The sequence below is a fragment of the Erythrolamprus reginae genome, chromosome 1, assembly GCF_031021105.1.
Source record: "Erythrolamprus reginae isolate rEryReg1 chromosome 1, rEryReg1.hap1, whole genome shotgun sequence".
Taxonomy (NCBI): domain Eukaryota; kingdom Metazoa; phylum Chordata; class Lepidosauria; order Squamata; family Dipsadidae; genus Erythrolamprus; species Erythrolamprus reginae.
The window spans coordinates 314,937,520-315,009,608 of NC_091950.1; the positions used below are offsets into that span (position 1 = coordinate 314,937,520).

At 40.7% G+C, this 72,089-nt stretch overlaps 1 protein-coding gene across 3 annotated transcripts; it reads left to right on the forward strand.

The window, feature by feature from the left end:
• Nucleotides 1–11,506: 11,506 nt before the first annotated feature.
• Nucleotides 11,507–55,167, forward strand: TNFAIP3 (TNF alpha induced protein 3). Of its 3 annotated transcripts, XM_070733601.1 has the most exons (11): nucleotides 11,656–11,808; nucleotides 20,397–20,709; nucleotides 24,162–24,352; nucleotides 25,814–25,961; nucleotides 26,888–27,058; nucleotides 29,342–29,522; nucleotides 32,706–33,622; nucleotides 34,996–35,225; nucleotides 36,751–36,973; nucleotides 53,780–53,850; nucleotides 55,103–55,167. In XM_070733601.1, the coding sequence occupies exons 2-10, from the start codon at nucleotides 20,412–20,414 to the stop codon at nucleotides 53,821–53,823; spliced, it is 2,403 nt and encodes an 800-aa protein (XP_070589702.1). In that variant the 5' UTR covers nucleotides 11,656–11,808; nucleotides 20,397–20,411; the 3' UTR covers nucleotides 53,824–53,850; nucleotides 55,103–55,167. The 3 variants fall into 3 exon arrangements, with proteins under 3 accessions (XP_070589700.1, XP_070589701.1, XP_070589702.1); XM_070733600.1 differs by lacking the exon at nucleotides 55,103–55,167 and having other exon boundaries at nucleotides 11,602–11,808; nucleotides 53,780–53,957; XM_070733599.1 differs by lacking the exons at nucleotides 53,780–53,850; nucleotides 55,103–55,167 and having other exon boundaries at nucleotides 11,507–11,808; nucleotides 36,751–39,028.
• The last annotated feature ends 16,922 nt before the right edge of the window (nucleotides 55,168–72,089 follow it).

Genomic DNA, 72,089 nt, shown 5'->3' on the forward strand with positions numbered 1-72,089 from the left:
TGGGCTTTGTTTAGCATCCTGTTAAATAATAATCCGGTATTTGTTAAGGGCTGAACTATCATTCATCATACTATAACAAAGAATGTGTCTCATGTTTAGGAAAAGCAACTTAACTCTTGCTAAATTACAGTAGTCTTTTCCATTTTAGGCTAATATTTTTCTAACAGAATTGAGTTATAATCTCTAATAGGTTTGCACCAACAGTGGTGTGCTTTTGATCTTTTCCCCAGGTTTAGTGTTCAGATAGGGATGCAGTGGCTCAGCAGTTAGCGTATAGCTAAAAAGCTGACAGTCCAGTTTCAAGATCTATTCCCATGTGATGGAGTGAGCTCCTGTACCTGTCCACCTTATGCTCACCTAGTAGTTTGAAAGCATGCAAATCTGAGTAGGTCACTTCAGTATGAAGGTAACAACATCCTGTGTGCCTTGGTGAATACTCATGCTGGCCACATGATTATAGAAGTATTTTCAGACAATGCTGGCTCCCTCAGCTAAGAAATTGAGATAAGCACTGCCCCCTATAGTTGGACACCACTGGTTAAGGGGAATCTTTACCTTTACCTTAACTGTTCAGATTAAATTTATTCAGGGAATTTAGTGGCCTAACCTCACATAAAACAAACCCATCATCTAATTTGTGCATTTTTAGCATAAAACCCTTACACAATGAATGAATGAATGAATGAATGAATGAATGAATGAATGAATGAATGAATGAATGAATGAATGAATGAATGAATGAATGGAGTGAATGAATGAATATATATACATATACATACATACACACACACAACGCTCAGAAAAATAAAGGGAACACTTAAACTTATCCAATTCCTTCACCTCTCTACCAGGCAAGGTAGAGAGGTGAAGGGATTGGATACTGTAGCCTAGAGGTTAATCTCTGCCTTACAAGGCCAAGGTTGCAAGTTCAAGTCCCAGTGAGGGTATGGCTAGCTGATGAGGCCAAAATAATATTAAATCCCCCCCTATTTTGGCCAAAATAAGGGCAAAATTGATCTATTGTAGTCTCCCTTAATTTTCAAATTCAGCAAAAAAAAACCAACCATGTGACACACACACACACACACACACACACATGTAGACACACACACACATACATATAAATATACACTCTTCCACAATGAATGAATGAATGAATGAATGAATGAATGAATGGGTGAGTGAGTGAATGAATGAGTGGATGAATGAATGGAGTGAATGAGTAAATATATATATACATATTGTCGGCTATCAATAAAATTAACTGCCTTGGAAATGGCCCTGGGTTTGGGCCGAGAGGCAAATAAGGAGCTGTGATGTTCCTTCAATACACCAGGGTGATTCGACACAAAAATATGTAACCCTTCCCTGGTGCAGAGCTGAAGGGATTGGATACTGTAGCCTAGAGGATAATTCTCTGCCTTACAAGGCAAAGGTTGCAGGTTCAAGTCCCAGTGGGTATGGCTAGCTGATGAGGCCAAAATAAGGCCGAAATAGATCTATCCTAGTCTCCCTTAATTTTCAAATTCAGCAAAAAATCTTAGTATACATAGCTTAATATATGGTTTACATGTGAATTCTGCTAATATCTGCATGTTGGGCACAACCTGAAGGGTTCAGACTTTTTATATGACAAATCTTCTTTTTGGCTAATTTATATTTTTGTGCCTTATTAGATTATGTCAAGGGGGCTATAAGGGAAAGGGGGGGAAGATATTTCTTTCCTGCCTGAAAAACTTTTCTTTTGTGTGCTAAACAATCCATATAAGATTAATATAACAACTGCAATCAGTTAATCAAAGATCATGTCTGGAAAATGTTACATTGAAAATCAGCTGATTGTTTCTCAACACTGAGAATTCAAGCTTAGGAGTCTTTGGAAGATATTATTCATTAAATCATCAATTTTATTTCTTCATCCTTTTCCATCCATGAGCCAGTTCTTTCCCTGATACATATATGGATTCATCGTTGAAGACCAACTTGTCAGCAAAGTGAGGTAATGTGAAATTTGCCTAATTTTCCAAGAAATTATATTGACTTCCCTAAATGGCTGAAAAGAATACACTGTACATACACAAGAATATCCCCATAGCCCACATATAATTCTTACGCTCTGCTACTGTGGTTCTGCAACAGGAACATTTAAATATCGGAAAGCTGGCACATGGTTGTTAGTCTCCAGGGCAATGGAAACAAGAATGTCCCAATATCTTACAATATCAGCATTATCAATTCAGTAGAAAAAGAGGTTAAAAAAAGATTTGAATGATTTTTTTTCATCACATGCTGTACAAAATATAAATGTACGTATGTATATACGTCAAGAATTATCCTAACAATGCAAATTCTGGATGTATTTATAAATAAACAGTCGTTGCGATCTCCGGAATGTTTAAAATTTATTAAAAGCTGCTAAAATTAACTAAGCTTTACTCACATCAGAGTGTTAAAATCCCCCATTGAGGACAGTTGATTGCTCACTTTGTTCCTTGCCCCGCCATAGGCCCACGCCCTTCCTTCTATCCTGCAGTTAGCTTAGCCATTGCTAGCTTGGTTATGTAAACAGGTGGAGTTGCTGTTCCTCCTTTATCTTTTGGGTATTGCCTCTTTCTCTCCCCAGGGGGTAGAATAGGGTTATGAGGCAATACTTGGGATGTGCTAATCACCACTTTCTCTCTCTGGTTGTTATTCCTCCCTTCCTTAGGTACCCGCATTGTCTCCTATATCATCTTTTTTGCCCATGATCATATATTGGATCTGCATTGTTCTACAGCCCCCCGCCGGGTCTCTGTGCTCTTCCAGTTTGCTCTCCTGCATGCAATTGGAGTTTGCTCCATCTTCATTAGGCTGTTCCTTAGGCCTATGGGGAGGGGGGGTCAGATCGCCATCTAACCCTAATGATCCATCTCCCCTAGGTCTTTGCTGGTATGCCAGTGGTATATCAATGTGTCTATTAAGGGAATTTTTTATTTGAAGACAAGGCTTCTTTCAGGAAACAGCCTCCTTTTGTTTCATCTCCCTTTGTTTTGTATTTACGTATATATTTTGAAAATAAATTGCTCATTAAATATAATAATATGCAATAGGATTAAAACTACTAATTTAAACTATTAAAAATAACAAGAGTAACAAGACATATTGACAACAGATTCAGCTAAAAACCTGAATAAGGAAATCCATTTTTTAAAAAGGTTCATAAGGCTTAGAGACCCTTGAATATGAACTGAAAGCCAGTTCATGTTTTTCCCAAGCAGCTGCACAGAAAAATCCTGTCAAATACAGATTAACAAGACTATGTCACCCCTTAAGCCAGGGGTCCTCAAACTTGGCAACTTTAAGACTTGTGGACTTCAACTCCCAGAATCCTCCAGCCATCACAGCTGGCTGGAGAATTCTGGGAGTTGAAGTCCACAAGTCTTAAAGTTGCCAAGTTTGAGGACCCCTGGCTTAAGCTCTTAATATATCTTGATATATTAGCAAAATATTAACATATCATATATTAATTACCTAAAATCTTACCTGATTTTATGCATCATTACAAGCATCTTAAACTTGGCTTCCATCACAAATTAACAATCTATGTAGCAGTGGGATTCAAAAAAAATTTTTACTGCCAGTTCTGTGGGCATGGCTTGGTGGGCATGTGTGGCTTGATGGACGTTGCTTGGTGGGCCTGGTTTGATGGGTGTGGCAGGGGAAAGATACTGTAAAATCTCCAATCCCATCCCACTCCAGGGGATTGGCTGGGTTCTAAATTACATTGCTGCCAGTTTGCTTCCTCACGTGCCTCATGCATGCGCTTTGTAGTGGCAATTTTTTTAAAAAAATCCCTCCCCCAAAAATAGACAAAAACAAGATGGTGACGCAACGCACAGTGCCGGAAACTTGGCTTCTGCACATGTGGAGAAGAAGAAAAAATAGAAAAACATTTCCCCCCCAATTTTTTTTAAAAAAAATATGGTGCCGTCCAGAGACTGGCACCAACAGAACCAATTCCGTGATATTACTGTGACATCACCAGTGCGAACCAGGAGGAACCCACCTCTGTCCCAGGGAAGGTTACTGCAAAATCCCCATTTCCTCCCAATCAGCTGTATTATGTCCTGCCCAGTGATTAAAGGAAGTATGCTTGGAGACTAGTTGTTAATTAGTTAAGTTATCGTCAGAAGCAAGGGCGGCAAAAGCCTGTCATCCGATTGGTTGTTACCTCTGTTCCTCATCTCTGTACATCGTTTCTACACACTGAATAAAGCCTTTGGTTACCGACTCTAGCCTCCGATTATTTCAAGCTGGGACTCAGGAGGCAGAGAATAGAGAAGGACAGAGCTACTCAGAACTGGCCAGAATCTGATGAAACTGACCTCTTATGTAGCTCCTTCTGAACTTAAATAACCTTAATGAATTTGAAACAACCTATCTGTGGCATTGTAACTTTTAGGGCAGTTGCATAATGAAGAGTTAGATTATGAGATTGTTTTGGGTAACAATTAAAAACACTGGGCTAGAAACCAAAAGATTGAGTTCTAGTCCTGCTTTCTGCACAAAGTCATCTGGGTCACGATGGACCAATCACTCTCTCTTAGCCATAACAAAGATAATAAGGGGAGACCATATTTTTTTAAAAAAGTTGCCCATGGACTATTTGTCCATGTAGTTATCAGGAGTCAAGACTGAGCTGAAGTATTCAACCTGTAAATAATTTCAGTTAATGTAATTATTGATATAAAAGAAAAAGATATACAGTGATCCCCCGGTTATTGCGTCCCCGACCATTGCGAACAGGGTAATTTGCGAGTTTTCAACCCGGAAGTCAAAATACCATCTACGCATGCGTGCCCTTTTTTTCTATGGGCACGCATGCGTAGATGGCAACCGGGAGATCAGCTGCTGGGCGGCTTCCCTGGGTCTTCCCCCTCTTGCTGGCATCAGCGAGGAGTTTCCCCACCGCCCACGCAAACTCCTCGCTGCCGCTCGTCCGCCCTTCGCCTGCCCACGCCGTTCGCTCCCCCTCTTGCTGGCGGGAGGGCGAGAAGCCCTCCCCAGCACCCGCTCGCCCCGCCCTTCGCCGCTCGCCCACCCTTCGCCCTGGCGGAGAAATTCCAGCCCCCACCTGGTCCCACCCGATCCTCCTCCCTGAGGCAGCTCGCCCTCCCATGGCCGCTTCCTCAACCCTCAACGTAGCGCGCGTTGGCTGCAGCGGCGGCGACATTGCTGCCGGCTTGGCTTCGCTCGCCGCTGCAGCCAACACGCGCTACGATCTTCCGGGCCAGCCAGGCTCAGCGGATCAAGCCCGGCTCCTCTCGGCCCAGCATCCCGGGCCAAGCAGCTGCCTTCCGTGACTGAGCCTGGCTGGCCCGGAAGATCGTAGCGCGCATTGGCTGCAGCGGCGAGCGAAGCCAAGCCGGCAGCAATGTCGCCGCCGCTGCAGCCAACGCGCGCTACGATCTTCCGGGCCAGCCAGGCTCAGTGATGGAAGGCAGCCGCTTGGCCCGGGATGCTGGGCCGAGAGGAGCCGGGCTTGATCCGCTGAGCCTGGCTGGCCCGGAAGATCGTAGCGCACATTGGCTGCAGCGGCGGCGACATTGCTGCCGGCTTGGCTTCGCTCGCTCGCCGCTGAGGAGCCGAAGATTGGGGGCGGCGCGGCTCTTTTAAAACATCGCCGCCGACATGGGGGGCTTGCTAGCACCGCCCCCAAACCCGGGTTGGGGGTTCGGGGGGGTGCTAGCGAGCCCCCCATGTCGGCGGCGATGTTTTAAAAGAGCTGCGCCGCCCCCCAATCTTCGGCTCCTCGCTAGCGCTGCGGAAGTTTAAAACACCATCTGCACATGCGCAGATGGTGTTTTTACTTCCGCAGCGCTACTTCGCGAAAACCCGCTCGTTGCGGGGGGGTCCTGGAACGGAACCCTCGCAACGAGCGGGGGATCACTGTACTGTATTTTTCAGAGTATAAAATGCACCCTTTTGCCCCCCAAAAGAGGGTGGAAATGTCGATGCATTTTATAGCCATTTTTAGACCCCCTAAAGCCCCACCCCTGCATCCCATTTTTTGCAAAAATGCAGGGTGCAGAGGGTTTGGGAAGCCTGCAGAGCGCTCCTAAAGGGTTGGGGAAGGCAAAAACACTCACATTTTTGCAAAAAATGGGAGAAAAATGGGCCATTTTTTGGCAAAAAAATAGAGGCTGTTTTATCTTCCCCCACCTCCTAGGAACGCTCAGTAGGCTTCCCAAATCCTCTCCAAAAATGAGTGGAAAATGGGCCGGTTTTGCAAAAATGGGATTGTTTTTGCCTTCAAATTACCCCATCTAGAAGATTGGAGGAGGAATTCTGGGAATTGAAGTCTACTAGTCTTCAAGCTGTCAAGTTTGAAGGCTCCTGGGTTAGGGGTGCAAGGGTATTCAAACTTGGCAAGTTTAAGACTTGTGGACTTCAACTCCCATTCCTGAGCTAGCATGACTGGAGGAGGAATTCTGGGAGTTAAAGTCCACAAATCTTAAAGCTGTCAAGTTTGAAGTTTGTAAAAAGTATACAAGGACGTAACACCAGCGATAGGTGAGGGACTACTGTACTTCTAATTCTCAGTTTGCATTCTAGAGTGCATTTCCCAAAGAAGTATTGGGTTACTTCCAAATAAACACACAACACAGTATAATGTCTTTACATAGGAAGAGAGAGAAGATAGATGGTTAGCTATGTAATCTTAGCCACTCCGAGTCTTCGGAGAAGGGCGGCATACAAATCTAATAAGTAAGTAAGTAAGTAAGTAAGTAAGTAAGTAAGTAAGTAAGTAAGTAAGTAAATAAATAAATAAGTAAGTAAGTAAGTAAATCTTTCTGATTTGGAAAGTATAGATGTTACTATGCTTTTCATGTATGGCACTTTTATAACTATTTTATTTTGTGTACAGTTGTGTTCATCATATGAAATTTGCTGTGTAAACTGATACTAGGTCATAGTGGAGAAAGTTCTACTGCTGAACAAAATTGTTATCCCTCCCCCCCCAAATGAATTCTGAATGAAATAAAAATGTGAGGAAATCAATGGAAGTGTCACTTTAAATTCTGTGTAATATATACAGTTTCTTAAGGCTAATATTTCATTTATAACTTCTCAGCAGAAATGCATTTCAGATCAATGGTTGCTTAGGAAAAGGTTTTCAGCAATGTATAACAACAACTTTAAATGAAGATTGTTTACAAGAAAACTAGTGAAAGCCATGAAGATTTAATTCCTCAAAAATAAGGCAAATTAAGCTATTAAATTTGTTCCCCATTTCCCCCCAACGCATTTAAAGTCATTATTTTCCAATTTTTCTATACTGCCTAATAGTGAGTGCACAAATGCAACAGGGAGCGGTAATGTCAGAGAGTTCTGAGCCTATAAAAATGTCAGAAAACAAAGCAAAACAAAAATACTGGTACCAGTAAGTAAGAAAATGTATTACTCTGCAAAATAAATGTCTTCTATTTAATGTTTAAAATATTATTTTCTGAATTTGGCTAAGAAAAGTGTGTGTGTGTGTGTGTGTGTGTCCTATACATGTTCTTATAGACAGAAAAATACGGTAACTAGCACTCTTAGGTGTGTTACCTTAGCTTATCTGTCACAAAGCTGACAGATAAGCTATTGAATTACATTTTTATTCTCTCCTATTGATGGACTGGAGTACCGATTAGATCATGGTACTTTCAGACTTCCAAATAAAAGTGAAAACAAAAGGAAGAAGTAAAGATAGGCTGGCTATTAGCTGCTTTTGAAAGTTTGAGGAAGCAGGGAGATGGAAGTGGATGAAAGGCTCTTAAACCATTTCCGTACTGGCAGTTTGGCTATCTTTGTTCCTTTATCGTCTGTCATCAAAAATGGACAGAGGTATGTTACTAAGTACTGTATTTTGAACGTATTATCACTGTTAATGCTAATGATCAGACACTGGACATTCATTTAACAGGTCTGCCTCAAATAATTGCTTTGGGAAAAGTGCTTATATTCTACTGTAACCTTTTTACTTCTGAATTTTATATTAACATATGAAACCACAAAGTAAAAAAAAGAATGCACCTATATGTATACTGAATATGACATTTTTATTCACTAATTTTATTCACATTTACAATATGTGGACTATTCATTTCTTGTGAGTCTCAGACTACAGTAAAAGATTTTACTGTCAAGAAGCTTTGGGATAGAGCTTAATAGTTCTGCAGAATATTATATGTAAAGTGTGTTGCGTTTACCGTCACATCAATATGCCATGACCAAGCAGGTCACATTGTTTGGATCAGATTTTGAATATGCGGAGCTTACTGCATATTCATATATAATAAGCAAAAGTTACTTATATTCTCAGTTCTTTGTGACTTGTAGCATTTTTAGAAACAGTAGGTCACCCAGTCCATGCCCCCTGATGTCTTTCAGATCATGTATGATTATGCCTCTGATAGATCATCTTTAGTCATTTCTGGGGATAATCAGTGGGAAGCTAAGTAGCATCTGCTCACCCCACACTCATTATGATGTTAGAGTTCAGAAACAGAACAGCATTGTCTCTTCCACTTTAACTGGAAAATTATGTACTTGCCTTTCTAAATGGAAGTGAATACTGTATATAGAATTCCGGACTGAACTGTAGAATCTTTGGTGCTTTCTGGTATGTATGCACAATGCTATGAAGCTATATAATAAAATATCTGCAAGCAAAGAATTAACCTCAGAGGACCAACAAATAGTCCAACTTGCCTTTTCCCCAATTACTAAACATAATTAGGTGGACTTGTATATTACCTAAGTAATAAAGACATAAACTTACAAAAATGCTGTTTTAATTGAAAGCGTGTAGCTTAAAATCAAGCAACCATTGCTTTTTTGCATTTATTAATAAGATTCACACAGCAGGCTTTTGAATGCTGGACCTACAGTGGTATCTCCCCCCTTCTTCTTTTCCCCAATGAAGTAAATAAGTAAAACAATGAAAGAATGGAATGGAATCTGGAAGGTTCCTTGGAGGTCTTCAAGTCCAGGTCCCTGCTCAAATAGGAGAACCTATATACCTTAGAACAGAGGTCCCCTACCTTTTTTGCACCAGGGACCGGCTTTAAGCTAGACCAGTTTTCCATGGCCCGGTGGGGGGGGGGGAGCTAGCTGTCAGCGGCGCCGTAAAAGGGGCGATCAAGAGAGGAATGGGTGAATGAATGGACAGAGGTTGGGAAGGAAGGAAGGAAAGAGGGAAGGGACAGGAACAAAAGAAGGGTGCAAAGGAAGCAAGGAAAGGTGTGAAAGGGGAGAGTAAGAGAGGAAGGAGTGAAAGAAGGGAATGAGGGAGGAAAGAAGGGAGGAAGGAAAAGGAAAGCAAGAAATGGAGGGAGGAAAGGAAGGAAAGAAAGAAAGAAAGAAAGAAAGGGGGAAGGAACAGGAACAGAGGAAGGAAGCAAGGAAACTTATGAAAGGGGAGAGTAAGGGAAGAAGGTAGGAAGGAGAAAGAAAAGAAGAAATAGAGGAAGGGAAGGTAAAAGAGAGAAAGAAAAAGAGCAAGAAAGAAAGCAAGAAAGAGAAAGAAAGGCAACTTCAAAGAAAGGCTCACTGAGCATCTCTCACTCTCTCTCTCTTTCTATCCCTCTTTCTTTCTCTTCCTTTCTCTCTCTCCTCTTCCTTTATCTCCTCTCTCTCTCCCTCTCTCTTTCTCTCCCCCCCTCTCCCCCTTTCCCTCTCTCCCTCTCTTGCTATCTTTCCCCCTCTCCCTCTCTCTTTCTCCCTCTCCCTCTCTTTCTCTCTCTCCCCCCTCTCTCTTTCTCTCTCTCTCCCCCTCTTTCTCTCTCTTCTTCTCACTTTCTCTCTCTTGTTTTCTTTCTGTCTCTTTTGCTTTCTCTCTCTCTCACTCTTTCTTGTTTTCTTTCTCACGCTCTTTCTCTCTCTTGTTCTCTCTCTTGCTATCTCTTTCTCTCCCCCCCTTTCTCACTCTCTCTTTCTCACTTTCTCTCTATCTTGCTGTCTGTTGCTCTCACTCACTCTCGTTCTCTCTCCGTTCTTCTCAGCGATGACGCGCGCACGCCCTGCCCGCCTCACCTTTGCGAGAGCACTTTCGCCCCGGGCTCTCAGCAAGGGGGTTTGCAGGAGAGGCGGGGCCGGCGAAGGTGATATTGAATGTCGGGGGAGAACGGGCGGTTGCACGCGTTCCCTATCCCCCTGCTAGCCCACTCGGAATATTCAAAATAAGAAAAGCCTTCGCCGGCAAAGGTTTTTCTTATTTTGAATATTCCGAGTGGGCTAGCAGGGAGATAGGGAACGCGTGCAACCGCCCGTTCTCCCCCGACATTTAATATCACCTTCGCCGGCCTCCGCTGAGGAAAGCCTTTGCCGGCATTTCCTCTCGGCGTCAAGGAGGCGCAGCGGCGGGCGGAGAGAGGGGGGGGGAGCGGCGTCCCTCCTGGCCTTGGCGGGCCGCCCAACCCTCCCCACCTCCTGCAAACGCGGCGGGCGGCGGGGGGAGAGCGAGGAGCCTGTTCCGGCGGGCGCGGGGCTTGGCTGGCTGGCGGGGGGAGCGCCGCTGGTGGTGCGGAAAGGCCGAGGGGGCCCTGGCGCCGCGGACCGGCTGAAAAGCCCCAACGGCCCGGTCCCGGTCCGCGGACCGGCGGTTGGGGACCTCTGCCTTAGAACTAAGGAGAAATTTACTGACAGTCAGAACAATTAATCAGTGGAACACCTTGCCTCCAGAAGTTGTGAATGCTCCAACACTGGAAGTTTTTAAGCAGACGTTGGATAACCATCTATCTGAAGTGGTGTAGGGCAGTGTTTCCCAACCTTGGCAACTTGAAGATATTTGGACTTCAACTCCCAGAATTCTGGGAGTTGAAGTCGATATCTTCAAGTTGTCAAGATTGGGAAACACTGGTATAGGGTTTCCTGCCTAAGCGGGGGTTGGACTCACTAGAAGACCTTCCAACTGTTGTTGGTGGTGGTGTTATTTATTATTCTTGTTGTTATTTATTATTATTATTATTATTATTATTATTATTATTATTATTATTATTATTATTATTATTTCAGGTAAGTGGCTGACTAGTCTCTTCTTAAAAGCATCCAGTGACGAAGAGCCCACGATTTCTATTGTTTTAACTACATATCCCATCTTCTCTGAGACCCAATGCAGCCTACGCCTTCTGGGATTTTCCTACGGCATACGGTGGCTCATGTGAATGCTGTTCGGGGTCACTAAAACATAAAGTGAGGAGGAGGACGGAAGAAAATGGCTCCCCCCACCTTTACAAATCAATTAAAACCGCCTTTCCAATAAGAGAGAAAGGGGGAAGCGAGGGCACTCCGTGACTCATCTGGGACAAACCCAGCCAGAGAGGCGGAGAGAAGTTTTATCCAGGTCAGACCGGCTGCGGATGACGACAATCCAGGAACACCACGTGCCGGTCTGCTCATGCGCCGCGTCTTTATAGCGTCTCCAGCGCCCCCTGGAGACTCCCGCGCCGCATCGCGCCTCTTGGCGGCTCGCAGACTCTTTGTAGCAGCTGTTGTTCCTGCCCAGGCAGGGGTGTCACCTCGGAAAATCCCTCGGCTGCCGATGTGGAAATCCCCATTAGTTGGTGGGGAGAGGGGGGGGGGGGAGAAATTTGGCTTTAAACAAAAATAACATCACGCCGACCAACTCTTGATAGCAGAGAGCAAGAGCCAGCCAGGGAGTCACCCTAAAGCGCTCTCAAAGGACGGGATTTAAATTAATGGCTCCCAAAGCTGCATCGCCCAACGCCTGATTCGTTGCTATTAGTATTTACATTGCAAGGGGCTTCCTTCCCAGCGATCCGGGTAAGTTCTGGTGTCCGGTTCCGATCCGGAGAAGAATTGGGGGGGTGGGGGGTTGGCTCCAGTCTGGGGGGGGAGGTTGCTGCACAAAAGTGCATAAATGGAGTTTGCTGTTGGAAGATGCACCCCTCCTGGTTGCTTTTTCTACCAATTGTGGGGGTGGAGAGAAGAGGTCGCTTTGGCAGCAATGAAATCTAGCATTATGGGGCAGTGCTTAAAAGAGAAACAAAGAAGCGGTTTCCCTCCATCCTTTGATTGTTTCATGCAGAAGTGTTTGGATTTGGGGGGGGGGGAAGCAAGCTATGGAGGGGGATCAAAGGATTTCCTTATCTTTTGTGTACATCAGAGTTACAGGGTGTGTTGTGATTCCTTGCTTGTACCTTTATTTCATTCAGCTCTTCATTCGTTTATTTATTTTTATTTATTTGTTTGTTTTGTCCAATACACAATAATACACAATGAGGGTTATAGAGGATATAATCAGGTAGAATGTATTAAAGGGGGAATAGAGGAGAAAATAAAGGAGTAAAATATAACTATGAGAGCATAGCAGAAAAAGATATAGGTATAGAAGAGAAGATATAGGAGAGACAATAGGCGCTCTGGTGCACTTATGCACGCCCCTTACGGACCTCTTAGGAACTTGGTGAGATCAACCTTGGATAGTCTAAGAGTAAAGTGTTGGGGGTTAGGGGATGATACTACAGAGTCCGGTAGTGAATTCCACGTTTCGACAACTCGATTACTAAAGTCGTATTTTTTACAGTCAAGTTTGGAGCGGTTAATATTAAGCTTGAATCTGTTGTGGGCTCTTGTGTTGTTGTGGTTGAAGCTATTCAGGTCTCTGAATAGTATTAGCTGTGCAGAGTTGCCTTGTTGTAAGGGGCGGCTAATGCAGTTTTCAAAATAAATAAACAAACTACTCAGAATATAATTCCCAGTGCATTCAAGGCAATTTTCTTCCAAGAAATAAAAATTCAGCCTAATGGAATAATAACACAGTAGAGGAACTGAACTATAGAATAGGCTAGACCAGGCTTGCTGAAGACAGGTGCTTGTAAGCAGGGGAACTCAGATGTATTTATATTATAGAAAAATATAAATATAGTTGATGCCTTCTCCTCCCCACTTAAAAATATCTGTAAGTGTTATCAGACCAGTTCTTCTAATTTTGGCTTGATGGAAACATGTCCATAAAACAATGTGTTTGGAAACTTCAAATGGTCCAGAATGCAGCGGCGTGAGCGGTTATGGGCCTTCCAAGGCATACCCATATTTCTCCAGCACTCCGCACACTGCATTCGCTGCCGATTGGTTTCCAGACGCAATTCAAAGTGTTGGTTATGACTTATAAAGCCCTACATGGCATTGGACCAGATTACCTCCAGGACCGCTTTCCGCCACGAGTCCCAGCAACCGGTTAGGTCCCACGGCCTTCTCCGGGTCCCGTCAACTAGACAATGTCATTTGGCGGGCCTTCTCTGTGGGGGGCCCGGCCCTCTGGAATCAGCTCCCCCTGGAGATTCGCACTTCCCCCACCATCCTTGCCTTCCATAAAAGTTTTAAAGACCTATCTGTGCCACCAGGCTTAGGGCCCTTAGACCCTAGCCCTCTGGGCGACGAGTGTAGTATGTCTTGCTGTGTGAATGAGTATGAATGTTTTTAAATGTTATTAGAGTTTTTAAAGTTTTTTTAGCTATATTAATTGGATTTTTTAGATATGTATATTGTTTATTGTTTTGATATGTTGTGAGCCGCCTCGAGTCCTCAGAGAGGGGTGGTATACAAATCCAATAAATAAATAAATAAATGTTCAAAGTGGATTGCTCTTTGGCCTAGGCAAAGCAAAACCTATAGACAGAGAGGAACTTTCATTCGTTTATAGAGAATAGAAGTTGGATTTAGTACTGAAGATAACGTGGGGTTGAACTCTGGTACAAATAAACCTTTGCAGCAAGAATTACAAATGTACAAGTTATACTTGTTTGTTTTATAAAGTTACATAAGAGTATGACAGCTCCTACAAGTGGTTATAAAACAAGTATTCTCTATTTTTTAAGGGAATGCATTTTTTAAAGAATGCATATTGTATGTGGATATTGCAATTAGATTCTAGCCCTCTGGCCAATGGATGAATGAAATGTTCGTTTGTTTGTCTGAATGGGAATAATTGATTTTTAACAACTTGGGTTTTAGATTAGTTAGTTTTAAATCTAATTGGATTTAGGATGTTTTCTACTGTTTTTATATGTTGTAAGCATCCTCGAGTCCTCGGAGAGGGGTGGCATATAAATCCAATAAATAAATAAATAATAATAAATATAACGGTATATCTTTTTAATGATACTTATACTAGTATAATTAATAATATAATAATAGTATTATAATTAATAATATATGACAATACTGCTATTATACTATATTATATTACAAAAATGGTTAAATGTGCCGCTTTTGAAAAAAATAAAAGAATAACATATAATCTATTTATAGGAAAGGAAGCCCCATTGAAGTAAAGGAATTCTGTAAGTTATTCCATAAAACTTTTCAAAAGGTTTTATACTGAGGCATCTCCAAATTTTAGCTGAAATTCAGATTCCTTAACAGTGATTGTTAGCGCTTTGTATAATTATTTATTTAGAATAACTTACTGCCAGAGACAGAACAGCCAATATAATACATTTTATGCAAAGTTGGTCAAGTTACATTGACCCAAGTAAAATATTTTCTCATGTCCCTAAATAATAGTAATACAGTACAATAATAAATATTAAAAATTGCTAGTACCATTTGCTTATGCATTATGCCTAATAACAGTAATGCTAATGAGACTGCAAACATTTTTAATAAGTCTTCAAACTATATATATATACAGGCCAATACAACCCACAGAACTAAAACACTTTTAGTTGCATGTCTGGATTTGAAGTACAGTACAGTGTATAATATTTGCCTTAATTAGCTTTGGGGAAAAACTTTTTAGGGAAGTAGCTGGGTTATCTTTATCATTGTCAGATCAAATAACAGAATTATGATCAATGGAGCATAGGTAATTTCCTTGCAGTTAAGTAATTTTATAAATGTACTTTTGACAGGGATCTTGCCCACCCCAGCTGGAAATTTCAAAGATTGAAATATCATCTAGATATATTAAAACTGAAATACAAAACTTTCAGGTTAACTAGTAAACAAGAGCAAAGAGATACAGAAATGTAATTTGCTCAGATATATGCAGCCAGGTATGGTTGGCCTTAGCATCCCAATTCCTAAGAGTACCTCATACCTTAACAAGTTATGTTTGGTGATCACAACTGGCCATTTTACCAATACATATTTTCTAGTTTTTTCCCCATATATTAGAGACAGGAATTACAACTTAGAAACAAACCTAAAAGTTGGCTAAAGAGAAAATTATAGAGAAATTTCTTACTTATCTATAAACATCTTTGGTGCCCTTTTACTACACACTGCAATCCTAAACCTTTTACCTGGAAATAAGTCTCCATAACTTCACAGAACATTGTACATACGTATATGTCTGGGGAAAATGATCTAATATTTACTGTTTAAAAGGCGAGCCTCATCATACAGATGTTTAGGAATGGCAACTGATAACATGAAATCAAGAATTTGTAGTGAGAACTTTAACTATATGCAATTGAGACTTTATTTACTCATTTGGGTTTTTTTTACCAGCAGTAATCAGGAAACTCAACAGGTTGAGGTTTGAGAATATTTTTCCAAAATGTGGAATAGAATTGACTGGTAGGAGTTCAAAAAACCAAAATTGTGATTTTAAATTTTGGTAAAAGTACTAGAAATTTAACAGTAGAAGCTTACATGTAAGTGCCAAGTAGTGTGACCAAATTATAGTCTATTCTGTTTAGTTTCATCCGTCTATTTTTACATCATGCCATGGATAGTCACTTCCTTTTCAAATAAAATTCATTTTTTGGAACTAACTTGTTAGTGGGCATGAAAAAATTCACGATGTGAATTTTATTCCAGTTTTTTATTTTCATCCAGATTAAGCTGCTGCCAGTGTTGGACAAATAGCCCAATTGACTATAATCTTCCTTTATGCATAGCTACAATTACTAGATATTAGAAGCTAGAATTTAAAAGTAAAGATAAAAATTACTCCTGTTCAGTTGATTCTGACTCTAAGGGGTATTGCTCACCTCCATTTCTTATCCGACGGCACTTCTATGGTCATGTTGCTAGCGTGACTATACACTGTGGCACACAGAACATTGCCACATTCCCACCAAAGTAATACCTATTTATCTACTCGCATTTACATTCTTTCAAACTGCTGGTGGAGAAGAGATGGGATAAGTAATGGGAACTCACCCCATGGTGCAATGTTCGGGTCTCAAACCCAGGCTATCAGCTTTTAGCTGACAAGCTCAATGGTTAATGAGTATAATAGCTTAATATGAATATCAAGATTGATATTTATATCACTCTTCTATTTTAAGACTACTGTAGTGGCCAGTCGAGAAGTTGAAATCCTTTAGTCTAGCCTAGTGATGGCAAACCAGTGATGGCTATTGTGTATGCGCGAGTGCCCAAACCCATAATTCAATGCCTGGGGTGGGTGAAAGCAGCTTCCCCTGCTCCCTGGAGGCCCTCTGGAGGCCAGAAACGGCCAGTTTCCCAACTTCTGGTGGGCCAAGCAGGCTCATGTTTCGCCCTTCCCAGGCTCCAAAGGCTTCCCTCCCCCATGCCCCCGGAGGCTCTCTGGAAGCCAAAAACACCCTCCCAGAGCCTCTGTGTGAGGCAAAAATCAGCTGCCCGGCATACACATGCACATTAGAGCTGGGCTAGGGCAACAGCTCGCATGCCAGTAGATATGGCTCCGCATGCCATCTGTGGCACCTGTGCCATAGTCTTTCCATCACTAGTCTAGCCTTTCCCAGTTGTGTAATTTCCCGCCATCTCCATCCACCAAAATCCTGTTCCATCCTGACAAGATATGATGCGAATTCTAGTGTGACACATCTGATGGATACCGGATTGTCAAAAACAATATCCTTCTATTTTTCACTTTGCTAAGTATTTTAAAAGTTTGATAGCCATTATTTTTTTTAAAGGTAGTTTTGTTTTGTTTTTTTGCCACATAAAATGTCATATTAAAAATTATGGAGGCAATGTCTTAAATTCAAGATGTACAGTGTGGCTTAATCACAGAATGAAGATTGCATTAAAGGAAACTGCTGATAAGAGTTCAGGAATGTGAATTAGCATTACAATTGAATTTAACTAATTGGTTAGTTTATTATTATGTAATATTGGAAAGAACCAGTTAAAGGCCTAAGTATACGTTTCTTATTTAGGTAATCATTGTTATTCATACCAACTTTCCCATTGACTCAAAACCATCTTCCACTATTATGTACTTGTGAGAGCTGTCAGATGGGAACTGTCTATACCCTCGTTAACTTTAGAATTGAAAACATGCTTGTCTTAGGCACTATAATTCTTATAATTCTAGATGTCTTAATATGCATACAATTCTGGAAAAAATGATCTTGTTAGAAAGAGGAAAATCACTACTACATATTCTACTGATCAGTGATGGGTTTTTCTCTTCACACATTTTAAAAGGCCTTGTACTACTAATAAACAAATTCCTTGTGTGTCCAATCACACTTGGCCAATAAAGAATTATATTCTGTTCTATTCATATAAAATAAATATTAAAGCACAATTCAATTCTGCGGTTTCTGAATAATTAAGCATTTATTTCCACTGCTTTAGATTTTATAAAAACATATTCAATTATCTGGTATAATTAAAAATGAAATCCAGATTTTGTCTTATTTTTGTAAATAAAATCAATAGAATTGGATTCTATGGGTCTACTCTAATGAAAATATATCTGGTTTTCATCTTGAGTACAGTGTTCCCTCGATTTCCGCGGAGGATGTGTTCCGAGACCGTCCGCGAAAATCGAATTTTCGCGAAATAGAGATGCGGAAGTAAATACACCATTTTTGGCTATGGACAGTATCACAAGTCATCCCTTAACATTTTAAACCCCTAAATTACCATTTCCAATTCCCTTAACAACCATTTACTCACCATTATTACTGGTACTCACCATTGAATAAGACACTTAGTGATCCTAATATTTATAAACATAATTATTTATTAACAATAGGTTTTTTTTTATTTATTTGCAAAAATTATTAGTTTGACGATGACATATGACGTCATCGGGTAGAAAAAACCATGGTATGGGGAAAAAACCGCGAAGTATTTTTTAATTAATATTTTTTTAAAACCGTGGTATAGGCTATTCGCAAAGTTCGAACCCGCGAAAATCGAGGGAACACTGTATTTAGCTGCAGTGCTTTCAATATAAAATCATAACCTGGTGTCACTAAAACCTTTTTATATATCTCAAGTTTTCTATTGATTCAATAACTGTTTTGTTTTCAATTCCTGTAGAGATGTTGTTTACAAGACAGCTGCAAACAGTTTTCCATATACATATCTAATACAAATTATTTCTTCCGTACCATTCAAGATTAGTAATCTTTTGATGCTTATCTGCTTTAGGACAAATAATGACTTCACTGTTGCTTAGAATGTCAGTTTTTGATTTTATTTTTATGATGAGGGCGAACTTTGCATTTAAGAAACCCACATTTTTTACCAGAAGATACTGGGAATCTTTAAATACCTGAGACATACAGTAGGTCACTGAGTTTTTAAGCTATGTGCTCAGCATTAAAATAGCAATTCAGTTTTGAAACCAAGTAATGAGGAAAATCCTAGTGAAAAACTTGTTGTAAATACTTCCTTTTATGGACAGATTTTTCCAGTCTTAGTGTTGCTGAACAGAGCAAATATCAGACCACTGCATTTCAATGAAATGTCAGTTTTTAATAATCTGTGGGAAAAGAGTCTTTCTTTTAAGATGGTGACTTGGAATACAGGTATTCCTGATCCTACGGCCACAACTGAGGCCAACATTTATGTTGCTAAGTGAGAAATTTGTTAAGTGAGTTTTGCCCCGTTGTATGAATTTCTTGTCACGTTTGTGGAGTGAATCATTAAAGTTGTTAAATTAGTAATAGGGTTGTTAAGTGAATCTGGCTTCTTCATTGACTTTGCCTTGTGAGCCGCCCCGAGTCTTCGGAGAAGGGCGACATACAAATCTAATAAATTGAATTGAATTGAATTTGCATGACAATAGGTTGCAAAAGGTGATCGTGTGACCCCCAAAACACTGCAACCGTCATAAATATGAACCAGTTGTCAAACATCCAAATGTAAATCATGTGACCATGGAGATTCTACCAGGGTCATAAGCAACGGTGAAATCTACTTACCTACCTCTACTGCGCACTGCATGCTCGCTCCGTGAGCACATGTGTATGCTTTTTCACCCACATTCCACTTGCACAAACACTTTTCTCACCCTTCGTTGCTACCGGTTCTCCTAACCACCAGCCGCCACCGCCTACAGCCATGGTTCCCTCTGAGCTGAGCAGTGAGCAATCGCTCACTTAAAAATCATCATCAACTCAGAGTTTTTCAAACCTGCCCAGAAGCCGAGAGGGAAAGAGTGAGAGGGAAGGAGAGAGAGAGGAAGAGAGGAAGAGAGAGAAACAGATAGAAAAAAGAGAGGAAGGAAAAGAGAAAGAAAAAGAATGGGAGTAAGGAAGATAGAAAGAAAATAAAAATCTAGTTTGAAACTAGCTCAACTATTTAAGTGGCATTTTGATATTGATAGAGTTGCCCTATTATGAGCTCACTGTTATAGACACACAGTACAGTATTTTATTTTGAAATTCTCTGAGGCAAAACAGGGTGGGTTTTTTGTTTGTTTGTTTGTTTGTTTGTTTGTTTGTTTATTATTTCTGTGCCGCCCAGTCCCGAAGGGACTGCCGCTCAGACACTATACTTTTCCGCCCACCCCCAAAAAAATTAGAGGGAACACTGCAGCATCTCACCCCAGTCATAAGTGTGAAAAATGACCATAAGTCACTTTTTTTCAGTGCCATTGTAATTTCAAATGGTCGCTAAATTAACTGTTGTAGGTCGAGGACTACCTGTATTCTTTAAAGTTGTTCCAATTATTTAAATAGTGGGCAGTATTAGCCATACCATCCTAATAATGGTGTCTAGTGTTTCAGATTGCAATATATAATTAAAGATGGGCAATTCAAGCTATGCCATGTGCTATTAAAAAAGAAAATTCCCCAAGGTCACCAGACCATGTGAGGGAGAATGTGGAATGGAAAAAAAATATATGGGGGGGATTCTAAACTAAAAGGAAATTCATTGTCATCAGAAAGATTTACAGCTGAATAATTATGGCTCTTCAGTAGAAGAGCCTGCGTTAGAAAGGGCCTTTAGAACACATTTTGTATGGTATGTTTGTGTGTGTGTTTGCTTTTAATAATGGGGTTTTTAGTGTTTTTTAAATTATTAGATTTGTTCTTACATTGTCTTTGTTATTGTTGTGAGCCGCCCCGAGTCTACGGAGAGGGGCGGCATACAAATCTAATAAATAAAATAAATAAAATAAAATAAAATAAAGCAAGCCATGAATAACTAGTGTTGTTTTCTTGTAGGTTTCTTCTTACAGAATGGCTGGATCACAGATCATCCCTCAAGCTTTATATTTGAGCAACATGCTGAAAGCTGTGAAGATAAGAGAACTGATGTCGGAAGACCTCGTCAAATGCAACAATGGAATTATCCAGCATTTTAAAACTATGCATAGATACACCATAGAGATGTTCAGGATGTGTCATTTTTGCCCGCCGTTTCAGAAGCTTCTTCAAAAATCTCTAATTGACCAAGCAACCCAAAACTCACTGGAGCGCCAAAAGAAGTTAAACTGGTGTCGAGAAGTTAAAAAACTTATGCCATTGAAGACTAATGGTAAGTCAGGCTCATTGTATAACTGCAATTTGAAAATTGTCCTGGCAGCGTAAAAGTAACATGAGTAGTATTTTCAATTCCGTTGCTTCCCAAATGTCGCTGTTCATATGGTTAGTCCAATGTATCTGAAGGATTACCAGGTGAGTCAGAAGTGGCTAACTTGTACCTTTTACTATAATTATTCCAACAATGGACCTTGAATGAGCCCTGTTTAAATGAAAGTACTTTTTAAAAAAAAAAACCATAAATGAGTTGTTTTCTCCTCTTCGTTTTAAAATTGAAATGCATGTCAGCTCTACAATGGGCTCCTAAGAATAAGTTATATTAATTTCTTAGAAATCCAGTGTTATGCTCAAAATCATAGGTTTGTGGGAGTCACAGGTACCCTGTGTTTTCCCACAATTATGCCAAATATAGGCAAAAAGCATTTGAATGCTAATTTACAATAGTTTCTTCCCTTATTGTTCATGATGCCAGATTTAACAAGGAGGCGGGTTAGTTGAAACTAATTTATCTGTGGGCAAAAATATTAGACAGTGCCTTCTGTGATATAAATTTCAGATCAATGCTTTGTCAGAAAGCTTCGTTGGTGGTCTCATATCTTTCTCAGTTTCAGTGTTTCCAGTATAATATTTCTCACCTTTAGCTGCCTGTCCAATTAAGTGGCTGAAACATTACATAGGAAGTGGTTTGAACTTGGCACTATTTGAAAGATATATGTGCAAATAAATACATGAAAATAGTACAGTATTTGTATTTTGCTCACCTAATTTCGTGTTTGCATTTCCTAAAATGTCTATAATCACCATTTTTGTCCCAAATTCCCAGTTTTTGCCCCAGAATTATCTTGCTGTTGTTGACTTATCCAGCTCTACAGTATAGACTTACTTAAAGAATTAGGGCCGTTCATGGGACTGAAGTTTTGTATGAATTGGTCACTTGTTATTTGTGTTGTGATGAATTTAGAATAAGAAATTTTAAAAAGTTCATTTTTAGGTAGAGAGCGAGAACTGGCAGATTCATCTCAGACAAAGGCAATTCTCTTTTCATTGGCTACCATATTTATTTATTTATTTTATTATTTATTACTTAGATTTGTATGCCGCCCCTCTCCGAAGACTCGGGGCGGCTATTCCAATTTAGAAATATTTCTGTCACTTATCTACATTCCTCCAGGTTTCTATGTTGAAAGATTTATTCAAGGAGTTGTGTATTGCAGTCTGCAGAGTGTAAGCATGGTGTTGAAGAACTAAGATGGAGGCCATGGTACTGTCCTGTTGAATGTGTATGCAACATTGGCGCACATAAAAAGGGCAGAGTTTGGAGTGTGACATTATGTCTGCGATCTTGCCTGCCTTGGCCTAACTCTCTTTTCCATGGATATTGCTGTCCTATAGTCAATAATAATAATAATAATAATAATAATAATAATAATAATAATAATTTATTAGATTTGTATGCCGCCCCTCTCCGAAGACTCGGGGCGGCTCACAACAAACGATAAAACAATATATATAGGCACAAATCTAATATTAAGCTGTTCTTAGCTCCTACGCTTTTAATTGACTCGCCAACTAAAGCCTTCAGGCAGTCTATTAGACAGAACTGACCCTCTTGTTGGAGAAGTGGAACTTGTAGTCCATGTTTGGAGAGCATTAACCTCATGGGCATTTTTTCTGACCATTGGCAGACCCTATGCTACACATCAGAAGCAAAACATAATGGGGATATTTCAGTGCAGTTGGAATGGGGAATATTGAAAATGAAGGTGATAGGGAATCAGAAGATGCCTGAGGACTCCAAGCATTTGAAGGATTCTATAAGGGCATGAACATTTATTTTCTTCCCTGTGTGTGATTTGTTAAAGCAATTTTTGCACCTTCAGTATAACCATATGTTGTCATTCTTACAGGTCTATATGCATTTCCTTGCATGGAAATTGTATTATTCGTTTTGAGAACAAAAAAAAGCATCTACAGTTGTAGTAAAGTTAGTTTTAATAAACGGAGTGCAAATATGAAATGCAGCCGTACAAATGGGGGTGCTGTTACAAACACACATGTTCGTTAATCTAAAAGACAATGACTGAAGGAAAGCATGTCATTTTTAAAAGATTCCAAGATCTACTAACTAGTAATTTCGCTTCTCTAATGAATAGGCATTCCAGCATAACCTAGCCACACCCACTTGGAAAGTCCAGTGTGTACTTCACAGTTCAAATGTCTGTACACCAGAACAAGAAGTACAATAGCTGTTACTCAATCGCTAGTCAAATATCTTAACACTTGGGGAATTCCAAATGTTGCTTAGGGAATTTTGGACTGGTAGTTCTCAATAAAGAACTGAAAACAAGCATATACAGGGAAAAACACTTCTTATCTTTGCTCTAGATTTTGCACTGGGAATTTTTTTAAAGGATGTAATAATAATTGTCCTACCTTTATGCCATATTTTTCAACTTTGCAGAGCCTGAAGCCTGTAAATCAGCATTTCATGTCGTTTGTTATTCTTTTTTTTTCTACTGTTGTATTTAAATCCTGTTATATAGTTACTGGGGAAAATACTTACTACACCACTGTAGTAAATGCCTTCCGTGAATTGTCCTAAATTGAACAAGCAGGGAAGGGGGGGGGGGAAAATAGACTAGGAAAAACCTTGAAAAACCTGAGTTTACTACTAAACATAGTACTTTAAAAATGATTTTATAACCCTTCCTCTTATTACCTAATCTATAATATGAAGAAATACAAAACAACACCTAGGATTTTTTTTACAGCATAATTGTATACAATAGCAACGTAAGCAGGCATTAAAAAGTACCCCAAAATTATTTTTTCCAAATCTTGATAAAGACATATGAAAGAAGGAGTATCTTAAATATCTTAAAATAAATTAATACCTGGAAAGCTGATGCTTGCCTCAGCATCTAAATTCACTTTTTCCTGATAATTCAAATTATTAGCTGCATTGTAACTGCCTGCCTGTCCCACCATGTGTGCTTATCAACCAGGGTTCTGTGTACATCGAAAGAAAAAGCAAGGAATCAGTGGTTCTCAGCCTTTATAATGCCACAACCCTTAATACAGTTCCTCGTGCTGTGGTGACCCCCAACCATAAGTCTAGCGCCAATTCTTCCCAACAGAGCTTTAAGCTGATTGGCAGAAAGGTCAAAGAGACACCTCCACTGTAAATGTCTGATTGGTCGGATTGTAAAAATATGGTGCCAGAATGGAAAGTTTAGTTCCTAACACCATGGGAAATTTGTCTTTTCCCATGGTCTTAAGTGACCGGTGTGAAGCGGTCATTCGACCCCCCCAAAGGGGTCCCAACCCCCAGGTTGAGAACCACTGCACTAGAGCCTCTTGTTCAATATGGTCATTACATATATTGATATTCTTTTGTGTATATTTTGTGTATATATTTGAATATCTTAATTGTTCATTTTCCTGAAGGAGATGGAAATTGCCTAATGCACGCTGCTTCCCAGTATATGTGGGGTGTCCAAGACATCGACCTGCTTCTGAGAAAAACATTGTTTAGTGTGCTTAAAGAAGCCGATACGCGCAATTTTAAACTGCGCTGGCAGCGAGAAACACTGAAATCACAGGAATTTGTAGCAACGGGACTCTGCTATGATACCAGGGTAAGATAATCCAGTTTATGTAAGGGAAGAATGTTTCAAATCTTGATATAGTCGGATTGTGGTTCCTTGTGGGGAGTACACACGACGGGACACAATTAAGAAAGTTAAAACATCTTAATCCTATAACTTTACTGGATTGCTCAATTCATTAACAAAGAGTTTCACTATTGTGGAGTTTCCAGACTAAGTAACCTTCCCCCAATTTGGGTTATTTCCATGGACCACCCACATCTTATACAGTTGGCGGTTGTCTGTTTTTCCTATTATGGAGAAATACAGCATTACTGCAGTAGTAAAAAAATGAAAAACAAAAACAATTATGGTTTAAAAAAAAATATTCCTGCCTCTTGGGAATATGCAATAGGGTCATACCTCTTCCATCTGTACCAGCTGAATGTTTCAGCTTCGTTGTGCATATTGCTTGTAGTTATCCATGAAAATATTTCTAAGAATATCTAGTCATTTGCTTTCCTTGCTGTCCACCTACCTAGAAACAGTAGCTTAGCTGAGCTGTCAAATGTTCCCCTAGCAATCAGAATTTTATTCAGTCCTGAATTGGTATCTTTATAAGTAATCGCTGCTCTGGTCATTTGTTTCACTGTAAATTAATGTAGAAGTGCCAAGTGCTATTTAAGTCTGTGATGGGCTCCGAAAGGAGTTATCCTAGATTTTTTTTTAAATATCTTTTTGCTAATTAGGTCCCTTTCCTGATCGCTGAAATACTTTGATCCAGACAACAGGAGAATACTATGCCTCTGTTCACCTCTTGCCCAGATCTGTTATGAGATTCTATGATGAGAACATACATAACACATTTCTTTATCCTCATGTCATGCTGGTCCATAGGATAGCTATAGGGGTGGAATAGACCCATTCATCCTGTTGGGACATGCATAGAATATAAAATAAGGTAGTGCGTGGGAACACTATTAAAAAACAATAAAACCAAAGATGGACTCATGTTTAGAACTAATTTCTAGAAGAATGATTGGGAGTGAGAATGAAAATGACCACTTGATTAGTTCTAATTATAAATAAAGAATTATTTCACACCCTCCACACACATACACTCAATAATGCATTTACCAATACTTTGATCTTTCAACATGACCTGCTATAAAATACACTGCTCAAAAAAATAAATGGAACACTTAAAGAATACAATATAACTCCAAGTGAATCAAACTTCTGTGAAATCAAACTGTCCACTTAGGAAGCAACACTGATTGACAATCAATTTTAAATGCTGTTGTGCACATTCAACTTTGCACAGAACAAAGTATTCAATGAGAATATTTCATTCATTCAGATCTAAGAAGTGTTATTTGGGTGTTCCTTTTATTTCTTGAGCAGTATACATTGATTTGTAGCAGAAGAAAAGCATGTAACTGTATTTCTGGTGTGCGAGGGCTTCAAGCATTGCAGGATGATTCCTGATAAATCCTATTTTTCCTATATTAGAACTGGGATGATGAGTGGGACAATCTTGTTAAAATGGCATCTGCAGAAACATCAGTTGCCCACAGAGGGCTTCAGTATACCTGCCTGGAAGAAATCCATATATTTGTCCTTGCTAACATCTTAAGGCGCCCCATCATCGTTGTTGCAGGTAAGAATTGATGGACATAATAGCAATAAGTTCTAAGACCCCATTTTATGTGTTCACACTTGTTGTGTATACGTGTTATCATCCCTCCACGTAATAATTGCCTAAGAAGGAAAATTTATATTATTAATTTTTTAAAAAAAATAAAAATTATTTTAATTATATTGTTAAAATAGAAATACAGAAGTAGATTTTAAATTATATTAGTATATTACTCCAATTATTGTAATTACAATGTTAAAATGGAAATACCGAAGTAGATGTGATATTAAAGTAGCATATTATGAGTTATTTTTCTGTATTGATCTAAATCACAATTAGGTTTTTTTCTGTATTATTAAGACCTCTATGCTTAGCGGAGCAATGGTAGCTCCTTTAAATGTTGAATGTTGTTTGTTTTGTTTGTCATAAAGGAAAATTAATTTTAAAAAATTTTTAAAAAAGGAAAATTGATATTAATTTGACCCCAAACCTTCCCTCTTTCCCAATATTCATTCATTAAGGGATCAACAGCAATTCTTCCTTCTAAATGAATGATATTCATTCATTCTGCCATTGTAATTTGACACAATGTGCCATCAAGGTTTTAGAGCAGGGTTGCCAGGGTTGGCTCCCACCCTTCTTTTTCTCAACTTTTGGAATCCCCTTTGATGGTTAAAAAAGAATCCCCAGCATGGCTTCCTACAGAAAACATTAGAATTATTATATATAATTCTGCCCTGAGTCTGGGGAGAAGGGCAGCATAGAAATCTGACCAAATAAACAAATAACTAGGCATTAAAAAATGCCCACCAAACCCCCCACATACCGACCAATCTACAATATTACTTTATTTCTTGTTGTCACACTGAGTTGTTTATGTACTGATGAATCTTTAGAAATTAAATAGAGGAGCCTAATATTAACAGCCTGTTTCCCTTTCCTTATAGATAAAATGATCAGAAGTTTGCAGTCAGGTTCCAGCTTTTCCCCTCTGAACGTTGGTGGAATATATCTGCCTCTCCATTGGTCAGCAGACGACTGTTACCGATATCCTATCATTCTTGCTTACGACAGTATGCACTTCACTCCTTTGGTTGTTCTGAAGGATAGCGGGCCAGGTATGCATTCGAATACCAGTCTATATTGTGCTTCCATTTTCCTGTCCCCTCTGCCTTCCAAGCTGACAGCTCCAAGCCTATTTTTCGGAGTACAGTGATCCCTCGGTTAGCGCGGGGGTTACGTTCCAAGACCTCCCGCGCTAACCGATTTCCGCGTTATACCGGATGCGGAAGTAAAAACCACCATCTGCGCATGTGCGCCATTTTTTTCATGGCCGCACATGCGCAGATGGTGGAGTTTGCGTGTGGGCGGCGGGGAAGACCAAGGGAAGTTTCCTTCAGCCGCCCAACAGCTGATCTGCTCCGCAGCGCGGAAGCAGCGAGGAGCCGAAGATGGGGTAAAAGCAAAGGGGAAACCCCATCTTCGGCTCCTCGCTGCTGCCGCGCTGCGGAGCGGATCAGGTGTTGGGCGGCTGAAGGAACCTTCCCTTGGTCTTCCCGCTTGCCGCTTGCCAGTCCACACACGCCCCCCTGGATGAGCCGGCCACAGGGGCGAGGGGTGGGGATGAAGGGGCAGGACTTCCCGGGCGGAAGGCATGCTCGGCTCTGCCGCTCCAGCCCCTTTCGGCCGAGCAGCCAGGGAAGTCGAGCCAGGCGTGCTCGGCTCTGCCGCTCCAGCCGCTTTCGGCCGAGCCTCCCTAGCCAAGCGACTGCCTTCCGTCGCAGCGGGGAACATCGGCGCAGGAGAGGACCGGGCGACCGGAGAAGCAGCGCTGCCGCCGCCACGCCTGGCTCGACTTCCCTGGCTGCTTGGCCGGGGAGGCTCGGCCGAAAGCGGCTGGAGCGGCAGAGCCGAGCACGCCTTCCACCCAGCGATTGTTCCGCTGCCGCCAGCATGGCCTGGCTGGCAGCGGAAAATGTAACGGAGCCCACAGGGGATTCGCCTTCCTCCCACCCGCAGCCGAGACTGATTGTGGGCTCCTTCGCAACCTCGGAGAGCTTCCGGGGCATGAAAGCTCACGAAAACCAGGAAGCTCTCCGAGGTTGCGAAGGAGCCCACGATCAGTCGGCTGCCGGCGGGAGGAAAGCGAATGCCACGGGGCTGGGCTCGGCTCCCCCCTCGGCTCCCCCCCTTACCAGCCCCGCCGCGGAAGGCTCCATTCTGTTCCCTGCCGGCCCGATTGAGCAGCCGGCGGTCTCCATTCAGGGAACAGAATAAAAAAAAAATTTTTTTAAAAAAAAATTTTTTTTTTAAATAATATTTTAATATTTTATTTTTTAAATAATATTTTTTGAAAAACCGCGTTGCAGCGTTTCGCGCTAATCGAGAACGCGCAAGTCGAGGGACCACTGTATAAGAGGCACCAGAGCACCTTAATTTGGGGGGAGAAAAATAGGGAAAAGAATCTGCTTTCCGGATATTCATCTGGCTAGCATCTTTAGTCTGGTCAGCTTCAGCACATTATTTTATCCCCTGGTTAGGGCTTTAAAAAAACCTTATTCGGAGAGAGTAACAATGAAAGAGCTTGCAAGCCAGTAAGAGCTGGGAAAATTGTTAGCTCCTGGTTAGGGCTGGAAAGAAACATTCAGAGCAAGTAAAGCAATGGAAAAAACCTACAAAGACTTAGGGCTTGGAAAACATTCTTTGCAAAGAGTAACAATGAAAGAGCTTACGAGCCAGTAAGAGCTGGGAACATTGTTAGCACCTGGTTAGGGTTGGAAGGAAACATTTGGAGCAAGTTAGAGCAGTGGAAAAAACCTACAAAGACTTAGGGTTTGGAAAACATTCTTTGCAAAGAGTAACAATGAAAGAGCTTACGAGCCAGTAAGAGCTGGGAACATTGTTAGCACCTGGTTAGGGTTGGAAAGAAACATTTGGAGCAAGTTAGCGCAATGAGGGGGAAAAACCTTCAAAGACTTAGGGCTTGGAAAACATTCTTTGCAAAGAGTAACAATGAAAGAACCTGCAATGTAAGAGCTGGGAAGATTGTTAGCAGCTAGTTTGGGCTGTGGGGAAAAAGCTTTGAAAAAAGCTACATTCAGAGTATAAGACACATCTGAATTTTCAGTCTCTTTTAGGGAGGAAAAAGATGCATCTTATACTCTGGAAAATACGGCATTTTGAATTGTTATGGTCCTTTTAGACAGGTTATTTGCCTGGTTTGAAATTCCCAATATTTGTCATTTGCATACACCTGACTAACACCATTCCTGGACTTTTGTTTACGTCACTGGTTGTTCGGATAAAGATTGCCAAACTGAATCTGTGAGTGACTTCTGCTGCATTGTGCTCTTCTCCACCCTATTTGATTCATTCCCTTTGTTTCTTATTTCTTTCTGTAGAAATCAAAGCGCTTCCTTTGGTCAGTTGTGAAAGAGGAAGATTTGAAGACTTGAAAGTGCACTTTTTAACTGACGCTGAAGAAAGAGAGAAAGAAAAACTGTTAAGAGCCTATCTCATGGTGATTGAAATTCCTGTACAAGGGTGGGACCCAGGGACAGCACATCCCATTAATGCTGCAAAGTTAGTATAAGCCTTATTCCTTTTATAACATTATTATTTAAATACTATTGTAAGTACCCCAGGGGTGGGTTCCGCTTACCTTTGCCACCAGTTCACATTGTGACGTTTTGCACATATGTGCACATTCCCTATTGAATTTGGCTTCCGCACACCCTCAGTAGCAGGAATCAGCCCGAAACACAGCTGAGGAGATGATCAGCTGTGCTTTGGGTGAAGAAATAAAGATCAGTACAGTGGTACCTCTACTTATGAACTTAATTCGTTCAGTGACCAGGTTCTTAAGTGGAAAGGTTTGTAAGAAGAACCAATTTTTCCCATAGGAATCAATGTAAAAGCAAATAATGAGTGCAATTGGGGAAACCACAAGGAGGGTGGAGTCCCTGTTTCCTCCCAGGAGATTCCTAGAGAGGCCCCACGGAGGCTTCTCCCCACCTTTTCCAGCCCTGTTTCCTCCCAGGAGATTTCTAGAGAGGCCCCAAGGAGGCTTCTCCCTGCCTTTTCCGGCCCTGTTTCCTCACAGGAGATTCCTAGAGAGGCTCCACAGAGATTTCTCTCTGCCTTTTCCGGCCCTGTTTCCTCACAGGAGATTCCTAGAGAGGCCCAACAGAGGCTTCTCCCCGCCTTTTCCGGCTCTGTTTCCTCACAGGAGATTCCTAGAGAGGCCCCACAGAGGCTTCTCCCTGCCTTTTACAGTTACAGTTTCGGAGGCTTGGGTTTATAAGTGGAAAATCGTTCTTGAGAAGAGGCAAAAAAATCTTGAACATCCAGTTCTTATCTAGAAAAGTTCGTAAGTAGAGGCGTTCTTAGGTAGAGGTACCACTGTATTAACCCAGGAGCAGGCGGGAGGGCCCTTTTTCAAGCAGCAGAAGAGGAGAAGCCATCCAAACACGGAAAAATTCGCCAAAAGAAATTGCAAAAAAAGATGGCAGCGCCCATGGATCGCACCAACCGAACTGGATCCATAACGCCATCATCACGCCACCAGTGGTTCACTACTGGTTTGGGCAGTCTAGTCCAAACCAGGAGGAACCCTCCCCCTCTTCCAAGATGTACATTGTTAATGTTAAGTAATACCTACATATTAGTTCAGGAAGATACAAACAATAGCGAATATAGATCCTGCCCCTGATCTTCAACCAGGAACTGGTAGATTTTTTTTTAAGGCTATTGTCTAGAGCTTTTTTGTTGCCCTTCTTCCTGCAAAGATAGCAGTCTAAGATGAAATTGTTTTATTTTACTCTGAAATTTATCTAACTTAAGGGGCAATATTCCTTTCTTTTTCCCAATTGGTGGGGGGGGGGTTATGCGTGGGAGGGGAGGGGAAGTCAAGGAAAAGTGTGATTAGTCTTTCATTCTTATTATTGATGGAGCCTATATGCCCAGCCATCATGCTCACCTGCAAGAATTCCTTGCCACCAATGAGAAAAAGTGGTTCATTCATACCAATGTATACATGAGAGCCAACTTTTTGTAAAGTGAGATGTGGACCTACTCTTTTTTCAGATATCAATATACAATATACAAAGAGAGGGAAGTGCCACAGCTGCAAACTTACAAGCTCTGCTGTCTCCTTTTCATGTTCTTTTAACTACAAGATGTTTCTAAGCATCTCTAGTCAATCATTACCATGGCTAAGCAGTAAATTCGATTAAGGTTTACGTTATGGAAGCTTAGTGCCATTCACTTCCATGTTGTATCCAGTAAACCGTAATGCTTCTCAGATCTATTTCTTTATTTTATTTATTTATTTATTTATTTATTGGATTTGTATGCCGCCCCTTGCCATGATTGTTGAATCTGCCTCTTTTCTGTTAGTCTTCTGGGATGGCATAATTTCTCAAATTTGGAAAAAAGTATGAGCAGAATTTTTTTTTAGAGCAGATTACAAGTTTTAATTCGTTTTTAATCCTTGGAGAGCAGCTAAGAGTTCCATGTAAAGCATATCCATATGCCCTCCAAAGAATATTGTATGCTGCGTCTTTCAAAACGCCAACCCGAAAGATAAGTAGTAGCAATTTAAAATTACCATCATGTTGATTAAAAGAGCAGCACCATCGTCTTGTCCAGAGTCCGTTGTGTGCTGCAACATCTTTACAACTGCATATTTGATTCAGTGGAGGAAATCACTCCTATTCCTGCAACTGTTTTAAGTTAAAGTTCCTGAATAGTATATTATCGGACTTGTAGACCAGGCAGAAAAAGTGTTCTCATGTGGGCTCAGCTGCCTTTTATCTGATTGTTTTGTTGACTATTCCTCTGCACTATATCCCAAGGTCATATCATTACAATTGTATTATACTAGGGGTCCCCAAACTTGGCAACTTTAAAACTTGTGGACTTCAGCTCCCAGAATTTTCCAGTTAGTTATGCTAACTTAAGGTTTCTGCTATGCTGTCTGGAGAATTCTGGGGTTTGAAGTCCACAAGCCTTAAAGTTGCTAAGTTTGAAGATCTCTGTGTTATGCAAAGGCTGAATTTTTCTGTGGAAATAAATAAAGCATAACAAAGGTATCTTCAACCAGAAAAGGGGGACATAGTTGATATTCCAGCTACCTTAGTCTTCCCACTACTTTCTTTTGTTGTAATATTTAGAATTCTTTTCAAACAAAACTATGTAGTGAGTGAGAAGCCATATTGTTTAATAGGGAAGAAATCTAATTGGAATGAGAAATGGAAGCTCATAAGCCACTTTGACCTGAAGACTTGGTCCATGATGGAATTAGGAAGGAATGTTCTTAAAGTGCTGAAAGAGGCATTTAAATGTCATTATCAACTCTTTCTGCAAATATGCATGAAACTCTTCCCTGTAATTTCATCTTTTTTTACAATTCCACTTCCTTCCATGACATATTATTAGCGTAGGTTTTCAGTTGTAATCCTATACTTGATTATATAAAACACAATTCTTCCAACTTTCCTCCCAGCTTGTGTAAGATCGTTTTCAAACAAATGCCCTTAATGTCACTAAAAGTTTCAACATTTTACTGGAACATATACAGGGGGGGTGGACAAAAAAATGGAAACACTTGACATTTTGGCATCATAATGTTTGAACATGTTCAAATCAATCAAAGCTTGACATATTTTAATGTTGTTATTTTTTTATATTTTATATTTTTCTGTCGTTGTCTTTTCTCTTTCCAGTTATATTAATTCCTTCTCCCTTTCCTTTTTTCCCCCCAAGGTTGGATGAAGGTAACTTGCCCAAAGAGATTAATCTGGTGGAAGATTACTTCCAGCTGGTGCAACATGAGTACAAGAGGTGGAAAGAAAACAGTGAATTTACTGGGAAGGAAACGGGTGCGAGAAACGGGCTGCAGTTGCAGCTATCCCAACTATCGCTGATGGAGACAAAATGTGAAACTCCCAACTGCCCTTTCTACATGTCTGTGAATACCCAGCCATTCTGCCATGAGTGCTCGGAACAAAGACAAAAGGCGAATTTGATAAAGAGGCAGCACTTCTGGTCAGGCTCAGAGAAGTCCCGGGTAAATAGGTCCAATCACACAAAAGAAGAACGCCATCCTCCTCCTGCCTGGGCTTCTGAAAATATCAGCACGGAACCTCGTTCTGCGCCTCCCACAGCACCAAGTCTTTTCCTATACAGTGAAACAACTGCCATGAAATGCAAAACCCCGGGCTGCCCTTTTACACTCAATGTGCAATATGACGGGCTTTGCGAACGTTGCTACAACGGTGCAGAGGTCAACCCTTGCAATATCCCAAGCGACCCGCAGCATTCAAATTGTGGGACTTGCACATCGTGCCTTAAGGACACCAACAGGACCTTCAATGGGATGTGTAGCACTTGCTTCAAACGGACTATAGACCATTCCTCAAACGCCGGCTCTGACACCATGCCTTCAACCCACCAGAGGTCCAATTCTGACCCTATTCCTATGCCACAAAGTTATTTGCAGCATTCCTGCCATACAGTAACCAGCAGCAATAGAGTGGAAGCGCCACTATATGTTCAGCCCCAAATAATAGAACCAAGGCCAAGGAACAGTAAATGCAGGAAGCCTGGCTGTAATTTTTTCGGAACTCTCCAGAATGAAGGCTTTTGTACCCTGTGTTACTTTGAGTATCAAGAAAATAGAGGCAAGTAAGAGAATATCATTTGATTCTGTCTTCCTCTTCCTTGATGAGTTGGGAGGGACTGAATTTTGAATTTGCAAGAGTACACCCGATAAATGCAAATGGAGTACAGTGTTCCCTCGATTTCCACGGGGGATGCGTTCCGAGACTGCCCGCGAAAGTCAAATTTCCGCGAAGTAGAGATGCGGAAGTAAATACACCATTTTTGGCTATGGACAGTATCACAAGCCTTCCCTTAACACTTTAAACCCCTAAATTACCATTTCCCATTCCCTTAACAACCATTTACTCACCATTATTACTGGTACTCACCATTGAATATGACACTTAGTGATCCTGATATTTATAAACATAATTATTTATTAACAATAATTATTTTTTTTGTTATTTATTTGCAAAAATTATTAGTTTGGCGATGACATATGACATCATCGGGTGGAAAAAAACATGGTATAGGAAAAAAAACCGCGAAGTAATTTTTAATTAATATTTTTTGGAAAACCGTGGTATAGGCTATTCGCGAAATTCGAACCTGCGAAAATCGAAGGAACACTGTATAACAAAATAGCCTTTCGACTAAGATCAAGTGAAGTACACAACCTTTGAAGTGTTGTATTGTGCACAGGCAACCACAGTAGAATTTACCATAATGATAATTTGCAGGGCTGTTTTCATAGTTTGCTGAGATACACCGAAGAACCTTAACTATATCTGTTTATTTTTGTTACTGGGGAGCTCTCATATTATTTCTTGGGTTTTGGAAAGTCACCTGGAATTGAAATTCATAGCAATTGTAAGTTTAGTAGATACAAATAGTAGAATATTTGTTTTCATAGATTTTCACAAGTACCGGTATGTAGGTTTTGGCATATTCGGGTTTCTTCTTGTGTAAGTTTCAGAGATTCCTGGCGATGTTTCGATGAGGTCCCACTCGTCATCTTCAGGCTGGCGCTTTGTGCTTTGTTCACCCCCGCACAAAGCCAAAAGCACCAGCCTGAAGATGATGAGTGGGACTTTGTCGAAACATCACCAGGAATCTCTGAAACTTACACAAGAAGAAACCCGAATATGCCAAGATCTACAAATAGTAGAGTATTTTACAGTATAGTAAAAGTAGAAAGTTGATACCTGTCTTTCCTCGTGCATCTCATTGTCAGGAAAAAAAAAATGTCACTAGCTTCTTCAACAGTTACCAAAAAGGGCCAGGGAATTTTTAAAAATAGCCTTCCTAAATTATGTTCCTCAGCTTTTCTTCTGCGTACATACCAGAATTGTAGAAAGAGGGAGGTAAAGGAGATAACTTGGCCCTTTTATCATTCTCTCCTCAGAGTTTACATTAGAGTGATTGTTTTTCTCCTGTTCTCCTTTTACTATAGAGGCCCCTCTGCTTCTTCGGCGAAGGTCTCCTGTGACTTCTCCTGTTTTGGAGCCCCCTGGAATCCCAGCTGCTGTCTATCAGAATACCGTTTCCTGCCCAGGCCGAGAATGTGGTACAATAGGGAGCACCATGCTTGAGGGATACTGCCAGAAATGTTTTATCGAAGCACAGAGCAAGCGGCTCCATGAAGCCAGAAGGGCTGAAGACACAATAGTGAGACAATCAGAGGTCAGCATGCAAATGCAACTCATTGTTCCCAATGTAATTTTACCTTGCCAGACTATCTTCCATGAAAGAATCAGCAAAATATCTCCTTCTACTGAATTTATGTGTTTATTGTAGAGGATTCTGAAAGCGGCCAGTCAGGTCCCATAGAGTTGGCCTTCTCCAGGTCCCATCAGCCAGACAATGTCATCTGGCGGGGCCTAGGGGAAGAGCCTTCTCTGTGGTGGCTCTGGCCCTATGGAACCAGCTCCCCCCAGAGATCTGTACTGCCCCCGCTTTCCCTGCCTTTTGTAAAGTTCTAAAGACCCACTTTTGCTGGCAGGCCTGGGCCCATTTAAATTTTTATACCTTGCCCCACCCAACGAATGAATGTCTGAAGCATGATGTCTGAATCTGTTTGGTTAGTTTTTTAACAATTTTAATTGTAATTTTATATAGATTTCTATTATTTGTATATTACTGGTTGTAAGTCGCTCTGAGTCTCAGGAGAAGGACGGCATAGAAATCGAATGAATGAATGAATGAATGAATGAATGAATGAATGAATGAATGAATGAATAAGGTGTAATGTGATAAATACTTTTCCACTTCTTGCAAAGGAGAAATAAAGCTTTCTGCTTCTGTTTGTTAGCAAAAAATATTGCTTGCTAAGAGTTTTCTTTCCATAACGGGTGATTTTGATATTACAACATCCCAGTAGTTAGTAGATTGATGGGGATTAGATCATAATAACATGGGTAAGGAAGTAGTTGTTTACAATGGGAGGAGAAGGAAACTGATGTTTACCACTACTAGGAAATTCATGTTTTACATTAGCCATATCTCAAGTTAATCTGTTTCACATGCAGTCAGTTGTTCGGTCATTCTCCATGTTGTAGTTGTTAACTGTTTCCAAGGAAATCAAAGGTATTTCTTTTTTAAAAAATGAATAATTAAAAAATATTCAACTTCCACATAAATTTTGTTAAGTACTCTTACATTCCTGGTACTGAATGAAGTCTAATATAAATAGACTTCGAACCAGAATATATCCGAGACCACCTTCTGCTGCACGAATCCCAGCGACCAATTAGGTCCCGCAGAGTCGGCCTTCTCCGGGTCCCGTCAACTAAACAATGTCGGTTGGTGGGACCCAGGGGAAGAGCCTTCTCTGACTCTCTGGAACCAGCTCCCCCCAGAGATTAGAACTGCCCCTACCCTCCTTGCCTTTCGTAAACTCCTCAAAACCCACCTTTGTCGTCAGGCATGGGGGAATTGAGATATCTCCCCCGGGCCTATATAATATATGTATGGTATGTTTGTAGGTATGTCTGCTTAAAAATGGGGTTTTCTTAACTACTTTAAATTTAAAATTGTAAATTATTAAATTTGTTATTAATTGTTTTATTATGTTGTGAGCCGCCCCGAGTCTACGGAAAGGGGTGGCATACAAATCTAATAAATAAATAAATAAAATAAATGCAGTAGGTTTATTGAAGGAGAGCCCTTTTACTGATTTCCACTTATAAGATGCTTTTAATGTTTACAGCAAATGGGACAACATCAAGATTTACACCAGAAAACTACGCGGTCTCAAAAACGCAAATGTACTACAGTTTCGTGTAGAAATAATTTAGCTTCCCGGAGTGCGGAAGTGTGTCAAGAGTGCTTGCGTGTCAGCCAACAGAGACAGTCTGGAACGCCTCAGGTTGAACCTCCAGCCGATGAAATTCCCAAACAACGTTGTCTGGTCCCTGCCTGTGACCACTATGGTAATAACAAATGCAATGGCTATTGCAACGAATGCTATCAGTTCAAACAAATATATGGATAACAAATGCCCCTTTTTTTTTTGCCTTGCAAAAGAAAGAAAAAAAAGGAATGGTGCTATGTTCAAAACACTTACGTTGTCTTGCTATCCACCTGATCTTCTTCAGTCTTCTGAAAAAGGTGAACTTTGGGTGGTAAAACAATAAGCTGATTTCTTTTGTCTCTATGTCGATACACACATGTATGTATATGTAAATACAGGGCTGCGCAGGTCCAGAATATGAATCCTGAAATAGTAAAGGAGGTTGCTTCCAGCACGCATGGTGAATGGCAAGACATTTGATACTTGACTACAGAACCACTTTTCTCCAAAATGTTTTGGATTATGTTTGGTATGGACTGTGTACTAGTATGAGAAAAAACCAGATAATGCTACTCTTTGCATGCTTTTCTGCTAATACGTCTCTTGCATTCTGCCTAAATTGTGAGCATTCCATGTATAATGAAATCAGCCAAAAATGTGAAATGAACGTTTTTCTACCACAGTCATCAAAATTGTGTGTGTGATTGCTCTGAAAATGCTGATACGGTAGAACTAAGATTAAACAAAATATTAGGAAGTGGTGGGAGAACATTTTACCATATTTGCTTGCTTGTCCTTTTAAAAAGGTTTTTGGCTGCAGCTACATTTGTTTTATGTAGGGGTTTTTTTTTGGGGGGGGGGGCAGTGTTTTCAAATGAAAGTTTTATGCACGTAGAGCAGCTATAAACTCATAAAATTTGGCCTTGGAACGCTGACTGATGTTTTTCCATTGACTATTCTGTGTGGTTTGAATGAGGGTGTAATTGCTAAACCCTTTGTAATTTAGAATGTGAAAGAGCAGAGGTATTTTTAAATATAACATTTGAGAAGGGAAAGTGGGGGAGGGAGATCATGAGAAAAATAGAAGGTTCCTAAATATTGATTGACATGGAAGCATACTGACAGATTAGAAAGAAGCTACTCTATGTTGAGTTGAAAAAAATCAAGTCTTTTTTTTTTTTACAATGCAGTCTTTCTGTATTGTAGATGATTTAACAAATCTGCTTTCTCTTCATGCCTCTCCTCTACTACTTCATCAAAAGTTTGCTGGACTGTTACAATCCTTTTGGAATTTACTAAGAAATAAGGAGGATCTTCTTTAGGTCTCTGTGTCCTTAACAGTTAAGTCTTAACTTCTGGACTATGAGGTTCCCGAAGGGGAAACTTTGTAAGGTGGCCACTCCTATGAAATCCTACTTATTTCCTTAGTGTAAATTTGCAAATCTCTGGCCATTATCTGTCGTAACTGCATACTGTTCTGGGTAATCGCCAAACAAGGACATACAGTATTTCTCTGTGACGGCTCCAGCTCTTTGGAACCAGCTACCCCTGGAGATCCACACTGCCCCCTACTGGCCTTCCGGAAAGCTGTAAATACCTGGCTTTTCCGGAAAGCCTGAGGCCATTGATCAAATAAGGCCTCATCTAGATCCAGCCACAAGATATATGCATGGTTTTGAGAGGTTTTAAATCATCTTTTAAAATTATTATTTTAGATGTTCTTCTCTCTGCTGTAAGCCGCCCAGACTCCTTAGGAAGTTAGGCGGCATATAAATTAAATGAATTAATAAATTTGGAGCTCTGCCATTTTTCCCAAGGCCTTTGTGCATCTCTTAGTTTGTTTCTCTGAAAATTATGGGGGGGGGGGAGAGTGGGATGGAATCACGTACGCCAACTGCTTGCGTTGTGCATGTGTAATGTAATCTCCATTATGAGAAACACTGCTAGAGTTAACAGTCCTTCGCTGTACAAATTTCTGTGTGCGATTTTGTGAGCTTTGTAAAGTGTGAAGGCGTATTTAAATATTTATGTTATTTCAAAAAAAATGTTAACGTTGGAAATTTTGCACATTGCCAGTATAATAATTTGCTCTTTATTTCATTCCCCTTAAAAAAACAAATTCCTCCTTGTTAATTCAGAATGGGAAGACAATAAGGAGAAATCCAACAGCTGAAATAAATTATTTAAAGATTTGTTTAATTGTACTCTTGTGATTGTTTGAAAACGTCCCTTGGGAGGGGAGGGGGTTTCGCACTGAAGTGAAGAGCTATCTATGGCATGTCCCTTTCCCTGAACTTCATCGCTGTTTCCTTGCCTCCCACTTGTTTCCTACAAATGTCAACCCTCACAGTGTCTTCAGCAGTTCAGCAATTAGTTTCTAGGTCCCTGGCAGTGGTGGGTTGTAAATAGTTTTGCCACCAGTTTGCGTGCGTGCGTGCGTGCACGATGCTTCTGCACATGAGCAGAAGCATCCTGAGTGGGTGGGCGGAGCCTCCTGCCACCAGCACTACTGATTCTAAAAACCAATCCAAACTGGGAGCAACCCACCACTGGTCCATGGATGCTTTCTCTATACCAGTGGTGGCGAACCATTTTTTCCTCGGGTGCTGAAAGAGCGTGGGCACACACTATTGTGTTCGGAAACTTCAGATCGTGTAGAATGCAGCTGCGAGAGCAATCATGGGCTTCCTTAGGTATGCCCATGTTACACCAACACTCCGCAGTCTGCATTGGTTGCCGATCCGTTTCTGGTCACAATTCAAAGTTTCGGTTATGACCTATAAAGCCCTTCATGGCATCGGGCCAGAATACTTCCGGGACCGCCTCCTGCCGCACAAATCCCAGCGACCGATTAGGTCCCACAGAGTTGGCCTTCTCCGGGTCCCATCAACTAAACAATGCTGTTTGGTGGGACCCAGGGGAAGAGCCTTCTCTGTGGCGGCCCCGACCCTCTGGAACCAGCTCCCCCCCAGAGATTAGAACTGCCCCCACCCTCCTCGCCTTTCGTAAACTTCTAAAAACCCAACTCTGCCATCAGGCATGGGGGAATTGAAACATCTCCCCCGGGCCTATACAGTTTATGTATGGTATGTTTGTGTGTATGTCTGCTTTTAATAATGGGGTTTTTAATGTTTCTGTTAAATTATTAGATTTGTTATATATTGTTTATTATTGCTGTGAGCCGCCCCGAGTCTACAGAGAGGGGCACCATACAAATCTAATAAATAAATAAATAAATAAATAAATAAATAAATAAATAAATAATACCTGAGTGTCCACAACCATAATTCAATACCTGGGGAGGGTGAAATTAGCTTTCCTCCCCCCGGAGGCTTTCTGGAAGGAGAAACGGCCTATTTCCCAACTTCTGGTGGGCTCAGGAGACTCGTGTTTTGCCCTCCCCAAGCTCCAAAGGCTTCCAAGGATAAAAACGCCCTCCCCCATCCGCCCGGAGGCTCTCTGGAAGCCAAAAACGCCCTTCCAGAGCCTCCGTGAGAGTCAAAAATCAGCTGGCCGGCACACACATGCACATTGGAACTGAGCTAGGGCAACAGCTCTAGCCAGCAGATATGGCTCCGCCTGCCCCCTTTGGCACCCGTTCCATAGGTTCACCATCATTGTTCTATACCATTTGTTAGCAGCTCTTTGTTCTATTTTCCTTTGGCTTTTCTTCTGAAATGACTTCCACTCCAAAGTAAGGGGTGTGGGGTTCCCCTCCACTATGTAGTATCTCTTGCTTCCCAGAAAAGGAATTATTTGCTGTGCTCTCTGCCAAATGTGGTTGTCTCCTAATAAACATCCAGAGATGTCTATGAGACCAATGACACACTTTCTTGTAATAAAGAATACCAGTGGATGTTCTGTTGCACCAACACTTTCTTTCTCCTCTTCCTTCGAATTGCACTCTTCAGCACAAATAATTAAAAAGGATGTGTCCTTCTCTTGTTGCATAATTTTTTTAAGGGACAATTGTATTTTACCCAGGGCGGGAAATGTTAAACATTAATGGACCTCCTAATTTAACAATAAATGTTAAAAATCCTTGTCAGGGAGTTTCATTTTACATTGTTTATGGTTTTGTGATACTACATTTTCCAAAGTAACAATTTATTTTATTTATTTGTTCATTCGACTTCTGTGCCGCCCAATTCCAATAGGACTCAGGGCGGCTTACAACAATATTAAAAAAAAATACAATACAATAAAAAGAATCAAATGTTAATTACTAAATCAATAAAACCCTCAATTATAACCCCCCCCAAACAATAAACCAATCAAATATACACATACATTGCTCAAAAAAATAAAGGGAACATTAAACAACACAATATAACTCCAAGTAAATCAAACGTCTGTGAAATCAAACTGTCCACTTAGGAAGCAACACTGCTTGACAATCAATTTCACGTGCTGTTGTGCACATTCAACTTTGTACAGAACAAAGTATTCAATGAGAATATTTCATTCATTCAGATTTAGGATCTCCCTCCCTTCCTTTTCTCTATCACCCTCTCTTTTTTAAAAAATCAATAAATGTCGAATCCTTGGTGTTTTCTAAGTTTGATTGTTCGTTTGCAGACTGCTTGCAAATATTGGGTGTTGGTTGTAGGAGGAGATCATTGGAGGTTTCGTTTTCTCGTTAGCTGTAAATAATCTTTGTCTCATTTGAATGGTATGTAAATGGTTTGTCTCTATTCTATGTGACTATGTGTCTATTCCTCAATAGACACTCAAATAAGAGGCCCCCAAATAAACAGGGATTAACATCAGATAACCAACCAAGCAGAAGACGTCCTAATCAAGGCACCACAAAGAAGAAAATCTCATCCCCAACAACTCTTGCAGGGCAAGCTACTGTATATAAACAGGAAGTAAAACTCACACTCATTAGCACTGATGTTGTTACCTAATTGGGTACTGAAATATCTGCAAATGCAAAACCCAAGGTCCAGATACGCCCCACACAGTGCTTAGATCTAGAAACACAGAAGGGCTGGCCCACAGTGCCTCCGCCAGCAAAAATGGAGCCCGGGAGAGCTGTGTGCAACCCTGCTGAGCTCCATTTTCATTGGCAGAGGGTTGCAGGAAGCCATTGCAGCCAAAAACGAAGCTTGGTAGCCCGTTTTCAGTGCTCGGGCCATCCACCTGCCCCCGACACAAGTGACGTTGAGCTGGCCACACCCATCCTGGCCACGCCCAACCCCACCCACCCCCAAGGTCAAACACAACCCTGATAAGGCCCTCAATGAAATTGAGTTTGGTGCCCTGTTCTAATGTAATCTGCAGATCTGTTTATGTCAAGCTACTTTTAAACATTACAAAAACGTAATGGGTCTCTACTATGGAGTCTCCTCAGAATTCCTAGTCTTGATGGTCCCCAATCCTAACATCTGTTGTGATCCATGCTTCAAAGCTGAATTCCTAGATAACGGATATGTTTACAACCAGAGGAGTATCCTAGAGAAGTATTTTCGTCTACATAATTCCCTGCAAATGGGGAGGAAGTGGGTGTGTAAGAATAAAAATAGTTACTGAAAGCAAAGGAATGAGCAAGACTTCCAAATAAAATCAACAGTTGCCTTAAAAGTAGCATGATAGTTAGTTAGTTAGTTAGTTAGTTAGTTGCTTGCCTGATGAATTTTAATTCTGTTTTTAGTTTCTTTTCATATCTCCTGTCTCTTCATCTGCATCCAACATTTCCTCTACTTCCTCCCTCCCTCCCTCTCTCTTTCTCTCCCTCCGTCCTTCTCTCCCTCCTTCAAGTGGCATTCTGAAGTTTATCAAATAGCAAATATTTATTTATTTATTATTTATTTATTGGATTTGTATGCCGCCCCTCTCCGCAGACTCGGGGCGGCTAACAACAGCAATAAAAACAGCATATAACAATCCAATATTAAAACAATTAAAAACCCTTATTATAAAACCAAACATACATACAGACATACCATGCATAAAATTGTAAAGGCCTAGGGGCAAAGAGTATCTCAGTTCCCCCATGCCTGGCGGCAGAGGTGGGTTTTAAGAAGCTTACGAAAGGCAAGGAGGGTGGGGGCAATTCTAATCTCTGGGGGAAGTTGGTCCCAGAGGGCTGGGGCAGCCACAGAGAAGGCTCTTCCCCTGGGTCCCGCCAAGCAACATTGTTTAGTTGACGGGACCCGGAGAAGACCCACTCTGTGGGACCTAACTTGTCGCTGGGATTCGTGCGGCAGAAGGCAGTCCCGGAGATAGATAGGTAGGTAGGTAGGTAGGTAGGTAGGTAGGTAGGTAGGTAGGTAGGTAGATAGATAGATAGATAGATAGATAGATAGATAGATAGATAGATAGATAGATAGATAGATAGATAGATAGATAGATAGATAGATAGATAGATAGATAGATAGTTGCTTGCCTGATTAATTTTAATTCTTTTTTTAGTTTCTTTTCATATCTCCTCCTGCCTGCTCATCTGCAACCAATGTTTCCTCTACTTCCTCCCTCCCTCTCCCTCAGCCCCTCCCTCCCTTTCTCCCTCTTTCCCTCCATCCTTCTCTCCCTCCTTCAAGTGGCATTCCGCAGTTTATCAAACAAATAGCAGTAGCACTTTCACATTGCTTTACAGCCCTCTCTAAACAGTTTTATAGAGTCAGTAAATTGCCCCCACAATCCGGGTCCTCATTTTACCTACCTCGGAAGGATGGAAGGCTGAGTCAACCTTGAGCCTGCTGAGAATAGAACTGCCAAACTTCTGGCAGCCAGCAGAAGTAGCCTGCAGTACTGCATTCCAACCACTGCGCCACCACAGCTCAGATACTCCCAAGAAGCCAATTTGTATTTCTTCCTCTCAGAACTGATTGTAAAAGTAGAGATTCATTTATTTTTATTTATTTATTTATTTATTTTGTCCAATAAACAATGAGGGGTTTAGTGGGTATATATCTATATACACATAGTAAAATACATGATGAAGGTTATAGAGGAGATACTCATAGTAAAATATATCTAAGAAAGAATAGAAAAGAAGATATAGTAATAGAACATCTCAATGAAAGAATAGAAGAAGAGATATAGGAATAGAAGAAAAGTATAGGAGATATAGGAGAGCAATAGGACAGGGGACGGAAGGCACTCTAGTGCACTTGTACTCGCCCCTTACTGACCTCTTAGGAATCTGGATAGGTCAACCAGAGATAATCTAAGGGTAAAGTGTTGGGGGTTTGGGGATGACACTATGGAGTCCGGTAATGAGTTCCACGCTTCGACAACTCGGTTACTGAAGTCATATTTTTTACAGTCAAGTTTGGAGAGGTTAATATTAAGTTTAAATCTGTTGTGTGCTCTTGTGTTGTTGTGGTTGAAGCTGAAGTAGTCACCGACAGGCAGGACATTGCAGCATATGATCTTGTGGGCAATACTTAGATTTTGTTTAAGAAACTTTCTTTCTTAAGAAACTCTTTAAATTGGCTGTAGCAGCTACAAAAAAATACTAAAAGAAATTACAGAGACCTACATATGACATTTCCAAATTCATACACTGCTACTTTGGTCCTTGGGAGAGAAGAGTGGCATGACGATTATGAATGTAATAAGAAGTGAGCTGTGAATGCCACCTACAATTGAAGCAAACTGAGAACATCAATGCTGTTCTTCACATCAATTCTTTATTCTTATCTGCTCAGCTTTGCAGAGCTATTACTCATCTCTCTCCCAAAAGGTGTTTCATATCATGCTGAGGTACCTTATGCAAATTACAAGTCTCCCAAATGAATTGCAGATTAAGCATTTTAAGTACTCTGGTATTTCCCTGATCTTTGGGGGAAGATTTACTGCGGATTACAAGACAAAATCTCGACACTTTGCATAGTGTCCAGATTTTGTGCACAATGCTAACAACATAGCCTTCCAATTTCCCATCATTGTTAAGGCCATATATCACCACCACCACCACCCCATCTGGGCAGAAGGAAAGCTTCTTCTTGCTTCTTTTCCTCGGGATCAACTGCTTCCTTTCCTTACGGGATCTGGCGTGGAACAGGAAGTTAAGATGTCTACGGGGTTTCTCAGTCATCCGGGTCATAATTGTCCCAAAGGTGCTTTTCCAAGAAGCAACTGGACTTTCTTGTTTTTGTTTGAAAATGTTTTGCTTCTTCAGCCGTCTACAAGGACTATAAACCCTTCCATTCCCCACCGTTCAGTCAGAGTTGAAGAAGCTTCTTCAGATGAGAAGTGAAACCTCCTCAAAGAAAAACAAGGAAGTTGGTTCTTGAAAAAGCATCTTTGGGACAATAACTTAAGATGGATTTTAAATCCTAAATTTTTCATGTGCAGCTTCTTCTTTACTCTGAGAGGCAAAGGCAGCTTCCTACCCACCCACACACACACACACTTTTTCTCCAGAAGGGACATAGTAGCAGAAGTAGATGTTACTCAACTGGGAGACTTAACTCATTGCTTTGACTTCCTTCCTGTCTACAGATAGGAAATTTCTTTCTGGGAGATCCAAAAGAATTCTCAGAGATTCTCTATCCCTTTTCTCCCTAATTTCATTAGCGTAGAGAAAGGGGGTGGACCTGCCTTGCCAGTTATAGTTTTGTTATACAGGAAGTCCTACACTTACAACTATTTGTTTTGTGGCTGTTCCAAGTTACAACGGCACTGAAAAAAGTGACTTATGACTGTTTTTCACACTTACAAATGTGTCTGCATCTCCATGGTCACTTTATGAATATGTGGGTGCTTAGCAACTGGCATGTATTCATGACTGTTGCACTTTCCCAGGGTCATGTCTATGGAGAGTGGCGGCATACAAATCTAAGAAATAAATAAATAAATGTGATCACTATTTATAATCTTCCCAGTCTGCTTCTGACAAGCAAAGTCAGTGGGAGAAGCAAGATTCGCTTAATGGTGAAATGTAAAGTTGAATAGATTAGTTAATAGAAAATAGGATTCAAATACATGATTAGATATTGATAAAAGATATTGATCAAATTGAACGGGTCCAAAGATGGGTTAAAAGTGGTGAAAGGTCTTAAGCATAAAACGTATCAGGAAAGACTTAATGAACTCAATCTCTATATAGCCTGGAGGACAGAAGGGAAAGGGGGGACATGATCTAAACATTTAAATATGTTAAAGGGTTAAATAAGGTTCAGGAGGGAAGTATTTTTAATAGGAAAGTGAACACAAGAACAAGGGGACACAATCTGAAGTTAGTTGGGGAAAAGATCAAAAACAACTTATCAGGAAAGACTTCATAAACTCAATCTGTATAGTCTGGAGGACAGAAGGGAAAAGGGGGGGACATGATCGAAACATTTAAATATGTTAAGGGGTTAAATAAGGTTCAGGAAATAACAGTTTTTAATAGGAAACTGAACACAAGAACAAGGGGGCACAATCTGAAGTTAGTTGGGAGAAATATCAAAAGCAACATGCAAAAATATTATTTTACTGAACAAGTAGTAGATGCTTGGAACAAACATCCAGCAGACATGGTTGGTAAATCCACAGTAACCAAATTTAAACATGCCTGGGATAAACATATATCCATCCTAAGACAAAATACAGGAAATAGTATAAGGGCAGACTAGATGGACCATGAGGACTTTTTCTGCCATCAATCTTCTATGTTTCTATGTTTCTATTAATAGAAGAATTGCTTCCCCATAGTTAAAAAACAACCAAACAGATTCAACATCATGCATCAGACATTCATTCCTTGGGTGGGGCAAGGTATTAAAATTTCAATGGCCCCAAGTCTGCTGGCCGAGATGGGTCTTTAGAACTTTATGGAAGGCAGGGAGAGTGGGGCCAGTATGGATGTCTGGGAGGGGGGAACTCGTTCCATAGGGTTAAGGTGCATAAAATCTCAGTAGGAGACTTTGTAGTAACACCAAAGTCAGGGGTGGGCTGCTGTCCAGACAGGGAGGAACGCAGTGGGGTAGTGAAAATGGAGCTCCACCCCAGAGCATCCAATTTGCACTGAAAGATGTTGAAAGAAAATGCAGGGCGTCTTGCATAAGCCCCGCCCACATTGTGGTAGTAAAACTTTTGGTAGCCCTTCATTGACCGAAGTGACTCTGAGTTGAAAGAACTAATTCCCGCCAAAAAATTCCCAGGAAGGATCTTTGTCAATTCTTGAATAATTTAGGTTAAAGAGGTCTAATTCTAAATCATTGATTAGTATAGAGCAGTGGTTCTCAACCTTTCTAATGCTGCGACCCCTTAATACAGTTCCTCATCTTGTGGTGACCCCCAACTATAAGTTTAGCGCCAATTCTTCCAACAGATCTTTAAGCTGATTGGCAAGAGGTCAGAAGGACAACCCCTGTAAACGCCTGATTGGTTGGATTGTAAAAATATGTTCCAAGATGCCAGAATAGAAGCTTTAGTTGCTAACACCATTGGAAATTTGTCTTTTCCCATGATCTTAGGCGACCCCTGTGAAATGGTCATTCGACCCCCAAAGGGGTCCCGATCCCAAGGTTGAGAACCACTGGTATAGAGATAGGACAAGAGATTATTCCTTTTCTTTTGCAACATCCTGTACTGAAAAATGTAAAGCTTTGGGTAGGAGCAGAAAAGTCCCTGATTTATGACAGTTTGTTTAGTGACTGTTCAGAGTTACGATGACACTGAAAAATGTGACTTATGACCATTTTTCACAGTTGTGGCTTTTGCACCATCCCCGTGATCATGTGAACAAAATTCAGATGCTTGGCAAGTGGTTCTTATTTATGACAGTTGCAGTGTCCCAGGCAGGGGTGGGTTCTGACTTACCTCGCAGCCAGTTTGCATCCTCACGCACTGCATGGATGCAGGTACATTGTGCACTGCATGGGAGGTGCACACATGCGCAGTGCTAAAAACCCAGCTTCCGCATATGCTCAGAAGCTAAAAAAACAGCTTCTGCGCATGCGCAGAAGTGAAAAACAACATAGCGCCACCTACAGTGCTACTAAGAGAGCTGGTTCAGGGGCGTGGCCATCACAGCTGGTTTGGCAAGAAGAGGGAAATTCCCACCACTGGTTCTATAGTACTAGTTGAAACTGGCAGGAACTCACCTCTGGTCCCAGGGTTATGTGGTCCTCTTTTGCAACCAACTGACAAGCAAAGTCATCGGAGAAGCCAGAATCACTTAACATCTGGGTTGTTAACTTATCAACTGCAGTGAGTCACTTAACAACTGTGACAAGAAAGGTCGTAAAATGGGACAAAACACACTTAACAAATGTTTCACTTAATAACAGAAATGTTGGGCTCAATTGTGGTTGTAAGTCAAGGTCTTACAATAATAATAATAATAATAATAATAATAATAATAATAATAATAATAGATTTGTGTGCCATCCGTCTCCGATAATAAGGTATATTATCTTGACAAGGTCAAGGTATATTATATAATATAGTATAGTGTGTGTGTGTGTGTGTGTGTGATATCACATGGACAGTATAGATATAGTATTAATATATACTATAGATACTATAGTATATCTATAGTATAGATATAGTATAGATATAATATTAATATATACTGCTCAAAAAAATAAAGGGACCACTCAAATAACACATCCTAGATCTGAATGAATGAAATGTTCTCATTGAATATTTCATTTGCACAACTATTCCATTTGCACGACAGCATGTAAAATTGACTGTCAATCAGTGTTGCTTCCTCAGTGGACAGTTTGATTTTATAGAAGTTTGTTTTACTTGAAGTTATATTCTGTTTTTTAAGTGTTCCTGAGCAGTGTATATTGTATTAAGATATAATGTTAATATTATGCCTTGGTGGTGCAGTGGTTAGAGTGCAGTACTGCAAGCTGCTTCTGTGACTGCAGGCTGCAGTTCACCACTTCAAATCTCAGTACTATTTATTTATTTTATTTATTTATTTATTTTGTCCAACACACAATGAGGGTTTTAGTGGGTATATATCTATATACACATAGTAAAATACATGATGAAGGTTATAGAGGAGATACTCATAGTAAAATATATCTAAGAAATAATAGAAAAGAAGATATAGGAATAGAATATATCAATGAAAGAATAAAAGAAGAGATATAGGAATAGAGGAAAGGTATAGGAGATATAGGAGAGCAATAGGACAGGGGACGGAAGGCACTCTAGTGCACTTGTACTCGCCCCTTACTGACCTCTTAGGAATCTGGACAGGTCAACCGTAGATAATCTAAAGGTAAAGTGTTGGGGGTTTGGGGATGACACTATGGAGTCCGGTAAAGAGTTCCACGCTTCCACAAGGTTGACTCAGCCTTCCATCCTTCCAAGGTGGGTAAAATGAGGACCCAGATTGTTGGGGGTGATATGCTGACCCGCTTAGAGAGGCTTTAAAGCACTGTGAAGCAATATATAAGTCTAAATGCTATTGCTATATTACGCCACACTAAATTATTGCAATGAATCTCTCTGTATCCTGATACCTTGTTCAAAGCTTTCATTTCATCTTTTTCTTATATACTGCTTAAATGCAAAGAAAATTTCAGATGCACAGTATATACTTAAAGCGAAAGAGTTCTTCCCAGTCCCTTTAGCAACTTTCCCCTCCAAGGTCTGTGAAAAGTTTTATGGTTTTCTGGACACTTGGTTCCTCCTTCTGGATCAGTTTCCATTTCACTTTTCTTCCCTTTTATTATCCTGGTTGCTCAAGCCGTAATCTTCCTCTGCCAATCTGCTAGGTGGTTTCCTCATGGATGAAACTCGCCAGCCTTTTTTTTTTCCTGTATGTGTTTAGCAAAGTGTCAGTTGGTGATTTAAATTCCTTAGCAAACAACCAACTTCCCCTCTCTTGATAGCTGGAAGGATAAAAGCTTCATGTGCTGACTTCCTTGTTTATAAGGATAAGTGTTTTTGCTAATATAAACCTTTGCCTTATTCCAGGGCTGCCAAACCCCCATTTCATTAAGAGCTACATCGGGGTTGTGTTTGACCTCAGGGACGCCAGGTGAGGGTAGCCAAGGTTCAAAGGTTCGGAGCCAAAAAAAAAAGGATATACACTGTACGTTGTTAGCACCTGGTTAGAAGTTTATTTGGAGCAAATTAGAGCATGTAGAAAACCCTTGAAAGACTTAGGGCTTGGAAAACATTCTTCACAGAGAGTAACAGGGAAAGAGCTTGCAAGCCAGGAAGAGCTGGGAACATTGTTAGCACCTGGTTACGGCTGGAAAGAAATTTATTTGGAGCAAATTAGAGCAATGAAAAAAACCTGTAAAAACCTAGGGCTTGGAAAACATTCTTTACAGAGAGAAACAATGAAAGTGCCTGCAAGGTAGATCTGGGAAGATTGTTAGCACCTTGTTAGGGCTGGAGGGGAAAAGCTCCAGAAAAGCTACATACTGTGAGACACACCTGAATTTTAAGCCTCTTTTAGGGAGGAAAAGGGTGCGTCCTATGCTCCGAAAAATACAGTAATACTTTCCTCTATACCAGGGGTGTCAAACTCAAGGCCCACTGGCTGGATCCAGTCCATGGGATGCTTAGATATCTGGTCCATGGGGCCGGCTGTAAACAGCAAAGGACTGGCCTGCGGTGCCTCTGCCAGTGAAAATGGAGCGCAGTTTGCGGGCCTTGAGTTTGTCACCCCTGCTATATTCCCTTTTATGCTTAGGCTAATTCTTTCTAGGTTAACTTTTTTATTTTTTATTTCTCTTTTCTAGGCATAGAAAGCTAAACTACTGTTTCTATCTCCTTTGTCCCCCATCCATATGTGACCTGGACCCTCAGCTCACCCTTCCAAAGTTTTGAGTTTTATTTCCTCTCTCTCATATCTCTCTCTTTATATTTCTCTCTATCTCTCCATTTTTCCATCTCTATCTATCTACCCACCTACCCACCTACCCACCTACCCACCTACCTACCTACCTATCTATCTACCTATCTACCTATCTACCTATCTACCTATCTACCTACCTACCTATCTACCTATCTACCTATCTACCTATCTACCTATCTACCTATCTACCTATCTACCTATCTACCTATCTACCTATCTACCTATCTACCTACCTACCTACATATCTACCTATCTACCTATCTATCATCTATCTATCTATCATCTATCATCTATCATCTATCTATCTATCTATCTATCTATCATCTATCATCTATATATCTATCTATCTATCTATCATCTATCTATCTATCTATCTATCTATCTATCTCCAGGGGTGGGTTCCTCTAGGTTCAGACCACTTCACCCAGTCCGAACGGGAGGTTTGTTTAGCCACATGATGGCCAAACCACTCCCAGCCAATCACATGACCACAAAGGCACCTCACCACCACATGACCATCAAGCTGGGGTGGCACAGCAGGTAGAGTGCTGTACTGCAGGCCACTGAAGCTGACTGTAGATCTGTAGGTCAGCTGTTCAAATCTCATCACCGGCTCAAGGTTGACTCAGCCTTCCATCCTTACGAGGTGGGTAAAATGAGGATCCGGATTGTGGGGGCAATATGCTGGCTCTGTTAAAAAGTGCTATTGCTAACATGTTGTAAGCCGCCCTGAGTCTAAGGAGAAGGGCGGCATAAAAATTGAATAAATAAATAAATAAAATAAGCCACACCCACAAAATAACCACATCCACAGAGTAACAAAATTTGGAACCCAGCCATCTATCTATCTATCTCTCTATTACCTGTCTGTCTGTCTGTCTGTCTGTCTGTCTATTTATCTATCTATCTATCTATCTATCTATCTATCTATCTATCCATCTATCACTTGTCTGTCTGTCTGTCTGTCTATCACCTGTCTGTCTGTCTGTCTGTCTGTCTGTCTGTCTATCTATCTATCACCTGTCTGTCTGTCTATCATGTATCTAATCTATCTCCTGGATACGAAAGGAAAAGATGCTTATTTATGTTTTTCTAGTATACAGCAACTATGTTTTCATGCATTTAACCTAACATAAGGTTAGTCAACCTGCTGTACTGTTGATACTGAAGCCACATACTAAACTGAATTCTATTCACCCTCCTTTACTCACTCAAGAAAGTTCACATTTGCAACATACCAATTGCCAGGCTACTAGACTTCAATGGATTGTGATATCTTGTTTAAAATTCACCTAGACTGGTAAAATGTCAAAGTAACACATTAATAAAGAGCACGCCCAGGACAAACATTGCCTAGTGGCATGGGCAAAGTTGAGAAGGCCCTGTGCCAAAGACCCACATGCATTTTGAGGAGGTTTTTTTTCTTTCCCAGTGGAGCAAATGTGTTCAATATCTTCACAGGCTGAGAACTCTGAGGCCAACTTGATTCAACTCATTGAAGTTCAATATTAAATAACATCTGGGTGGCTGCAATCATATTTGATCAGCCAGAAAACTTGTTTTGTTGTAGTGGAAACATCTTAGTGATCACAATCATTAGCACCCAGTGGTCCTGCATAATTTAGTTAGTTGTGTAATAGAAATTTATGAAGAAAATGACTACAATAGTAAACTATCTGTTGGCTTTCTATAATCATTAATTCCCAATGTTAATATTTTACTGAATGTTTTGTTCCAGAGTATTCTTTTAATTCATCTTTGGAACTGCATAAATGAAAAGCAGAGAAAACATAGTTTAGAGCTAAGTACAATAATTTTTGGGCCTAATCCTTACACGCTTAGTGATCTGGTAGGATTAAAGTGCTTTGAAAATGTTCCAAAGTGCTTAAAAAAAAAAAAAAGACTGTTAAGTGCTAAGGAATGTGCAGAGTAACCCTTGAGTTACCAAGGATGCACAGAGGAAACGTGGAGGTGGCAGAGATCCAGCTGATAGCCCAGAGATACAAGTAGTAATTCAGACAACCAGATACATTGTAATTGTATAAATATTATTTACTTCGGCAAATAGCTCAGTCAAGAGCAATCCTAGTCATATACAATTACGTCAGTCAATACTCTCAAGACGTATACATTATAAGCCTCTCTCAATATATACTGCTCAAAAATAAATAAATAAAGGAACACTCGAACAACACATCCCAGATCTGAATGAATGAAATATTCTAATTGAATACTTTGTTCTGTACAAAGTTGAATGTGCACAATAGCATATGAATCAATGTTGTCAATCAATGTTGCTTCCCAAGTGGACAGTTTGAACTCACAGAAGTTTGATTTACTTGGAGTTATATTGTGTTTTTTAAGTGTTCCCTTTATTTTTTTGAGCAGTGTATATACAATATTGTATCTTGCTTGTTCAGCTTACAAATACTGTACATAAACCAGCATTTAGCACAAAACAGTTCTACAGCATAGTCACACAGACAAAACAAAAATAGAAGAGAGTAGAGAGGGAGAGGTGCTTCTGGCTCCCTCTTATGGCTAAACTGCAACACTAACTCTTAAAGCTATAGTGTTATAAATCATTTAAACATATTATTATTATTATTATTATTATTATTATTATTTATTGGATTTGTATGCCGCCCCTCTCCAGAGATTCGGGGCGGCTAACAGCAATAATAAAACAGTATGCAACAATAATCCAATACTAAAAACGATTAAAAAACCCATTAATATAAAAACGAAACATACATACAGACATACCATGCATAAAATTGTAAAGGCCTAGGGGGAAAGAGTATCTCAATTCCCCCATGCCTGACGGCAGAGGTGGGTTTTAAGTAGCTTACGAAAGGCAAGGAGGGTGGGGGCAATTCTAATCTCTGGGGGGAGTTGGTTCCAGAGGGCAGGGGCCACCACAGAGAAGGCTCTTCCCCTGGGTCCCGCCAAACGGCATTGTTTAGGTGACAGGACTCGGAGAAGACCCACTCTGTGGGACCTAACTGGTCACTGGGATTCGTGCAGCAGAAGGCGGTCCCTGAGATAATCTGGTCCGGTGCCATGAAGGGCTTTATAGGTCATAACCAACATTGATAGTTTGTTTACATATTGCCAAACCCAACCAGTTATCTACATTACTAACAAAGACTGCATTTGATTTTATTATAGATGAATACAGACAGTACTCCAAAGATGTGAAGGAGGACTGGTGATGAGGAATGCAGTTTCTGAATACCAAGGTAATTCCTTTACCTCCCTTGGCTCTTCAGATGAACAGGGTGATAGCAAACACGTCAAATTTTGTCATCATTTGCTACAGGTCAACCAATCAAAAGAATAAAGAAAACAACCAATTTTTTAAAAAAAAATTATTATAGTAATACTGTAGAAATGTACCTCTTTTTCCTTTATTTTGGAACAAATGGAATGGCGACACTTCTTTGCAAAATTGTTTGCCTTTCTATTTTAAAACTAAAAGATATTATGAAAAACAAAGCGTTGTAGATTGCAAGCTGCTTCTCCTCAGACATTCGCTGCACATATCTGTTAGTATGTCTCGGTGCAGCTCTGTGTGGAGCCTTCGACATACAATCAGCAGAGTTGTTGCAGTGGTGTAGATAATGTGGGCTACCAAGTTAAAGACCATCTGAAGTTAGTTGGGGGAAAGATCAGAAGCAACGTGAGAAAATATTATTTTACTGAAAGAGTAGTAGATGCTTGGAACGAACTTCCAGCAGACGTGGTTGGTAAATCCACAGCAACTGGATTTAAACATGCCTGGGATAAACATATATCCATTCTAAGATAAAATACAGGAAATAGTACAAGGGCAGAATAGATGGACCATGAGGTCTTTTTCTGCCGTCAGTCTTCTTTATTTCTAAAATAAGCCAAAACCAAGATGGCAATGCATGCACAGTGCCGGAAACACAGCTTCTGTGCATGCCCAGAAGAAATTTTAAAAAAATATTTTAAAAAATTACAAAAAATTAAAAAGACAGTGCCACCCACGGACCAGCACCAACTGAACTGGTTCTGTAATACCATTGTGATGCCACTAGCGTGTCGCTACCAGTTCAGATGAAAACAATCCAAAGTGGGAGGAATCCATCTCTGCTATGTGGTGCTTTTAGTTTAGGTTTTAGTGGTTGTTCAGTGTATTTGGAATTCTTCCACTTAAAATCTGACCACCGGGAGCATCACCTGGCCAATTTTATCCTTATTAGGAATCATCAGATATACACCATGTACATCTGACCATTGCTAATAAGGTCATGAATTGCTTCCTAGTGTACTCTGATTGCAGTGTAATGTTTTCCAAAAGCTGGAGGAAGCATGGGTAATTGACGAAGCAGAAGAGAAGGTGTTTGAATTTTAATAAGGATATTAACTCCTTTCAATACAAAATCTATAAAAGCATAGTTTGGAGAGTTGTTGCAATGAGCTTTAATATCCAATAATTACTTCTAGCTTATTTCTTGTTCATTATAGATTAAAATATAGGTGTCCTATGCTTTGCTGCTGGAGAAAAGTTAGAATTCCCATGCGACAGAGCGAAAAGGCAGAGAAAAACTCACAGAGATAGTGCAAGATTGGAAGATGTGTCGACATGGACCATAGAATGCTCAAGAGTCACACATGACTGTCTGGATAACATCATCATTGGACCCCAACCATGGTTCCCTCTAAGCTGAGCAGTGAGCAATCGCTCACTTAAAAATCATCATCAACTCAGAGTTTTCCAAACCTGCCCAGAAGCCGAGAGGGAAAGAGTGAGAGAGGAAGAGAGGAAGAGAGAGAAACAGATAGAAAAAAGAGAGGAAGGAAAAGAGAAAGAAAAAGAATGGGAGTAAGGAAGAGAGAAAGAAAATCAAAATCTAGTTTGAAACTAGCTCAACTATTTAAGTGCCATTTTGATATTGATAGAGTTGCCCTATTATGAGCTCACTGTTATAGACACACAGTACAGTATTTTATTTTGAAATTCTCTGAGGCAAAACAGGGTGGGTTTTTTATTTGTTTGTTTGTTTGTTTGTTTGTTTGTTCGTTCGTTCATTCATTCATTCATTCATTCATTCATTCATTCATTCATTCATTTATTTATTTATTTATTTATTTATTTAATATTTCTGTGCCGCCCAGTCCCAAAGGGACTGCCGCTCAGACACTATACTTTTCCGCCCACCCCCCCAAAAAAAGTAGAGGGAACACTGACCCCAACGCTGTATTTCCAGCATTACCTCTGACATTTTAAAACAAAACGTACAATAAAACTTGTTGTTTGTCCCCAAATATATCATATGCCATCCTCTCTGCTAATCTTCACTTCTTTCCACATCTTGGCAAGAATTATATAAAACATCATTACAGTACTTGATTTGGCCACAGTTGCCCCTGCTAAGGCTAACTGTGCTTGGTAGAAAGTTCACATTTCAATACATTTGGGCACACCGGTTTGAAGAAGATTAATCTAGAAATGAAATGCTTAGAGATTTAAAATTAATGCTTGGGTGATTGACAGTGGGTGAGAAGAGTTTAAAAAAATGAACCAGTTTCCTGAAAGTTCCCCCAAGAGGCAGCTATCACCTTGTCTTTTCGGAAGACAAATGACATTCGATAGAGATGAAATAACCTTGGAGATTCTGTGCTTCTTTTTCTTGCAAGTGACACTAAGAAGTAATATTTGCATAGATCACTTTCTCTATTAGCAATGAGAGTTTAAGAGAAATGCCTTCTGATGTTGGGTTTTACTGGAGTTTACTGGCAGAAGGCAGAAGGCAACAAAAAAGTTATTTAAAACAAAATCATTGCAATGTTGGAAAAGTTCTCCACAGCACCCCTGAATTATTATCAGTTCTAGTATACAATACGTGATCATAAATAGATCTTGATTTGAATGTCAGGCTTCAACAGCTTCCCTACTTTTCTCCTTTTTGTGGGATGTTAGAGACATACCGTGCTGCGAATGTAGTATCTGCTTTTAATTTCCAATCAAATACAGTGGTACCTCTACTTATAAAATGAATTCATTCCATGACCAGGTTCTTAAGTAGAAAAGTTTCTCCCTGCCTTTTCTGGCCATGTTTCCTCCCAGGAGATTCCTAGAGAGGCCCCACAGAGGCTTCTCCCTGCCTTTTCTGGTTACAGTTTCGGAGGTTTGTAAGTGAAAAATGGCTCTTGAGAAGAGGACAAAAAAATTCTTGAACACCCTGTTCTTATCTAGAAACATAGAAACATAGAAGTCTGACAGCAGAAAAAGACCTCATGGTCCATCTAGTCTGCCCTTATACTATTTTCTACCATCTTAGGATGGATATATGTTTATCCCAGGCATGTTTAAATTCAGTACCTGTGGATTTACCAACCACGTCTGCTGGATGTTTGTTCCAAGCATCTACTACTCGTTCAGTAAAATAATATTTTCTCATGTTGCTTTTGATTTTCCCCCCAACTAACTTCATATTGTGTCCCCTTGTTCTTGTGTTCAGTTTCCTATTAAAAACAGTTATTTCCTGAACCTTATTTAACCCCTTAACATATTTAAATGTTTCGATCATGCCCCCCCCCTTTTCCCTTCTGTCCTCCAGACTATACAGATTGAGTTCATGAAGTCTTTCCTGATAAGTTGTTTTTGATCTTTTCCCCAACTAACTTCATATTGTGTCCCCTTGTTCTTGTGTTCACTTTCTATTAAAAACGCTTATTTCCTGAACCTTATTTAACCCCTTAACATATTTAAATGTTTCGATCATGTCCCCCCTTTCCCTTCTGTCCTCCAGACTATACAGATTGAGTTCATTAAGTCTTTCCTGATACCTTTTATGCTTAAGACCTTCCACCATTCTTGTAGCCCGTCTTTGGACCAAACTTTAGAAAAGTTTGTAAATAGAGGCTTTCTTAGGTAGAGGTACCATTCTACCAGTACATATGCTGTACATACAAAATGATTATGTAAAAAGAACAGAAATACAGGGCTGATCAGTTATATTTGGAATTTTTCCATTTTAAGTCCTGAAATGATGCCATCGGGGTTCTTGTAAAGATTCTATTTGTTATAAATAGATCTTGAAAATAAAACTCAGTGCCTTAATTAGTTTTCCCAAAAAAATGTGAAATCTGTGAACAAGGTTTCCATTAGCGTCCATGGTAAAGTTATTTCCAGGATTTTGGAAATCCCATCTCCATTCTCAGGCAGATGTGGGAAGTGTTAGGGGGAAAAACCTCTGGTTCCAATCCCCTTTGGCCTTAAGGCTTTGCAGATGTTGCTAACCCATGGTGTCATAGCCCAAGGGTTCACAGGCATTTCAAGAGAAGAGGAAGCCCAAATGTTGCAAAATACAAGATTTCTATTATATCTCAAGACTTAAGAACTAAAACTTTAGCAAGAATTAGATAAAACACCCTTGGCCACAGTTGGTCATGCTAAGCAGCCCAGCCCACAATCCAGCTGAAATCAAAAAGGAACTGTCTGGAACCTTTAAAAAAAAAAAAATTCCAAAGTTGTACACGTTTTCAAAGTTCTTCCAATTATTTTACTTTGTGTAAATTATTATCCAATTATTTTACCATTGTGTAACCTACCTCTCTGAAGAAGGGGTTATGTATTTGTTTGTTTGTTTGTTTGGTCATATTTAAGGTACAAAATTCCTGTGAATCACCAATTTCCAACACAGAGGAAGGGAATGTGGGAATTCCCTCTAATGCTGGGAAAGGGAAGGAAAAAGAAGAGGATGACTAAGAGCAAAGGGAATAGCCTCGATTACAATAGGGATGAGTGCACTGTTTGAAGGATCAAACCATTGTGAAGAAAATTTATATAACTGGAAGAGTTGACAGGAATAGCAAAGATATCAGACAAAGTAAAGCTCCTTTGTTGCTTTTCATACCGGAGGTTAGAAACTCGCAATAGAAGAAGTTTGTTAAATTTCTCTTTGTCTCATGACTACCTACAGTAAAAAACCTTGGAATACTAATATCAAATGACCTAAGTGCTAAAGCCCACTGCAACAATATCGCCAAAAAGGCTTCTAGAGTTGTTAACCTGATCCTACGCAGCTTCTGCTCCGGCAATCTCACACTACTCACCAGAGCCTACAAAACTTTTGCCAGACCCATCCTTGAATATAGTTCATCTGTCGGGAACCCATACCACATCTCGGACATCAACACCCTAGAAAATGTCCAAAGATACTTCACCAGAAGAGCCCTTCCACTCAAAACAGAAGAATGCCCTACGAAAGCAGACTATCAATCCTAGGTCTAGAAAGCTTAGAACTACAATGCCTAAAACATAATCTAAGTACTTCCCACAAAATCATATGCTGCAACGTCCTGCCTGTCAATGACTACTTCAGCTTCAACCGCAACAACACAAGAGCATGCAACAAATTCAAACTTAATATTAATCGCTCCAAGCTTGACTGTAAAAAATATGACTTTAGCAATCGAGTTGTCGAAGCGTGGAACTCATTACCGGGACTCAGTAGTGTCAACCCCTAACCCCAAACATTTCTCCCTTAGACTATCCACGATTGACCTCTCCAGGTTCCTAAGAGGTCAGTAAGGGGCGTACAAGTGCACTAGTATGCCTTTCGTCCCCTGTCCAATTGTCTCTCCTTTATCTCATATATATTATATATTTATTGGATTTGTATGCCGTCCCTCTGTATCATATATCTTTTCTTCCTTTCATATATCTTCTCCTCTACTTTTATATCTTTTCTTTATATATAATACTTCATGTCTATCCTCTTCGATATGTATTGTGTATTGGACTAAATAAATAAATGGATGGATGGATGGATGGATGGATGGATGGATAGATAGATAGATAGATAGATAGATAGATAGATAGATAGATAGATAGATAGATAGATAGATAGATTAAAATAAAATAAAATAAAATAAAATAAAATAAAATAAAATAAAATAAAATAAAATAAATAAAATAAAATAAAATAAAATAAAATAAAATAAAATAAAATAAATAAAATAAAATAAAATAAAATAAAATAAAATAAAATAAAATAAAATAAAATACATCCCGTGAGTAGCCTATCCAGAAAAAGGAAAACGAAAGGTTTTCCATCCCCTTTCTTGTCTTAAACATCATGGCAATTCAGTGAAGCCGTGGGCGTGATGTGCTGGTGCCTGGAGGTTGTGAGGATCTGGATGGGAGTTAACAGACTCAAACTCAATCCCAACAAGACTGAATAGCTGTGGGCATTGCCACCGAAGGACTATTTCATCTGTCCATCCTTGGTTGGGGGGGGAATATTAACCCCCTCAGAACAGGTCCACAATCTGGGTGTCTTCCTAGACCCTGAGCTGAGATTAGAACAACATTTCTCAGCTGTGATTTTGCACAGATTTGCTTTGTGCACCAGTTGCGGCCCTATTTGGATCAGGTGTCTCTTCGCACGGTCACTCATGCTCTTATCACCTCGCCGCTCGACTACTGCAATGTGCTCTACATGGGGCTACCCTTGAAAAGCATTCGGAGACTACAATTAATCCAGATTGAAGCTGCACGAGCTGTTGTGGATGTGCTTAGGTACACCCACACCACACCAATATGCCACGAGCTGCACTGGCTTCTAATTGGTCTCCAGACTCAATTTAAGGGGTTGGTTATCATTTATAAAGCCCTACATGGCTTAGAGCCACATTACTTATGGGACCATCTGCTGCCACACGCCTCCCAGCGACCGATTAGGGCCCACAGGGTTGGCCTTCTCCGGGTCCCGGCGACTAGATAGTGCCAGTTGGTGGGGCCATGTGGAGGGCCTTCTCTGTGGCAGCTCCGGCTCTCTGGAACCAACTGCCCCCAGAGATCCGCACTGCCTCCACTATCCTAGCCTTCCAGAAAGCCGTGAAGACCTTGCTTTGCCAGCAGACCTGGGGCCATTGAGCAATACCATCTAGCTCCAGTCAAGAAGGAAATAATATTTTATTTTACGGGGTTTTTTTATTATTATTGTTAATTGTTGTATGCTGCCCAGAATCTGGAAGGAGTTGGGCAGCTTAAAAATCTAATATATGAAATGAAAAAATGAAATAGCAATGTTTCCTTATTTTCCAGATTTTTTTTTCTTTTTTGGGGTGTGGTGGTATCTATCTACAGTAGTCCCTCACCTATTGCGGGAGTTACGTTCCAGACCTTGCCGCGACAGGTGAAATCCGTGATGGGGAATTTATCCTCCTTCCCACCAGCTCCGGATGCCTGGAGGCGAGCAACGGCCGGCTAACCTTCCCCCCCCCCCACTACTACTTACTCTATTCTTTGCAGCAGTTCGGCCAAATGTTGTGTTTTTTGCCTTGCCCCGGCTGTAAAGTCCCTGGTGAGCTGCCCCGGCTGTTTCTTTTTTTCTCTCTCTCTCTTCCGCCCTCGAGCACTTCCTCTTCCGCCCTCGAGCCCAGTCTGGAAATCCCCGCCGCGTCGCGTTCCTTTCTTTTTTTTCCTTTCGGCACTGGTGAGGGGGATTGAACGAGGGGACGGGCCTCCGCCGGAGCTCAGTCCCCGCCCCGCTCATCATTTGGGAGTCCCGCTGGGGGATTCTAGCGCTGGCGAGGGGGATTGAACGAGGGGACGGGCCTCCGCCGGAGCTCAGTCCCTGCCCCGCTCATCATTTGGGAGTCCCGCTGGGGGATTCTAGCGCTTGTTTGTATGGCAAAATCATTCAAATGAAGCTGACTTCAAAACCCGCGATGAAGTGAAGCCGCGGCAGGTGAAGCGCGATAGAGCGAGGGACTACTGTATAACATTTTGTGTAGTTATAGACAACTATAAATGCTTTGCACAACAAATACTGTACAGTACATCATGACTCACTTCAATTCTCTTTCCAGCTTAATACTGCCATCTTGTGGGTAAACTCTAATTTTTGAAGCTGACCCTATGGTTGAATATTACCCATTTAGTTGCTGCTATAGCTATACATAATGTATATGCAATAAAAAGAGCAATCTATGTCCCTTAAATTCATTTGTTAGCCATACCTAGATATTCACTTTAACTATATTAAAATAAATCACATCTACTGGAGAACAGAGCCAGGTTGTGCGGTGGTTAAATTATAAGGCTATAAATCAGCAAACTGCAAATTCTAGGCATAAAGCCAGCTGGAGACCTTGGTCATTTAGGGTTTTTTTCTCAGTCCTAGAAAGAAAGCAACGGCAAACACTTCTGAAAAGTTGCCAAGAACACTGCTAAGACTTGTCCAGAAATCAACGCTGACTTGAGAGCCCATGGAAAGTTTACCAGTTCATAGAAGGAAAAAAGGAAAAGAAGAATGATAACTCTTTTTTAAAATTTAGTATTGTTTTTTATCTTTAAACATCATGTTATTTTAGTACAGATCTACACCCAAATAAATGCATTGTTATTTGTTAATATAAAGTATTTTGTATGTTTACATAGTCTCATATCATTATCTTTATCTCACATTGTCTCAGTATTTCCTCTTTTTTTTTAGTCCAATCGTATTTAGTCCATATTTCATAGTATTCTGAATTATTTTGTCCTTTCAGTTCAATAGGCAACATATCCATCTCAACACACCTATATATTTTGTCCAACAACACATTTTCCGGTGGAGTTTTGTTGTCCTTCCAATAATGGCCATATGCGATTCTTGCCATGGTGATAATATGTAACAGTAAATATCATATGTTTTTTTGGATGCTGTTTTCTTATTATTCCCAATAAGAAAAATTCTGGGATATATTCTATTGTTCTTTCTGTGACTTGTTGTAGCCAGTTGTGTACTTTTTTCCAGTAACCTCTTGCTTCAGGGCATGACCACCACATATGAAAGAAGGTACCTATGTCTCTTTTTTTGCATTTCAACAAGCCAAATTTATATCTGGATATATTTTAGCCAATCTTGATGGTGCTATGTGCCATCTATAAAAAGGGGGAAAGGGAAAAGTAGAATGATAACTCTTTCTGCTTTAAAAGTTATCCTAAAGAAAGAATTGTCATCATTAGAGAGCAGAGGAGTATCAGTGGTGAGATGGAAGAGAGCCCGGAAGGCAATATGGAGATCCAATTGCTGCCAGTTATTATTATTATTTATTTATTTATTTATTCATTCATTCATTGATTCATTCATTCGTTCATTCATTTATTAGATTTGTATGCCGCCACTCTCCGTAGACTCCGTAGACAGTTACTTGCAGGACTATTGAAAGGAGAAGATGTACAGTGGTATCTTGGTACTCATTATTCTAGGAAGCATGATAATTGTCAAAAACAATGAGTACCAAACATTTTTTCCCCATAAGGAATAATGGTGGGAGTCACAAGGCAGCCAACATCAACAAGTTCTAGCTGTTGCATTGAGTACCAAACAAATGATGGGTCCTGGGACAACACTTTTGGGTCAAAAGCATTGAGTATAAAATTTGATGAGTTTCGAAGCAGTTGAATAGCAAACTGTACTTGAGAACAGTGATCAGAACTGGGAAGATGAAAGATCAGAAGTTTGCCTGGAAGGCCGCAGATGAATATGGTGGCTAGGATGTTCATGCTATTTCTGCCCATTTGATGGACAAGTGCCTTGTAGAGATGATTGGAAGAAATGCTCCAGAGGGCACACACCTATAAACATGATATATCTACAAACAAGGAAGAAAAAGTAGAGAGTGCTCTTTTCCGCTTACCAACTGGAGAAAAGGGAATCTGGAGATTCCAATGACCTTTTCGGTGGAAAATCCCTTTTATACTCTGTAAGGCAGGTGTGTCCAACCTTGACACCTTTAAGACTTGTGGACTTCAATTCTTAGAATTCCCCAGCCAGCCAGCCAGCCAATTGAAGTCCACAAGTCTTAAAGTGGCAAAGATTAGATGCCCCTGCTGTAACCTATAGCATCTGTGAGTGTTTGTTTACATTGTTTGTATAATTCCAGCTTTGTGCATTTTGTTCTAGTTTCATGTTTCGTTTCCTTTGTCAAAAAAATAAGGCCTTGTTTACTAGTTGTAACCATGCAATCATGTTAGACTGAAGTTTTCGGTCTTTGTTTCTATTCATTTGACTATAGGTGGCGCCATCTGGTAGCTTTGTCTGTATCTGTTAGCATTTGTACTCTTGTCTTTCCCTTTCCTCTCTTTCAATTAGTAATAGAACCCTATGTAAAGAAAATAGAGAATAAAGATCAGAGAAAGGGAGACAAATTATTGAATCGAATGATACCCAAAGTGAAGTTATATCAGAAAACACCCATAAGCTCCTGGCCTTCAGTAAGGCACTTCAGTTTAAAAATATGGGGTGGTAATACGGATAGAGCCCTCCTTAGCTAAGCCATTTTTTAATACTTTTATGTAATATAAACTGTTCTTGGTAGTAAACAGTATATAAAATTATGTTGTTGTTGTTGTTGTTGTTGTTGTTGTTGTTATTAATTAGATTTATATGCCGCCCCTCTCCAAAGGCTCGGGGCAGCTCACAGAGTAGATATAGACATAAGCATATAGCACAAATCTAATAATTTAAAAAACAACTAAAACCCCCAATGTAGTACACAATCATACAGTCCAATCACACCATACATTACATTTATTGATCAGAGGGACAAGGTCTAATTGCCCCAGGCCTGGCGACATAGATGGGTCTTGAGGCTCTTGCGGAAGGCGAGGAGGGTGGGGGCAGTACGAATCTCTGGGGGGAGCTGATTCCAGAGGGTCGGTGCCCCCACAGAGAAGGCTCTTCCCCTATGCCTCACCAAACAACATTGTTTGGTTGATGGGACCTGGAGAAGGCCAACTCGGTGGGACCTAACCGGCTGCAGGGATTTATGTTTTATATACACATCAGGTGGGGGTTGCTACTTACTGCCTTTACTGGTGCTCTTCCCGTGGAACGCTCTGCGTCCTTGCGCGTCCAAGTCCAAGTGAGATTTTGTTTCTTCACATGAGCAGGAAGCAAAGTCATGTGAGGGGATGCACACATGTGTGAGATTTCAATGACTGTTTTGCTTCTGTGCATGTGTGGAAGCAAAAAACTGCCAAATTCTCTCTCACACACACGCACGTCCCCTCGCAAGGTTTTGCTTCCTGCACATGTGCGGAAGCAAATCTCACTCAGGTGCATGTGCGCGCAGGCCGGAGATGTAGAGTTGTGCGCGTAGCTCCATTTTCGCTACCAGAGCTATGGTGTGGCCTGTACCGGTAGCAACCTGCTACTAATACACATATACAGTATATGAATTAATAAAATAGTGCTGTTTTATGTGTGTGTACACCAGAGGTGTGCTCCTACTGGTTCGGATTGGTTCTAGAGACAATGTTGTCTGGCGGGGCCTAGGAGAAGAGCCTTCTCTGTGGCGGCCCCAGCCCTCTGGAATCAGCTCCCTCCAGAAATTCACACTGCCCCCACCCTCCTCGCCTTTCGCAAGAGTCTTAAGACTCATTTATGGGGCAATTAGATCAAGCCCCCGCTGTTTAATAAATGAAATGTGCTGTGAATGAATTGGCTGCCTGATTTTAATATACTGTATTGGGATTTTAATTTAATGTAATTTTTAATTGATTAGATTTGTTGTTGTATTGTTTGTATTGTATCTTGTGAGCCGCCTCGAGCCTAGAAGGGCAGCATACAAATCTAATAAATAATAATAATAATAATAATAATAATAATAATAATGATAATAATAACAATCTCATTTTAATTATTTATAAATTAATTATAAATAATTAAAATGAGATCACTATGCTGGATTTCGTATTTCATCACCAGTCAGGCGCTTCCCAAGCACCTAGGACTGCATGATGTAGCGGCTAATTATGTGTGCTGAACGCTTTACTGGGATCGGCACACATAATTCGTTGCTACATCATGCAGTCCTAGGTGCTTGGGAAGCGCCCGACTTATTATTATTATTATTATTATTATTATTATTATTATTATTATTATTGTGATCTCGTTTGCTGTGTTGTATTGACATAATAATAATAATAATAATAATAATAATAATAATAATAATAATAACAACAACAACAACAACAACAACAACAACAACAACAATCACAACAACCATTAAGGGAAATTTGGCTTAGGTCACCAAACTGCTAGCAACCACTCGCTGGCAGTGAACTGATCCCTCGGTTGCCACTTACTCCCTAGCCCCACCTGCCCAGTCGCCTGCTCACCCCTGCCTGATTGCCACCCACCTGGTCACCCCACCTGCTCTGCCCACTCACTCACTCACTTACCACCTAAGCTGCCTTTCCAGTTCAGTGCCCCAACTGTACTGCCTCCTCCTGCCTGCAGGTAAGTCACTTGCCCCTGGCCCCTCCCCAGAGCTTGCTCACTTGGTTGGTTAAGTAACAGCTGGAGGGAAAGAGAGAGAAGGCTGTGAGTGTTTTCATGGCTCAGAAGACAAACAGCCCTGCTGAACTCTCCTGAGACACAGCCAATGGCACACTCAGGAAGGCTCTTGGGTCCACCGCTTGCCACAGCCTCAGCATGAAATGAAAGCAAGATGTAAAGGAAAAAATGTTGAGCTAGTTTGCAAGGAAAACAAATACTCTCAAGGTTCAGCCATACTAGTATTTCAAACTAACGAGTCTTAATGTTCTGATTAAAATGGGTACTACTTCCATGTAAAGAAGAAAAGCATAGCTATTATGTTTTGTTTCTATATTCTGTTGTTTAGGTATAAATTTTGTTAATGTAGAAATTTTACTTACAGCCTATTAAATAATGGAGCTAGCTGTCTGCCTGCAATCATCCTGTATCTGCCTGTATCTATTAAGAGCAAATCCCACTGAAAGAGAGTAGCCTTACTGCAAGTAAGCTTGCATAGGCTTTAGGTAGTTGAGAGATAGGGAATTGATTTGTATCAGATGTATCATAGGAAGAAATGAGAACTTCTGTAACAATAGATGCTTTGTGCCCAGACCAGGTGTGTGTGAGAGAGAAAGAGGGGGGGAGGGGGAGGGAAGAGGAGTAGGAGAAGAAGAACAACAACAAGAACAACAAAGAGACAGAAAGAAAGAAAGAGAGAGAGAGAGGAAAGGAGAGAGGAAAAAGGGGAAAGAGGGATACCATAAAGAGACAAAGAAAGAGAGGAAGGGAGAGATAAAGAGACAAGAAAGAAAGAGACAAATAAAGAGAGAGAAAAAAGAGTGAGGAGAGAGAAAGAGGCAAAGAATAAGAAAGAGAAAGAACAAGAAAGAAAGAGAAAGAAAGGAAGGGAGAGAAGACACACAGAGAGAGAGAAGAGGAAGGAAGCCCCACAAACTCTGCCACTAGACGTGGCTTCAGAAGGCATTTGAAACAGCACAGCAACTTAGTGCTATAAGGTATCTTGGACAACATCTAGTCCAACCCCATGCTACAGCAGGAAACCTTACATTGGCTGTATTGTTTTGGTGCCTCTAATAGAGAGAAAAATTGTCAGAAAGAAGGAGTTTACTAGGACAAGGCTACCACACAGAGAAAGGCAAAGATAGTCCTTGACCTATGACTACAAGTGAGCCCAAAATTTTGGTTAATAAGCAAGAGCGTTAAGTTAGTTTCACCACATTTTATTCAATCCATGATATTTCCTGGCACTAACATGTACAAGCTAGAGAAGAACATCTGAAGCGTGTGTAATATTCTAATGTACAGATGTTATGATTACATGTGTGGCAGAAAGGGGACTCTGGGTGCGGTTTTACAAATGTAGTAAATGAGGTTGAATGTGTATAGTTTTTAGAAGAGGCCTGTGTGGGGACGGGGGGGCGTGTACATACACATACAATAAATATAGTAGTTAATGTATCTTTTTGTGTGCATGTGTATAATATGTGTGTACACATATGGAATATATAGATAGGATTAAATTTTGGATGTTCAATAGTAATAAATAGGCAGGGAAATTATATCTTGTTGAGGCCTTTGGGGTAAGGAGAGGCCAGACATCCTAACTCTAACCCTAATCCTTGACACGAGTGATGTCAAGTTGGCTGCACCCATCTGGTCACATGATCACCAACCCAATCTACACACAGTCACATGACCGTAAAGTGCTTCCACCCAGTCACATGACTGCCAAACCACTCCCACCCAGTCACATGACCATGAAGCCACGCCCACCATTACATAACCATGAAACCACACGCACAAAATAAGCCATACCCAAAGAACCAGTAGTAAAAAATGTTTAGAACCCACTCCTGTGTTCTAAAACACCTGTGATTATATTGCAAATTATATTCTCACATTATTTTTGAGGTTACACATTTCTAAAACAAGAATTTTCTTTTTTTAATCTTGTTCTATTTTTTTTGTTGCTCGTAGTATTCCTAAAGTAAGAATATTTCAGTTCAAAATGTATTGAACAATAGAACAAAAAACTATTTTGCAATAATAATTGGAATTTTTTTCTCCATTATTCTTTTTGTTTTGTGCATCAGTTTCCTCCTACCTCCATTCAGTAATACAATAGCATCTTGCGTGAAAACAGGTCTCAGATTTCCAAAACGGATTAAGGTACTTTACGTGATGTGTGTGTGTGTGTGTGTGTGTGTGATAGTCTGTCATTTAGGATTCCATTTTTGCTTGATTTATTATTCTTTTTTATATGGGAAATTGTTACTCTATATTCAACTTTTTTTCCTTATTGTTAAATGCAGAAATATTGTCATTAATTAATACTAGTTGGAACAAAATGTTGGAATGCTGCATTAACTCAATCAGATCCAAGATTACAACCTTAGGAGTATTTCTTCCTCCCTTTTCATCACATGAATGCCTTTATATCCTACTTCTCAGCTACTATTTCTTTAGCATGGTAATAAATTTCCTCCAGGTGGCACACTTGTCCCTAGCATTGAGCACAGCCATTACAATAATTCTTAGCTATAGATTCTAATTCTTAAAAGAGTGATTGAATTTTGGCTTATGAATAGTGATGGGCGAACTGAACCCGCACAATTCGGGTCCGTACCGAATTTTACGGTGTTCGGTATGCTGAACACGAACACAAAATTTTTCCAAACTTCGGGCAAAGTTCGGGGTCGTGTTCGGCGTTCGGAGCTTTGACGTCACCGGCAGGTTGCTAAGGATGCCAAGGTGATCACTTCCTGGATTCCATGGAATCCAGGAAGTGATCACCTTGGCGTCCTTAGCAACCTGCCGGTGACGTCAAAGCTCTGCCCCCGGAATCTCTTCATGGGAGGGATTCCCCGTTCGGGTTCGAGTTCGGGTTCAGTTCGGATTCGGCCGAATTTTGCGTAAAATTCGGCTGAACTTGCCGAACCCGAACACCGTTGGGTTCGCCCATCACTACTTATGAATTGTGCAGAATAGAAAAATGAAGCTACTCAATCCAATAGGGATACTTAAGCTGTTGTTCTTGTTTATAGTTTAATGAGAAATGGGACAGAATGTGCATGCTCTCCAAATGGTCAAAACAAATCTGCCATGAGCATCCTACCTGACAATTATCCTAATTTGCCCAGGATAATCACATAGTTGTGTTGGTCATCTTACTCCACAGAATTATAAGATAGAAGTATTGTAGCACCAGGGGTGGGCTACTGCCCGGACAGTAGGGAATGCAGTGGGTTAGCAAAAATGGTGCTCCACCCCAGAGCACCCAATTTGCACTGAAATATGTTGAAAGAAAATGCAGGGCGTGAACAATGAACAATGCCTAGTCCGATTGTGTCCCTGGCCTATCAGCCTATTCTTACAATGGCCAACCAAATGCACAAGGAAGCTGTAGTTTCCAAGCAGATGGCCTTCAAAGCAGTGATGGGCTGCTGCCCCCACCAGGGGGGTGGAGCAGTGGGGGTAGTATGTTTATGCACTATTTATTGAATACTTACTTGGAGTCCAGAAATGGCCCATTTCCAGACTTCTAGTGGGCCCAGTAGGCTTCCCTGTGGCCTGAGAAGGGCAAAAACACCCTCTACTGCCCCCCGGAGGCCCTCTGGAAGCTGAAAACAAATTCCCAGAGCCACTGTGTGAGCCAAAAAATCAGCTAGCCGGTGTGCACATGTACGTTGGAGCTAAGCTAGGGCAATGGCTCGTATGCTGCCAGATATGGCTCCGCCATATCGTGCCACTCATGCCATAGGTTTGCCATCACTGCCCTAACTTATCTGTTTCATTTCCTCACATCTTCAGACAGAGTAGTCCCACAAAGAACCAACCTGGATGGAACCAACAGAGGAGCTGTCACTTGGGTCTGGAAAGTATGGAAATTATTGAATAGACTGCCCATGGATACAACAAGATCCAGAGACATTCTGAATAGTGATGGGCGAACCGAACCCGCACAATACGGGTCCGTACTGAATTCTGCGGTGTTCGGTGAGCTGAACACGAACCTGAAATTTTTTGAAACTTCGGGCAAAGTTTGGGGTCGCATTCGGCGTTCGGAGCTTTGACATCACCGGCAGGTGGCTAAGGACGCCAAGGTGATCACTTCCTGGATTCCATGGAATCCAGGAAGTGATCACCTTGGAGTTCTTAGCCACCTGCTGGTGATGTCAAGGCTCCGCCCCCGGAATCTCTTCATGGGAGGGATTCCCCAGCTCCTTCAAAGGGAGGTCTTCATGTAAAAATAAACTTTGTTATTTTTATCAAAAAGGACGCTGCAGCAGCGCTGCAAGCAAAAGGCAGTCCTTTCATGTAAAAATAAACATGTTTATTTTTACATGAAAGGACCACCCTTTGCTTGCAGCGCCGCTGCGGTGTCCTTTTTTGTAAAAATAACAATGTCTATTTTTACGTGAAAGGACCGCCCTTTGCTTGCAGCGCCGCTGCGGCGTCCTTTTTCGTAAAAATAACAATGTTTATTTTTACAGGAAGACTTCCCTTTGAAGGAGCTGGGGAATCCCTTCCATGAAGAGATTCCGGGGGCAGAGCTTTGACGTCACTGGCAGGTTGCTAAGGATGCCAAGGTGATCACTTCCTGGATTCCATGGAATCCAGGAAGTGATCACCTTGGCATCCTTAGCAACCTGCCGATATACATGACATCAACGCTCCGCCCCCGGAATCTGTTGGTGGGATTTCCCGTTTGGGTTTGGGTTCAGCCGGATTTTGCGTAAAGCTCCTCAGAACTTGCTGAACCCGAACACCGTTGGGTTCGCCCATCACTAATTCTGAACAAATGGGGCTACCCAATTGCTTCTGCTGTTTGTGATTATATTGGCATGCAGATAACAACACTTAAGTTTACCTGCCTTTTGTGTCCTGATCTGTGTACACTTGAGGATTTCACCATAGCACGACAAAACACAATCAATGTTGCTTATTTCTGGGGAAGATCTGTTTAATTTGCACATATTTTAGTTTTGTATTTATATTTTATATCATGTGATGTTCGTCCATCGTGCTCAAAGAGGACCTTGACATCTAATAGGTTGTTAGCTGTCATATGTCACATACTGGTAATATATTTTACTTTAATTGGGATGCTCCTTCAGGTATCTTTTTTCTCCGCTTTCACTTCTGAGCTCATTTCTAATTTAGGTTGGAGAACAGGAAGAGGGAAAATTCTTCTAGGCTTCTTGGATTCCATCATCTTTCTCCAGCTGTCTTTACTGAGATGACTCCTACTCTTTGAAAACTAATGTTTTCCACCAGCTACAGTATCTATAGCTGTGTGTTTTTGTTAGACACAAAACCATTGAGTATCTGCATGAGGACACTGAGACTGAGTAGGAGGAGAATCCTTTAACCTTGAAATAATTTATTTATCCCAAATCCGTTAGGGCAACTCACCCATCCAGCACCTTCCTATACTGCTGCTGCATGCTATAACAATAGCAATAGCTCTTAGACCTATATGCTGCTTCACAGTGCTTTACAGCCCTCTCTAAGCAGCTTACAAAGTCAGTATATTTGCCCCCAATAGTGTCATTTTACTCACCTTGGAAGGATGGAAGGATGAGTCAACCTTGAGCCGGTGAGAATCAAACTGCTGAACTAACCACTTCGTTATCACGGCTTTGTCAGCCCCCAAACCAAATAACAATATGTGATGATTCTACCAAGCTGAGTTCTTTATTGTTACATAGCCGGCACTGGCTGCCGATCGGTTTCCAGTCACAATTCAAAGTGTTGGTAATGACCTTTAAAGCCCTACATGGCATTGGGCCAGAATACATCCGGAACCGCCTTCTACCGCACGAATCCCAGCGGCCGATAAGGTCCCACAGAGTTGGCCTTCTCTGGGTCCCATCGACCAAACAATGTCATTTGGCGGGCCCCAGGGGAAGAGCCTTCTCTGTGGCGGCCCCGACCCTTTGGAATCAACTCCCCCCCAGAGATTAGAACGGCCCACACTCTCCTTGTCTCTCACAAATTACTCAAGACCCACCTTTGTCGCCAGGCATGGGGGAGTTAGGATATTCCTTCCCCTAGGCCATTACAAGTTATGCATGGTATGCTTGTGTGTATGTTTGGTTTTTATAATAAGGGTTTTTAGTTGTTTTATTAAATGGGATTGTTACATGTTGTTTTTTATCATTGTTGTT

Bases quoted from the DNA above. Each gene is read 5' to 3' on its own strand.
- TNFAIP3 (XM_070733599.1), top strand. From the start codon at position 20,412: ATGGCTGGATCACAGATCATCCCTCAAGCTTTATATTTGAGCAACATG. The intron at 27,059-29,341 runs GTATGCATTCGA...TTCTTTCTGTAG, and splicing joins TCTGAAGGATAGCGGGCCAG to AAATCAAAGCGCTTCCTTTG. The intron at 29,523-32,705 runs GTTAGTATAAGC...TTTCCCCCCAAG, and splicing joins CATCCCATTAATGCTGCAAA to GTTGGATGAAGGTAACTTGC.